The following is a 72,089-nucleotide window of genomic DNA, read 5'->3' on the forward strand; positions in this document are numbered from 1 at the left end:
TCCCAGGCCCCCAGGCAAAGCAAAGAGAGATAACTTGAAACAGCTCTTTAGATGGGGCACAGACGGAGTAGCCCGCCAGCCCACTCGGGACCTCTGTGCCGGCCCTGTACTCCCAGCTGCTGCTCATGTACACCATGCAGGCTGTGTGCTTAGAAGCACACATTGGGGAACTACTGGTGATTCCAAGGATTCTCAAGGGAAATTGTGACAATAAACAATTTTCCCAGCATCACTGGCTTCTTTTAAAATTGTGGTAAAATACACATAACATGAAATTTACGATCTTAACCATTTTTAAGTGTGCAGTTCAATTGCATTAAATACATTCACACTGTTGTGCAACCACCACCAGCATCCATCTCCAGAATTCTTTTTATCTTGCAGCACTGAAGCTCTCTGTGAATAAAAGTAACTCCCCATGCACCTCCTGCCCTGGGAGCCACCTTCTACTGTCTGTCTCTATGAACTTGACTACTCCAGGAGCTGCATGTAAGAGGAATCATACAGATTGGTCCTTTTGTGTCTGGCTTATTTCACTCAGCATTAGAGTCCTCAAGTTTCATTCACGTGGTAGCACATGTCAGAATGTCCTTCCTTTTTAAGGCTGAATAATAGCCCATTGTGTGTATCCATCACATTTTGTTATCCATTCATCTGTTGATGGACAGTTGAGTTGGCTTTTAAAAATTACCCCGATAGCTAGTGGGAAGCAGCCGCATAGCACAGGGAGATCAGCTCCGTGCTTTGTGACCACCTAGAGGGGTGGGATAGGGAGGGTGGGAGGGAGATGCAAGAGGAAGGAGATATGGGGATATATGGATATGTATAGCTTATTCACTTTGTTATAAAGCAGAAACTAACACACCATTGTAAAGCAATTATACTCCAATAAAGATGTTAAAAAAAAATTACCGTTGGACATCCAAACAATGGATTACTGTGGGACAGTTAAAAAATAAAAAGCATGAACGTGCTCTGTCCTGCCATGGGAAGATTTTCAAAATGTACTGTTAGTGAAAAGAGCACAGGAGAGTGTGTGCAATACACAACTTTTTGTGTAATAAAGAAAGGGGGAAATATATATATTTATATTTTCTTGTCCTTGTATACAGAAGGACAGAAAAATAGGTAAGAAATTAATAAAAGCAGTTACTATGGGAGAGGGTGAATGGGGGCCACTTCCGCAGCCCGTCTGTGTTCCCAGTAGGCTGGAGCCCCTGCTGAAGGGAGGAGGATGACGTCTGTGCCAGCGCACCTTCGGGGAGGGGTGGGAGGAATGTCAGGGCACTACTGTGGCTCTGACCGCACCCACCCTATCTCAAAGGAATACCCAGATGCAGGAAGTCATCATCCCCTCTCCCCTTGCCTGGGCACACCCTTCAGAGCCTCAGTGGTACAGTCTCTCTGCATGCCTTGGCTTGCTTATGTCTGCCTCCCCAACCCCTTGCCAGCTCTGAGAGGTCCTGTCCATCTGCAGCCACTCCATGCATGCACGCATGAATGCACGCATGAATCAGCAACAGCAGGAGACACCAGAGACTGCAGCAGGGGGCCAAGCCCATCCATCCACTGATAATCGGGCCAGAGCCCAGCTGGCAACAGGATGGGTGCTTGGAGGTGGGAGGGCAACATCAGCCACCCATGTGCTCTCTGGGCATCCCTGTGAGTCATAATGGTTCTGGCCCCCAGCTCCACACAACCCCTGACCTCCAGTGTAAACTTGCTGCTTCGGAACAGAGCTGGGTCCAAGCCCTGCCCCCTTCCTCGTGTGTCCAGCCCCCCACACCCGGCCCCCATACCAGGCCAGATCTGAGGTGCTCTGGATGCTTCCCAGCTCACCTCTTGAAGTTGTGGCATCCTGGCTTCCCCAGAAAGGCCCCTCTGCAGCCCCTCTCACATTGTCTGACAGACCACCCTGAGCTACAGAGAGGTTTCCAGAATCGCCTCCACCTCCACTACTGGCTCATCTTTGAGAAAACTGGGATCTGGGACAGGCTACAGGGAGGAGGTGCCAGGTGTCTGGCAGGAGAGAGCGGACCTTCCTGGCCTCAAGAGCTTTCTGTCTAGTGGAACTGGGCTCTGGTTCTGGGCTCTGGGTGTTCGGCAGAGGCAGCGCTCACCCCAGAGTTAACCACCATTCCCTTCAGGGCAGCCCCCGTGTGCCCTTATGTGCAGCAGCTTTCCCACTGGGATGGACAGGAGACAATTTTGTGAAATTTTAGTTTCATCAACTGAAAATTGAACACTTACAACTTTGCTGGAAAGGTGAAATACAGCTGTGGCTGTCCCTAGGGCTGGGACTGTCCAGGCCGCTGTTCAGACTGGTTCCCGCACCCTCCCTGCACCGTAACCCAGTCGCTGCATGCCCTAGGGACGGCCCTCTGCAGGGCTGCTTCTGATCCCCAACATCAGCTTGGACTCTCCAAGTCCCTCTGTCTTTACTTTCAGGGCCAGGTCACCAGGAGGCAGAAGTCAGAAACAGGCTGGGGCCAGGGTCTGCCATGGGGGCAGCAGGGGTGAGGTGAGAGGGGCAGTGGGGAGGCTGCTCCCTGTAAGGTCCCTGTGGTGAGCCTGCAGGACTCCACAGTTAAGGCTGCGGGGGCTGCTTGAATGTATGGAGAGATGGTTACATATGGGAGCTGGTTAAACATATGGGAGATGGTTAAACAGTCACAGGCTTGGTCAGGACTCACTGCCACAAGTGCCCCAAAGGCTTCGTTCAGGAAGACTGGCCAACAGGCATATGTGCAGAGCCCGAGGGAGGAAGCACTGTCCAGTGCACACTCGTGGACGGGTGCCTGCTGCAGGCCAGGACCTTGACTCAGTGCTGGGTCAGAAGATATGTGTGCTGTGGCCCCACCCGGAGGAGGTCTGGCTGGAGACCTTTCTCTATACCAGGCACCAGCAGCACCCCAAGCACTCCACAATGCTGACAGGGAGAATCTGCTGATGCCCACCGGAAGTCAGGCCCAGCCTTGAGGGGTTGCTGCAGGGAAACAGGGAAGGTCCCACCTAGGGGGAGTCACTTCAGCCACGTGCAGAGGGATGGAGGATTGAAGATGGTGGGAGAGCCTTCCTGCAAGGGGGGCATAGCTGGACAGGTCAGTGGGTCCTAATCACAAAGAGCCTGGACCGTCATTTGGCTGCACCTGAGAGAAACCCAAACAGACTCATGTGATGGAGCAGTCCACAGAGCAGCTTCTTCGGGCACAGCAGGATCCAGGGCCTCACCCACTGAACTCAGGAATGTGCTCGCTTTCCTGGCTCCTTGAGGGACAGGATGGTTCCAACCGTGCCATTCCACTGCTCAGGGACCCAGGGGAAAGAGCTTTCAAGTGCCACAGAAGTTCTAGGATTGCATCTGAGCCCTCTAGTTTGGATCAGGTCCACCCCCGACTCATTCTTGTGGCCAGCAGCAGGGCAAATACGTTGATTGTCTAAGCCTGGTCAGAAACAACCTTCACTGCGAGTAGGAGTGGATACTGGAAACAGTCAGTCCCTAAATGGCTAGGAATGATAATGGAAAAGAGATGATTCCTGGGGATGCAGTGGCTATGGGGTGGGGGGGATCCCTCCCTGGCAGCCCTCCCAGGAGGTGATCACTGGGCTCAGGTGGGCACAGAAGAGCCTATGGGAGGCAGGGCCTGCCCAGCCAGGATCCCGGGGGACCGGCAGGTCCAAATGCCCCTTGCCATTGCAGGTAGGCATGCCCCGGACACTGAGCACCTCCGACATGGTCACTCCAGGCAGCCTCGGCCCACCCCACCCTGAGCCCACGGATGGTGAGCAGGCCGGGCAGCCCCTCCTGGATGGAGCTCCATCCTCAGCCTCCCTGGACACCCTGATCGAGCAGCTGGTGCCCAAAGCTGACTACTACCCTGAGGTGGGTGATCCACCCAGTGGGGAGGAGGGGTAGCAGACTGGGCTCTCTTCCGCCAGGCATGGGGGAGACAGCAGAGCTGGGGCTGGCTGGGCCTGGGGGTGGAGTAGGCTGGGAGGCACGTCCTTCCATGCCCTTGTAATCACATGCTGCCTTTCTCCCGTATCCCCCCAGAAAGCCTACATCTTTACCTTCCTGCTGAGCTCCCGCCTCTTCATCGAGCCCCAGGAGCTCCTGGCCCGGGTCTGCCACTTGTGCATCGAGCAGCAGCAGTTGGACAAGCCAGTGCTGGACAAGGTGAGAGGCGGGGCAGGGCCGGGGGCCTCCGAGTGTACTGGGTCTCCCCTGACATGCACTTGTGAATCAACATCTTGGAGAGGCAGCAATTGCTCCCGTTCTCCTGACAAGGAGCCCACAGGGGTTTCTGACTTGTCTGAAGCCCAGAGCCAGAAGGGACAGAGTCAGAATCTTTAACCCCAGTGCTGTTTTCCAATGCCCGAGGGGAGCCTTGAGCTCACACAGCCCAAACCTGGGCCCCCAGAGCCCCAGGAGTAGATCCCCATCTGTGGCCTGGGATGGCCCTGCCGTGCCTGCTGGTCTCCCTGCCCCCAGCACCCTCTGTTCCACCCTTTCTTCTTCTGCGGGTCCACTGTTGGCTCAGCCTTCCCTCAGTTCCCCATATCCTTTCCTCAGTCCCTCGCCATATCCCATGGGCTACAACTGTCTATTTATACATGTGTCAGTAGGGTTCCGCTGTCCAGTGATAGAAACCCAGTTTCAACTGGCCTAAGGCAAAGGGACTTTACTGGCTCATATAACTGCAAAGTCTCAAGCTACCGCTGGCTCCAGGGACTAAAACACCATTAAAACGTGGTCTTTCTCCCTAAGACCCCTTGCTTTGTTTACCTCTGGCCAGCCTCACTCTGGCTCAGGCAGGTTCTCTGTATGGTGACTGATGGCCTCCGCGGCTCCAGGGTCATGGTCTACCCTTCCCAATCCTGTGGAAAGAGGATCCTGATAAATAAAAGCCCCGATCTCATTGGCTTAGCTTAGGCCACATGCCCCTCTGTGAGCCTATCACAGTGCATGATGGGGGTGTGTCATGCCCTGATTGGCCAGCACTGATCTGGACACACTCCTGGAGCCCTGGGTCAGGATCAGGTGGGAAAGATGGAGAGGGAGACCCCACAGGAAAACAGATGCTGTCACCACAGAAAGGGAGATGGGATGACTGGCAGTTACAAACAAGAGATAACCCCCATTCCAAATGTGTGTCTGTCCCCCTCTGCTTTGCTGTGGTCAGCCCCCATCCCCATGTCCCGTCTCTGTCTCATGGCACAAAGTAGGCACGAGGCCCACCCCGCCTCAGCCATTGCTGCTGCCCCTCGGACAGCCCAGACGCGCAGTAAGTGGCTGAGACAGTGGCTGCTGTGACCCCCACCTCCCAAGCAACCCTCACCAAATGCAGACGACCCTCGGATTGCCTTGCAGGCCCAGGTCCGGAAGTTTGGCCCCAAACTGCTCCAGTTGTTGGCCGAGTGGACAGAGACGTTCCCTCGGGACTTCCAGGAGGAGTCGACCATCAGTCACCTGAAGGATGTGGTGGGCCGCATCGCCCCCTGTGACGAGGTGGGCGAGCCAAGCGGGATTCTCTTCACTTGTCTACACCCTCACACCCCAGATCTGAGCCTGTTCCTGGGATGGCCTCAGGGTCCTCATCTCCCCACACTGCAGCCCCTCTAAAATCAGCCCCTTTCTGCCCCATCAGAGAATCAGGCACTGCAGAGCTGGCAGGGAGAGCAGGCCTCTGGTTCCAGGCCTGGTCTCTTGACCTTTCTCCTGTCCTGCTCTCATCAGTGGCATCAGATGGCAAGTGAAGGGCTCTTGTGGCTGCATGGTCGGGCCATAGGTCAATGACCCGTTAGGCTGGCCTGGCAGAACCCTCTTCCCCAGTAGCTTGGGAGGCAGCCAGTGTATTGGGCATCTGGTGCCTCTGCGCCCCACACCCTGCCCTGCTCTCCCAGCTGCATTACTCTGGGGAAGGCACTTAAAGGTGAAAGAGGAACAAAACTCCCTACTCCCTACCTCCCAGGATTAGGGTGAGAACACTGAGGGGGAGTGCATGTTGCTTGCCTTGGGAGGAGACTGAATGCGGCAAGCTGACAGCTAGTGACATGCCCCACAGTGGGTCTGAACACAGAGCCAGCCAGAGCCAAAGGAGAACTGCCAAGGCAGGTTGGGCACCAGGAAGCTGTAAAGTCCAAGGCTTAACTGAGGCTCAGAAAGGGATGCCCTGCCCTGAGGTCATTTCACATAGCCAGCAAGTTAGTTGTTATGAGAGCTCGGTGAGATGAGGGTCATCTCCTCCTCCTCCTTTGCATCCCCTGATCCATCTGGGGGTTATAACACTTGGCTTAGGTTGCAGCAGAAAGGAGACTCAGGGAAGGCTCAATGATTGGATGGATCAGGAGGATGAAGCAGGAAGGGGAGATGCTGACTGACCGGCTTGGTACATAGTTGGCTACTTTGATGGATGAGTCGAGGGGGAAAGAAAGATGTTTGGGAAGTTGGGTAGGCAGGGAGATTTATGGGCTAAGTGGATGTGGAGAGATTGATGGAAAGAAGTGGAGGAGAAAGGTAGAAATGATAGCTAGATGAGTGGGTAGATGGATGACTAGATGGATGGGAGGGTGAGTGAATGGGTAGGTGGATGGGTGTGTGTGGGTATGGGTGGGTGGGTGAGAACATGGATGGGAAGGTGGGTGGGTGGATGGATGGATGGATGGATGGATGGACGGATGGTGGATGGATGGATGGATGGACGGATGGTGGATGGATGGATGGGTGGGTGAGTGGATGGACGGTGGATGTATGTATGAATGGATGGATGGTGGATTGATGGTGATGGGTGGATGGATGAATGGTGGATGGATGGATGGATGAATGGATGGATGAGGGCAAATGTTAGACTGGAGGGAGGAAGGATAGATAAGTGAATTGATGGATCTGTGGGTGGGTGAATGTATAAAAGGGGAGGTGGGCAGTAACAGATGGGTGGGAAATACATGGTTGCAGGGACGGTAGATGGATGGATGCATGGATGGAGCAGAGGGTATGTAGTGAGATGAGAGCCCAGTCCTCTGCTTTATCTCTCTCCCCTGCCACAGGAGGCCTTCAAGCAGGTGAGGTCTAAGCCATTGACAAGATGGATTATCTGCCCTTATCAGGCCTGCCTCTGCCATTGGCAGAGCAATTTCAGAGGCAGACCCTGCCATTCTGGCCACGGTGGCGTGGGATGGGTGTAAGTCCTGGGCTTGTTTCCTTGAGAAGCAGTGCCTCCTCACTGAGCCCTCAAAAAATCTGTCAAGACTGTGCCGGGAAATCTTTTCTAACTACCCAGTAGATGAAAATAAGATACAGCCAAGACCTATGAATGGGCTATAGAAAGCAGTCATCCACCAGGTGTGGATTTTCAAAGCAGAAATAACTCATTCGGGGCATTTCTCATTCCTTCCCTTGGAATCCAATTAGGTATGCTGAGTGGTGAGAACTGGACCTGGGATTCCCTAGTCTCCATGCCACCCACCCAGGCTCAGGCCAGGGGTGCCCCATGTGTCTTTGTAATCCCCAAGTTGCCCTTCCCCAGAAAGCACCTGCTCCAAGGGGATGTCCTGTAGGTGCTGGTTTCCCTCCCCTGGATGCTGCGGGTGGACTGCAGGCTGCTCCCCTCCCAGCACAGGCACAGTCTCAGCTGGGAAAGGAGCTGGTGAGCCCTGAACCAAACTGATGAGGTAGGGCCCACAGGACTCAGAACATGAGGTCAGGGTCAGACCTTCTGAGCTCAGATCCCAGCTCAGAAACCACAGCTCAGAAACCACAGCTATGGTGTGCTTCCCCTCTCTGAACTTCAGTTTCTTCATCAGTCAAACAGAGAAGATAACTGCTCCCACCACACAGGTCTGCGGCAAAGGCCCTGAAGTCACGTGTGCTCGTATTTCAGCACTTGGTAAATGTGAGCTATGATGAGGAACAAATTCTTTCCGAAGTTCAGGCACATGGGGATTATTTTTAACTTTTTTGAAACTTTTGTTATGGAACATTTCAAACATATACAAACATAGATAATAGTAACCATGAACTCCTGTGTGCTCATAGCCTAGCTTCAACAATTATCAACATTTTGCCAAACTTGTTTCTTCTATCCCCTCACACACTTCCCCTCCCTCCAAATTATGTTTTTAAATCATAGGCATTATATCTTTTGCTCCAAAAACATTTCAGAATCATCTTGTAAAAGATTTCTTACACAGAGATAGGATCAAGATAGGATGATATAAAGTGTTGTGCATAATACAATGAGATGAACACAAGTGTTTTCAGAACTGCGTGTCTTTGGGCAAGTTACTTAACCTCTCTGGACCTTAAATTAATTTCTGTAAGAGGGAAGATGATAAGCCCTCCCTCAAAGGGCTGTGAGGAGAACAATGCTGCTCAGGAACGTGGAGGAGGTGGTACAGGGCCAGGAAGGAGTGGGGCTTCCCCATCAAAGTGGCTGTGAAAGGTGACACCTTTCTCTTTCTTCCTGCCCCCCTGCCATTTCCTGGAAGCCTCATGTCCTCACTGTGCTCCCCACCACCTCTCAGTAACCGGGAACAAGGGGCTGGAGCGGCTCTGGGAAGGCCATTCTCTATGACTGTGGGTTCTGTGCTGCTCCAGTCCACCCTCGGCTCCCATCCTGGTAGGTTGGGCTCAGCAGTTACAGCTCAGGAAGACCAATGCCGAGGCTGAGGGAGACTGGGGGATCACAGGAAGGCATAGAGGGTCACAGCCCTGGTGAGGGAGACAGGACAGGAGGACAGCAGTGCCTTGGCCACACCCACTGGGCTGGCCAGAGGAGGCTGACGGTACGGGCAGCCTTCCTCGCTCTGGCCTTGCTCTCCCACTCACATGGCTGTCTACTACCTCCCGCCAAGGGCAAAGGTGGTGGACAGCTGACTCAGAGAACGAGCTGGCAGTGGGTGCAGAACTCCTACCCGTGCAGGTGGGCTAAGCCCATTGGACATCAGCCTCGGGCTGGCTCAGGTGGGAGCTTTCAGGAACTTCAGAAAACAAGGGCCCGTACTTGTCTGGATGGAAATGGATCCTAATCACGAAACGCTCAGTCCAAGAGAACTTGGAGGCACCTGGAGAGCCATGGCCACCACCCAGGCCACTCTTGGATGGCGACCTCTACACTCACACTCGGCTCCGTGCATGCAGCAGGCAGCTCTGTGAGAATGACAGAGAAAACAGCCCAGTCCCCATCCTTCCAGCTCACGGGCGAGCCACTGGGGGAGAGCTGAGCCATGCTGGGTGCACCCTGGCGCTCGAATGTGGGCTCCTGACAGTGACAAGGAACACACTGGCGTTCTCAGCGGTAGGTCCCTGGGCCTGCCCGGATTCACTGAGATCTCCCAGACGGTGTCCACAAGGTGTAGAAATCAGTGAGAGAATGAGAGGAGGTCAAAGAGAAGGTCAAATACCTTCCCCACATTCAGAGGGGGAACAGAAGATTCAGGAAAAAATCAACACATAAGCTTGAGGTTAACACTAAAGGAAAATTTTTAAATGAATTAGCACACAAGCAATGGCAATTGTTTGAAGTGAATATTGGTTCAATAGAAACAAGTCCTGCTAAATTGTCTGCATATTTTTAAAAATAGGGCCAGTGCCTGGTTCTATCAAACTGTAGCCACAGATGCACTGCATCCTTGACTTCAGTAGAGCTCTGAAGTCTGCCTTGGAGAGGCTGACTGTCTAGAAGCAGGTGAAGGCCAGTTTTATCTAATCAGCAAATATGTGTGGGCCCCTCCTGTTCATGCTGGGGACCAGCAAAGAGTGACCCAGTGTTGCCTTCATGGAGCTGGTACTCCAGTGAGAGGCTTGGACAAGGGCTGTGAAGGAAGGGCATGGAGCTTGGAGGGAGAAGGCTGTACAGGTCCTGCCTGGGTCATGGGGCAGGAGGGACAAGGGGTCAAAGGGATCAGGGAGTGGTCTGTGTCTGGAGCACAGAAAAGAGGAGCAAGGGCTACATGGAGGCCATTGAGCATGCCCAGAGCTGACCTCAGGGCCTCCAAGCCATGTCAGGCTTTTTGTCTTTGCAAAAGCAGGGAGGCAATTTAGGGAAGAAGCGTGGAGTGGTCAAATGTGCATTTTGAACAGAACACTCTTGCTACAGGGTGGAATGGAGAGAGGCTGGCATGAATGCATGCGGCCCACTGAGGAGGCCACTGCAGCCACCAGGGAAATGACTATGGCCTGGACCACATACACTGTGGTGGACGACAAGCATGGAAATGGAAGAAAGCAAAATCAAGAGGGTTGGTGATGGCCTGGAGGGCCTGAGGGAGAAGGTGGTTTGCGGATGGCTCCACCTCCAGGTGCCTGATGCCAGTGCTCCGTTCAGCGGACAGGGATGCAGGTGGAAGAGGCAGCCCTGGGGAGGAGAGCATGACTTCTTGCATGCACCAGGTCCAGGTGGCCCCTTGCCCACATGGCTCTGGAGATCAGAGGAGAAGGTTGTCTGCACACGAATACTAAACGACACTCTGCACATGAACCAGAAAACCCAGGAATGAAGTACAGAGGATGGTGAAGAGAGGAATAGACAGAGGCAGGAGGAACCCAGCATGCAATCACAGTGCAGACAGACAAGCCTACAAACAGCCCAAGGCAGGAGAAACTGGGGAGCTGAGGCAGATGCTGCCTGAGAAACAGCCCCTGGCTTTCATGACAGGAGGTCCTTGGTGCCAGTGAGAGTTAGTCTGGTGACAGGAGAGGAGGCAGATGGGATGGTGGAGGGTTGAGTGGGAAATGCGGGATCTCAACAGCCAGTGTAGCCATCTCTGGGCTGGGTAGCAGAGAGAGGTGGGGGGCTGGTGGAGGTGTTGGGAATCACCAGTGACTGTGTCACCGGGGCTGGCTCTGACTGGACCTAACTCACCATCTTCCTGGCACTCAAATGAAGACCTGGGAGGCAGCATGTGTGCTGACCACACTTTTGGATACAGCAAAGCTGAGACGGGTTGTTCCTTCCACTGGCGACAAAGGGAAGACCTGGACCTCAGTTTACCCACACACTGCCCAGCTAACCCATGGGTGCCTTCTGGGTCTGCCCCCCACGGCTCTGGGAGTTAGGGTTAGTGTTAGGGTTTGGGCTTGGGTTCGGGTTTCCTGTGTCCTGAGGGCTCTACCACAGCTGCCCTGGCCACTCCACAGAGAAGCACTTTCATAAGGGGCTGGGATGCCACCTCCATCACCAGAGCTCTGGGCACCAACAATGCTGGACCTCAGTGCTCCTTTGAGCCCCATCAGAGACTTGAGGAAACACTGAGGTCCCCCAGGCAAGCCCTACACCCTACGCCCCACCTGCAAAATGCCTCTGGGTTTGTGTGCATGAAGAATGTGCACTTTTTCTGTCTGAAATTACCTGGCAGTACTGACTATCCACAACCTTCTTCTGAGGCCTCTGGGACCAGGCGCCGCTGGGAACCTGTCTTCCTGACACCTTGTTGTTGGCAGGAGTCCAGGCCCCAGATGCCCACTGCCACTCCCAGGCCAGCTCCTGGCTCAAGGGGGTTGAATCCACCTCTGGGGGAGCCATTTGCTGACCAGTCGGGGGCCTGTTCTGTGGGCTACTGACCAAACCTTTGGGAATGTGTGGACCACTTGCTCAGTAAACCCAGCTAGTCTGATGCACCTTCCTTGGAAATAGGGGTCTCCGAGGGGCAATAATCAGTTTCCCCATGGGGTGGGAGGGTGGTCCCTGCACCAAGCCCAGCATCTGAGCTGCATGGTGAGGGGCTCTGTCAGTACAGTAAATGCTTATCAAGTGTCCACTGCATGCCCAGAGCTATGACACAGAGAGGTTAACGCAGACTTCCCTGCCCCTGCCGAGCTGTCATTCTGCAGGGGAGTAAACAACCCCAATCGTCTCTTGCAGTGGTCCCATAAGGAAGTCACACAGGGTGAGCTGGAGACAGAGTGCCAGGGGCAGAGGATGAACAGCAAGGCTGGTCAGGGAAAGCCTCTCTAAGCTAGGCCTGGGAGACAGGAGGGGACCCCCACTGAAGCCAAGCAAAAGACTAGCACCCAGGGCAGGGCCCATTCCACAACTCCCTCCTCTATCCCTCCACCCCCTGGCAGTCCCCACCCCATGCTGCCCCTCTCCCCAGACAGCTGGGGGGGCTTGCACCCAGCCACTCTCCCTAATGTGTGCTCTTCTTGGCTCCCACTGGTGATCCTGCAGCCTTCTCCCCAGCCAGCCTTGACTGTAGGCCCCAAACCCAGCCTGCCCTGGATTGGGTCCTATTTCAGGATGGGGGAGGTGCAGGCACACCTAGGAGCAGCCCATCCCTGACAGCTGGGGAGCCTGCCTGCCTCACCTATTAGATATGCAGAGACAGGTTTCCAGGCCTGAGCACCCTCTCTCTACCCTCCTCCAGGCATACCGAAAGAGGATGCATCAGCTCCTGCAGGCTCTGCACCAGAAGCTGGCGGCTCTGGGCCAGGGGCCGGAAAGCCTGCTGGGCACTGACAAGCCCATCTCCTACAGGAACAAGCCTCCAGCCTCTATCCACAGGGAGCTCCTCAGCATCTGCAGTGACCCCTACACACTGGCTCAGCAGCTGACCCACATAGAGCTGGTGAGCAGGCCCACACCGCCCTCCACTCAGACCCAGAGCCTGGAACACTGAAAATAGCCGGCCACCCCCCAACTCCCCGTCTTGTACCCCACCTGGTCTCAGCCTAACCCAGGGCCTGAGCGCATCACATCAGGGCCACCCAGGCATCTCCAGAGGACCCTGACTCTGGAGCAGTCTCTCACCACACCTGGGGCGAGGAACAGGAAGGCTGGAGGTACCAACCCTGCCCAACTTTGACCTCTGGCCTGCCTGAGAGTCCAGGCCTGGGACAGAGGAACTAGGTTCAGATCCTGGCTCTGACACCACCTGATGTGTGATCCTCCCACATCCAAGGCCTTCCCCACCCGGGCCTCGGTTTTCCCCATCCAGGACTCACACAGTCACACTGTACCCACCCCAGCTTTCCAGAGAAGCGCAGACAGGCCTTCCTGTGTGGGAAAGGGATGCCCTGGCCTAACCTCCAGTATATTGGGCTCTTTGTACATGCAGAGGCCAAAGGGGCCTGCCCCAGAGAGAAGGGAAGCTGGGGAGTAGGGTTCTTTTCTTTTAAACCTCCATCGTTTATGGCACCCTTACTGGTTTCCAGGCATTATATTCAAGAGTTACGTGCACTATCTCATCTTCCCACCACCTTACCAGATAGGTGCTATTATTATTGTCTTTTCACAGTTGAGGAAGCTAAAGCCAGAGTGTTTAAGTGACTTGCCAGAAGTCACACAGCAGAAGGGACAGAGCCAGGATTCAATTCTGACCCAGACCCCATGCTCTTAGCCATCAGGCCTACCCTGGAGGGAGCAGGTCATTTCAATTACCCGATTCCGAGCCTGGTTTCCTAGGTATCACACCCTACAAGCACTCCCTATGGAGACATTGACCCCTGCCCCCATGAAATACAGCAGCCCCTGAGCATGGGAAAGGAGGGGCTGCCCCCTTCAAGATGGTGCTAAGCTCTGTGACAACCCAGAACAGGGCTGTAGAGGCCCGGTGAGAAGGGCAGCTGGGCCCATGCCAGGCCCCCAGGGAGCATCCCTTCCCCATACATTTCCCATTTTCCCAACTCCTTTTCTGTCTCTGGTGCAGGAACGGCTACAACACATTGGACCTGAGGAATTTGTCCAGGCTTTTGTGAACAAGGACCCTCTGGCCAGCACAAAGGTAGAAGGCCCTTGGACGGACTGTCCCAGCAGTGACCCCTACTCACCGGTCCCTCTGGGGGATCCCCGGAGCATCAGCTGAGCCAGCTTCGGAGGGACCAAGGGCAGATGGGCTTGGAGGGGTCGTGCCCACTCCACCCATGCCCCTAGCCCAAGGCCATCACACCCCAGCAGCCCTGAGTCCTGGGGAAGCCTGGGAGGGCAGGATGAGCCTGGCCGGGTCACCCACCCAGCGAGGGCGGAGTGGCGGTCGAGGAGCAGGAGCCCTGGGTGGGTTAGAGGGTAGAGGTTCGCACGGGGCCCGCTCCAAGACCCCATGTGCCCTCCCGGTGCTTTGCGGTGGGCGCTGATGCCCTCTAGCGGCCACCCGGGGTAACGCGGGCTGGTGCCAGCTGCTCAGGGAAGTTAAGGGCATGCTCTTCCCTCTGAAGGTGGAATTTCAGAGCCTGCCCCTCTCTCTCAGAGCCCAACCAGCAGTTAGCCTGGTGCTTATCAAGGAGTTAAATCCGAACCAGAACTGGAAATATCCTGTCTTCTGCCCTGGCACCTAATAAAAGAAGAGAAACCTGAATATGCAATTGCATTTCACCTCTCGGATAAGCAAAGATTAAACATTATGGGTGTGTATGTGCAGGGAAAGGGACCGTCTCATACACGGCTGGTAAGGGGTAAAATTGGCACAGCCACTTTGGAGAGCAGCATGCCAATAGCATCAACACTTGAAATATACACTCTGGACCCCAACTTTCCACACCTAACAATTTACCCTGCAGATATACACACACATGTACACAAAGATGTATGCACAAAGATATTTGGGATATCTTTCTGTGCTTTATGACCAAAGGCTGGAAGCAAACTACCTTACCATCCACAGGGACTTGATTAAACATTATAATACATCCATACATAGAATGCTATGCAACTATTAGAATAAGAGTGACTGGAAGAATGGAATAATCACCAAAGGTCCATTGTTGAGAAAAGAAAGTAAAGTGAAGAGCAGTGGCAAAGAGTATGTGACCATCTGTGTAACAACAACAGGTAGGAGGGTGCATGATACATATCCCCTTGCACATGCGTGTGGACAATCTCTAGGAATACTGGTTACTCTGGGGAGCCCAGCATGGAGCTGGGAGAAGAGTGGAAAGGAGGCTTTGCTACTCTTATTGAGTTGTTTGTTGTTCTGTTTTGTTTTGTTTGGGGGTTTGGCCCTTTCCAAGTATTATTTTTTATTGTGAAATACATCAAGATTGCACGTGACATTTCTTTACCCACTCTACTGTAGATGAACATTTTTGTGTTGCTTCCAGACTCTTGGCTATTGTAGATATTGCTTCTATGAACATTCTTACACATTTCTAATGTATGTGGGTACATTTTTTCTAGGGCACCAGTTCTCAAATGTTTTGGTCTCAAGATGCCTTTTTCACTCTTAAAAATTATGGAGGACCCCAAAGAACTTTTGATTATGTACTAATAATATCTACCGGTATTTATTCTATTAACCATTAAAGCCAATAACTTTTTAAAATATTTATTTATTCAAAAATCATAACTCATTATATGTTAATGTAAGTTTTATGAACAATAACTCTATTTTCCAAAATAAAAAAAAATTAATGAGAAGAGTGATATTGTTTTACAGTATTTTTACAAATCTCTTTAATGACTGACAATAGAAGGCAGTTGAATTCTCTTAATCTACTTCTGCATTCAATCTCTTGACCTAACATTATTTGAGTTGAAAATCCATCCTCACACAAATATGTAGTTGGAAAAGAGAGGCATATATTACAGCCTTTTCAGATAATTGTGAATATTCTTCTTTGATAGTACACTAAAACTCAACAAGGGGTAATTTTTTAAGATCAGCTGCAATTTGGAATCTGAAAATAAACTCTATCACTTTAAAATTCATTGGTCCATCTTGCATCTTGAATGGATCTTTTTGCCCATGCAGGATTTTGTGACATATATTGTCCATTTGGAAAATATGGGTTCACTGAATCAAGCAGACCTTCTGAATGTTGGCATGTTTCATTATATGATATTTTAAAATGATATTCATTATATATATTCACTACTGATATCACCCAAAAAGTTCTTAAGTATTGGGAAGCTGTCACGCTCCACAGGCAGATACATGTTTTATAAGTTCCCAATTTTCTCTTGAAAACTTGAATTTTATCCTTGGCAACGAATACTATCAGTTGTTTTCCTTGAAGTTACAGGCTCATTTTGTTGATTTTCAAGGAAATATCAACCAAATACTGAAGTCTGAGTAACCATAATGGGTCAGTCCTTCTTTCAGGTAAAAATAGTGCTCCATGAGTAAAGTTCAGCTCACAAGTCAGTCACACCAGTGCTTTTCCGCAAGACCACCATCAAAACTCTGTGTGCAGCAGAAGTGCCTATGTCTACAGTCCTCCCTTCGTATCTGTAGGTTCTGCAACTGCAGATTCCACCAGCCTCAGATCAAAAATATTAGAAAAAATTAAAACTCCAGAAAGTTCTAAATAGCAATACTTGAATTTACTGCTCACCCAAGCAACTATTTACATAGTATTTACATTGTATTAGGTATTATAAGTAATCTAGAGATGATTTGAAGTACGCGGGAGGATGTGCATAGGTTTATGCAAATACTACGCCATTTTACATATGGAACTTGAGCATCCTCTGATTTTGGTATCTGAGGGGGGAGGTGGAACCATTCCCACCCCAAAGATACCGAGGGACAACTGCACTCCCATTTTGTCACATAGAACATGAAAAAGACATGTACTCAAGGGTTGAGATTTAATAAAACTGAAAAGTTTTTTGTCCTCCAGGACACTCTTAGTCACACTCACTTTTTTTCTTTTACTGTGAGTGTGTGGTAGTGAAGAACATGATGGCCACTGGTGTCATTTGGTGACTCTGTCTCGATTCAGGCAGCAATTTTACCCATCATTCTACTATGCATTGGTACAAATGTCAACATGGTGAAAGGCAATAATCTATGAATATGAAATTAGGTTTGCCCTTGTGGACCCCCTGAAACGGTCTCAGGGACCCCCAGGAGTCCATGGACAACACTTTGAGATGTTGCTCTAATATATACCTACGAAGGGAATCACTGTGTCCGTCACAGGGTGGGCATATGATTAACCTTACCAGATGATGCCAGGTGAGGCTGTATCCATTTACACTGCCAGCAGGGAGTTATTCTTGCTCCACAGCCTCACTGACGCTTGAAATTGTCAGGCTTTTTAATTTTTGTGAAACTGTTAAATGGAGCATCTTTTCATGTGTTTTGGACATTCTTGTTTTCTCGTCTATGAAATGCCTGTCCCTGATTTTTGTTTGGTTTTCTATTGGTGATTTGTCTTTTTCTTAAGGATTTTTAAGAGTTTTGAGTGAGTTTTTAAAATGTGTACTAGTTAATTATCCCTTGTCAGTTAGATGTACTGCAAATTTTCTTCTCCTAGTTGGTTTCTTTGCTTTTCATTCTCATTATTGTGTCTTTTAACGAACAAGTATTCTTAATTTCCTCCTTATAAGGAATTTACCTTTCTGGATTATTTTTGCCTCCATATTTTGAAGCTATGCTATTAGGTGCAGACAAATTTAGACTCATGACATATTCTCAATAAATCAAAACTTTTATCTTTATGCAGTTACCCTTTAAACTCTCTTAATGCTTCTTGCCTTGGAGTCCTTTTTTGCCTTAAAGTCTATTTTGTCTAATACTAATATAGCTATGTGATGATAAATATCACATAAATATTTATCACGTGTATTTTTCAATTTTTTTACTTATATCCTTGGGTTTGGGGTGTACCTCTTGAAAATAGCAGAAGGCTGGATTTTTAAAATTACAGTGACTGGTCTATATCAGGGTAATTACTGCTCTAGATGGATTTGTTTTTACTGTCTTCTGTTGTACCTTGTCTTCTTTACCTCTTGTGCTTCTTTTTTTCCTTCTTTCTTTACTTCCTTTGGATTCTCTGGAATTGTAGTACATTTATACAGTGGAATAGTCTACATCAATTTTTAAAATTATGTTTCCAAAGAATATTTTATAGCACATGAAAGGGTTCATGTAGAAAAATGTGGGAATATATATAGAATATAGAGATAGAGATAGAAACATACGTACACACATACATACATAAACACATATGGTTGGTCCTCATTATTCACCTTTATATCCTATAGTCGTTGTGAACACTGAATTAGCAAATACTGAGCCATTACTCCCGGGGAAAACATAGGGTTAGGTTCCTTGCAAGCCTTTCATCACAACATTTTCATCAACCTGTCAATATATAACCTTGATTTATGTGTGTTTCTGTTTAATAAGACCTTATTTAATATATGTTGTTGATTCAATAACATTGAACTCATGGCCAACAGCACTGTGACTCACGTCTGAATGAAGCTTATCTAACACATTTTTTTCCTTAGGGCACGTCACAACCTTCATGTGCTTAGGAACACAAGACAGCATGGCAGCGCTGTGCTTGGGACCACTTTAAACAGTGAAATCACCAAGAAAAAGCACAAAAGTGCCAAAAAAAAAAAAAAGACACTAAATAGACTACAAAAAGGACACTTGTTTACAGTATGGGAGCTGAAACCAGAAGTCAGGGCATCAGCTCAACCTCAGCTGGGAACACACAGGTGCATTGGGTGACTCAAATGTTTTGCCACTCTGCACATGTCCACAAATGACCAAGAAGTGACATGAGTGTTATTTGGGGGGGTTACAAATGAAATTTTAGGAAGTAGATTCGCAAACACAAAATCTGTGAATAATGAGGATTAGTTATGTGTGTGGGTATATGATATATATATATCATATTAAGTTACGTCTTTAAGTGTATAGAAAAAAAGACTAGAAGGATACATGTCAAATCATGTATTTTTGGATGGTTTTGAGATATTTGTGGATGGTTTTGAGGTTGCGACATTTCCCAGATTGTCTATAATGATCATGGCTGACTTCAAAAAGTTATTCGTGTTCAAAAAGTTATTGACAAAAAGCCTGAGCATGGTCCTTGTGTCTTTCCTAGCCTTGTTTCAGTGACAAGACTAACAACCTGGAAGCTTACGTGAAATGGTTCAACAGATTGTGCTACCTTGTGGCTACTGAGATCTGCATGGTGCGTAGGAAGCCAGGGCCTGACCTGGCATGGCCAAAGGTGGCCAGGGCTTGAGAGGAGCCTTCTTGGGAGGGAACCAGAAGAGCATCATGAGCCTGTCTCCAAGCCCAGGGCCAGGCTGGGCACGCTCTGGGACACCGGGTGTCACCCAGCTTGCCTGTAGTGATATCTCCCCTCTGGGTAGAGCCTGGCAAACCCCCGTCTTAGCTGCCAGGTCAGTGATGCGGTGGATCCTGGCGTGCCAGTGGATCCTGCCTGGCGTGGATCCACCTGCCAGTCACAGAGGGTGTCAGAGAGATGCTTGCTGAGGGAGAGGGGGGCGGACTCTGCTTCTTCCACCTGTTCCTGGGGCGGACTGGTCTGGCCTGCAGACAAATTCCATTTGGCTCACTCAGGACTTAGAGGTAGAAATAATCTAACCTTTAAGAAGTGGGAGATTGCACTTTAAAGTCCAGGTCTCTGGCTTCTCCTGGAAAGCAGGAAGACCAGGAAACACTGAGCTGGACATGCTCGCCACCAGGTCTCAGCCCCGCCAAGCCAGACCCTGCCCACCCTCTTCCCTTCCTATGGCAGTGGAACCCTCTCCCAAGCCCATTCTCCCACTGTCAGGTGAAGCCCAAGGTCCCCCGTCTCAGGGGAAGATTGGAGGCAGCATATGTGCCAGGGTGGGCTCTCTGGAAGCAGACACTGAGACAGAGCTTGGGGCATAAGGTGTTTATGAGGGGTCTGCGACCGAGAAAGGAGAAGCTTATCTGTGATACCTCAGCCTGAGACAGTGCTTCCTGTCAGAGTGCCCACATCCACCCTAGTAGTTGGCCCTGATCCCCCACCTTGCTCGGTCACCATCACCATCCCCGTGTGGGCTGTCCCATGAAAGGGCAGGACCTCAAGCGGGCAGCTCTCGGAAGGGGTTTTGGATGCACAGCTCCTCAGACACCACAGCAAGCTTCTTGGCAGCAGTAAGGACCACTTCTGCAATTATGGGAGGAGGGCAATCTACGTGGAAAGAACACTGTAGGGTTCCTTGGGCCTTGCCTGCTTCTGACACCGCATCACTGGCCTGGCAGCTAAGACGGGGGTTTGCCTGAGTGAAGCCTGGACAGAGCCCACCCCAGAGTCAGGCAGCGCTTCAGCCTGGGAGAGGACACAGTTTGGTTCTGACCCATCAGAGAGATCAAAGTCTCACGCACTCGACTCGAGCTGCGGTTGAAATCACAGTCAGTTGACAGAAAGCATTGGTGGGGCTGCTAGGGGACAGAGCCTCGGGGTCACCGTGGGGTCCCCGCACCCCGTGTGAAGTGGAGAAGTTTGGTGCTGGGAAGAGAGGTGAGGGAGTCATGTTTTCTGCTTCTAGGTGTAGGGGTGCTGGAGCTAGGCCTGAGAGGGCAGGAGGACATGTGGGGGCCCCCAGCACCTCCCATGCTGCAGGTGGCTCCTGTGTGGCAACAGGAGTCCCGCCAGCCCCCATCCGGCCCTCCATGGCAATGAGCTCTGTGCTAGCTCCACCCAGGGTGCACTGAGAGCCTCAGTCCCTGGGCTACAAATTGCTTTGTCATCAAGCATCTCAGCTGTGAAATGGGCTTAAAGAAGATTAATGAGGGATAGGACAGGTAAGCAGGGTGTGTGGTCAGGGCAGGGTGGGGACACCTCATCACTGAGGCTCATATGCCCTGTCCCCAGCCGTCCAAGAAGAAACAGAGGGCCCAGGTGATTGAGTTCTTCATCGACGTAGCCCGTGAGTGCTTCAACATCGGCAACTTCAACTCCCTAATGGCCATAATCTGTGAGTGGGCCTGGAGCCCCCGGTGCAAGTGCTCCCAGAGAGGGTGGAGTGGGCACACCCAGGCAGGTGGGGTGCAAGCCACCTGAGCAGGGGGTGGGTGCAGGCTGGGCCCATGTTCCCCCCACCCCACCCCAAAGGTCCTGGGGAGGCGCCCCTTTTGAGGCAAGCCCAGGGCTTTCAGGGTGCTTGATGAGAGCTTGGCAGTGTGTCCCCAGACCCAGGGAAAGCAGGGGCCCAAAGCAGGCCCCTGGTCACAGTATAGGGCCAGTGTGGGACAGGGACTGGGACAGGGGCCCTGCACATACAGAAGCCAGGCCTACCTGTACACAGTGTCCATTAGCACCCACCCACCCTCCATCTGGCAGGCTGAGGCTCCACAAACATCAGCCCTGGTCAGGGTGCAGCCTGAGGGGCTAGGCCAGCTGGGGGCCTCACAGAGGGACTGTGCAGCTCAGAACAGTCCTCCCAGCCTGGCCCTGCCCCCAGCTCAGCCTTCCCTCTTTCAGCTGGCATGAACATGAGCCCTGTCTCAAGACTGAAGAAGACCTGGGCCAAAGTGAAGACAGCCAAGTTTTTCATCCTCGAGGTAAGCAAGGCTGCTGGGCTGCTGGGTGCCACCAGCCATCCCCAGGACACAGTTGCCCAAATGCCTCCCTATCTCCTTCCAGCACCAGATGGACCCAACAGGGAATTTCTGCAACTATAGAACAGCCCTGCGCGGGGCAGCCCACCGCTCCCTGACCGCCCACAGCAGCCAAGAGAAGGTAGGTCAGAGGCTTGCCCAGCCCTCAGAGCCCCTCCCTGCTCCAGACCACCTAGGCCCAGGTGGGGTGGTGACTTGAAGGTCATCTGGTCCAATCCCCTGCCCTTCTGCAGCATCTATAATAAGAGAGTCGTGTCACCTTGCTCGCATGCTTCCAGTATAGGGAACTCACCACCTCCCCAAACAGATCAACCCACCCCCCAGCAGCTCTAACTGGTAGCAAGTGCTGCCTTGTGGGGTTGTGTCAGCCACCTGGGGCTGTCCTCTCCAGAGGACCACACAGAGTAAGGCCATTCCCTCTTCCAGCCACCAGTCCTTCTGAGCCCCAGGCCCCGCCTCCCTCTCTCCTCCTGAGTCAGCAGCCCCAGGCCTGCCCTGCCATGCTGTGGTCTCCAGTTCCCTCCCTTCTTGGGTCCCTTTGTTCTCTGAACAGCTCCATTTGTCAGGGTCCCTCTGTTTCAGATCAAATTGTGGTTCCAAGTACATAGGATCTTACACCTCCTTATCCTAAAGGCAATACCTTCATTGATGTGGCCTCAGATCACATTTATGTTTTTGGAAATGACTAAACCAAAATTCTGTGGCTTCTTGCCACAGAATTGCATTTTCACAGATCTTGTTCTTATACATTTGCATTTGGAGGGCATTTGGTCATCCTGATCAATTTTGTTTCTCCTCCAAATTCTCCTAGTGGCCTCTGATACAAGAAACCATCCCAGGTCCTGGGATTGCCATGATCCGCCAGCTTAAAACCTGTCACCAGCTTGATGATTAGAGTCGTTCATCTCCATGGGGAGAAAACAGCAAGACTTGCTGTGCCTTTTCAGTCTGGTCTCTTGCAGGAACATTGGTGGAATCAGGGCCCCACCATAGTTTGTGGAAGTTGCTTCCAGCTCACGGGATAATAGAACCAGTTGCTGTTCTTGAAATTCGAAGTGACTCTGTGATCGTATTGGATGCATATGTGGTCGGGTTTGGGGAGCAGGCTGAGATATGCATGCTCGTGCAACCCACCAGGCCTTCCCAGCCTCCTCCCCGCAGAGCACAGATTATGCGCAGACCCAGGCCACACTGTTGGCCATGTCCTGTCCAGCTGACCCTTCCTGTTCAGGCTGTCAGCACTTCAGCAATGCTGGGTTCCGGGGAGCCTGGTGCAGGGGTGCAGCACTCAGCAAGGCATGTCCTCAAGTCCCAGGGCAGGTGAGCCTGTCCCCCGGGAGCCAGGAAGCTGGAAAACCAGGGCAGCAGGGGTACTCTCGCTTCACTGAGCACCCACCGCATGAGGGCCACTTGACCACCATCTCCCAATTTAATTCTGACAACTATTCCATGGGGTAGACTTCAGCATTGCCACTTTCTGCATTAGAAGACTGATTCTCAGAGAGGAGCCCTCACTAGCCAAGTCACTCAGCAAGTAGGCAACAGAGCCAGGAATCAGACTCTAAGTCTCCCAGTCTTTTCTACCTTCCGTCCTCGGGGCACAGGTACCATGTGGCAGTCACAGGGGTACTGGTTTCTGGCCCAGGAGTTGGACTGTGGGTGGGGGTGCCTAGAGGAGGCTGCAGCCTTTGGACTGAGGTGTCAGTCACAGCACTGGTGCTCTACACTCTTTTCCTTCTACCCTGAAAGCAGAGTGAACAGACTGGGACTTTGTGCTCCCGCTCTCTGCACCCCTTCTAGCTCTGGGGTGCTGGGACGCTGTGCATTTAGGTCTGGAGCTATAGGTGGGAGACTGACAGAGCTGTGCACTTAGTTTCACTGCATTCTCCTCTAACTTCCAGGGAGTTATGGACCATGGGCTAGACCCACAGAAGCTCCTTCATGAATGGATGGAAGGTTGGAGGATGGATGGACGGATGGATGGATGGATGGAAGAATGGATGGAAGGAAGGATAGATAGATGGATGGAAGTGTGCAAGGAAGGGAGGAAGGAAAGATAGAAGAATGGAAGGCTGGAGGTTGGAAGGAAGAAAAAAGGGAGGGAGGGTGAGAGGGAAGGAAAGAGGGAGGAAATGAAGTAGGGAAGGAGGGAAAGAAGCTTGCAGATGCTCTCGCAGTTTCCCAGTGCCCCCAGCTGAAACTTTGAGGCCAGGAGGTCACTTTGTGTTTTCTTCCTGCCTATGGCTGGCTCCTGTCTGCCCCTCACTCTCCCCTAGTCTCTGTGACAAAGCACCCTCCACACAGGCTTCTCTGGGTGCCCTCCAGGTTGAGCTGGGTTCTGATGGAAATGCTCAGGTCCAGAAAACAATGGCCCAGGTTTACAGTCATGTGGACAGACAGAAGTGGTGAAAAATTCTCACACATGGGAAATGCTGCCACCCAGAGGACCACTTCAATGGCCCTGCCACCAGGAAACCTGCACCAGGCCCATGAGGAGCCGTCTCTGTCCCCAGAGTCCCACAGCCCTTAATCCCCACCCTTGCCCGTCTCAGTGGGTCTCCCCATTCCAACTCAATTCAGCCATCATGCACAAGAACTGGACCAGGGACTCAGCACCAGTGTGGGTGGTGGGAGATGGATAGAGACCACCCTCCCTCTTGGCACAGTGAGGAAGAAGACAGGACAGGGGCTCTGGAGCAGAGTCCTAGTCCTGCATCCACTACTTACTGTTGTGTGAGCTTCTATGAGTTACTTAACCTGTCTGAGTCTCAGCTTCCTCATCTGTGAGGTGGGGTCATAAAAGCCCTATTTCACAGGACAGTGATGAGGATGAAACATGATCTCATGTGTATATACCTCAGCACAGTGAAGCACTCAGGCCCACCACCAATGCCCCGGTGACAAGGGCGTAAGTGGAGACACTCTTTGAGAGCACAGCAAGGGACTAAAGCCAGCGTGGGGGAAGCCAAGATGAGGCTTCCTTGTTTTGTAGATTGTTCCCTTGACTGTCTCCCACTATACTGGGATCAGGAATGAATGTGTGTGACACACTCTCACTGTCCCCCAAGCCCCGGCACCTAGCATAGAGAAGACATGAGCAAATGTTTGTGGAAGTGACATAAATCTAGGGTGACCAGTTCATCCCAGTTTGCCTAGGACTGCCCCAGGTTTAGTATCACAAGTCCTGCATCCCAGGAAACCCCTCAGTTGTGGACAAACCCTGCTAAACCTGGCTCTGGTCCTGGCCCTGGTGATCACTAGCTGGACCTTGTGCCAGGCCCTACCACTCTATGGACCTTGGTTTCCCCATCTGCCCCGCCCAGCTGAGCCATCCATGCTTCTATGCTGTGCCGAGTGGTCAGTGCCCAGGTCCTCACATCAAAGCCCTTGTCAGCTTGGTTGGGGAATGACCTAGGCAGTCCCTGAGCCAGAAGTGTCAGGGCCTGGTGCCCGGGCCTAAGGGTGATGGGCTGGAAGCCGGCACTAGCTGGCCTGGCCACATGTGCCCAGCTCTGGAGCCTAAGGGCAGAGCAGATGTGTTAGTTTCCTGGGCTGACATAACAAAGCACATAAACTAGGTAGCTTAGAACAGCAGAAATGTATTCTCTTACAGTTCTGGAGGCCAGAGGCCAAAATCAAGGTTGGAAGGGCCATGCTCCCTCCAAAGGCTCTAGGGGAGGATTCTTCTTTGCCTCTTTCAGCTTCTGATGGCCATAGGCACTCCTTGGCTAGTGGCTGCATCATTCCCATCTATGTCTCTGTTGTCACATGACTACCTTCCCTGTGTGTGTCCAAATTTCCCTCTTTTTATAAAAATACCAGCCCACCTAATCCATGTGACCTCATCTCCATTTGATTCCATCCATAGCAAAGACTCTATCTCCAAATAAGTTCCCATTCATAGGCACTGGGGGGTTTAGGACATGAACATAACTTTTTTTCTCTCTATTTTTGGCTGCATTGAGTCTTCGTTGCTGCGCACGGGCTTCCTCTAGTTGTGGCAAGTGGGGGCTACTCTTCGTTGTGGTGCGCGGGCTTCTCTTGTGGTGGAGCATGGGCTCTAGGCCCGTGGGCTTCAGTAGTTGTAGCAGTTGGCTTCAGTAGGCTTCAGCAGTTGTGGCTTGCAGACTCTAGAGCATAGGCTCAGTAGTTTTGGCACAAGGGCTTAGTTGCTCCGTGTCATGTGGGATCTTCCCGGACCAGGGATCGAACCTGTGTCCCCTGCATTGGCAGGTGGATTCTTAACCACTGCACCACCAGGGAAGTCCTTGAACATAACTTTCTGAGGGACACAGTTCAACCCACAACACAAGGTAGACCCAGCTGGTTCCCCAAGAGTAGTCTGAGCTGTCACCAGTTGGACTCCTTTCTCTAGGGGTTAGCAGGTATGGAACAAGGAGGGAGAAACAAGACATCTGACAGTGAAACACAGAGACCCCATCCTTCTCAGGCTGAGCACATAAGCCTGTCCCTTCAGGAACCAGAGTAGGGATGCTTTCAGCCTTACCATAGTGCAGCAGCATCAGATCTTTAGCATCAAGAAAGACATAGAATGGCAAATTGTTAAATGTATATTTTTAAAAGAGGCCACAGAATTTCACAGCAGATAATTCACATTCCATTAGCATATTTTTTGATTCATAAAACCAAAACTTAAAAAAAATATTTTTCTATTTCAGTATATTTATTCTTTTCTAAAATTTTTATTTTATATTTAAGTGTGCTCGGCACACTCCATTCCTCCTGGGGCACATGAGTCAGGAGACCTAAGTCTGTGGACCCCTGGACTGTGGGGAGAAGTTCCCATTGGCCTTTCCCAACAGACGATGGGAGAAATGTTCAAAGGCCACTGAAACTATGCATCTTTCACCCAGCCCCAACAGGAAGGGGAATGGCATTGTATACAGTAGGAGCTCAATCAGCACTGCACTGGGGTCTGGTGGGACTTGGAAAGAAATGGTCTGGCCCTAGTTTGTGCCTCCTTTCTTTGTGGTTTCCACATTGCTCCCCATGGTACATACTACGTAGCCTATGGCCCATGAAGCCCTGAGGCTGGCCAGCCTTGCCCAGGTGGGAAGTCTCTCCCACATTCTGCATCCTGGTGTTGTATCTGAGGTCCCTGGGGCAGGTGGCTGCTGGCAAGGCTGCCTCTCTCCTATGCAGCCACTGTGGGGAGGCCAACTGAGGGCTGACCTGCACCCTCTCCCTTCCAGATCGTCATCCCCTTCTTCAGCCTGCTCATCAAAGACATCTACTTCCTAAACGAAGGCTGTGCCAACCGCCTCCCCAATGGACACATCAACTTTGAGGTAGGGTCCAGGGGCCTTGGAGGGCCTGCCACCTAGTTAAGCAGGCTGATAAAAGCTCCCAGAGCAGGATTTCTGGCCCTGAATGGTTGGATTAAAGGAGGACTCCGAGGCAGAGTGCAGCAGTTTGCAGCCAACATCAGAGTGGGATTATTGGGGTCTCCCCACATCTTCCATAGGAAGAGACTGAGGCTCATGAAGGCATTGACCCCCACTCTGCGCAGGCTTCATGTCTAGCACAGGTGAAGTAGCATCATTTTCAGTCCTTAAGGAGCCCCAGGCTGACAAGAAAGACAGCCCTGCAGACCCACAGTGACAATTGACATGGTGCTGTGACAGGAGCTGCACAGGGGCACAGTTCACGGTCAGGAGAGGCCTTCCAAAGTAGGAGCCCTTAGCAACAGGAGGAAGTGTCAGGCAGAGTGGGAAGGAGAGAAAAACTTCCTCTCCCTCTGCAGACACTCATCACTGTCAGCTCAAATGTTCCCTCTTCCAGGAAGTTCCCCTTGACCTCACAGGAGGAGAGAGGCCCCTTCTATAGCGGGCTATTATCCCTCAGTCACAGCACCCAAGTCCCCAAGCTCTTTAGAAGCAAGGCCAGGCTGATCCACTCCATGTCTCGACACCACATACAAGCTTACCCAGCATGTACGTCTCGAAGTGGCTGGTGGGCTAGGCATGGGGAGGGGGAGGAATGGGACCCAGGAGCCCCAAGGGCACAGGATGGTGACAGCAGATGGTCACTGAGTCAGACAGAGCATGCCATGAGCAGTGGTACCCCCCAATCCACAGGAAAGAAGGGGCTTTTCTCCTGCGAGAGGGCCAGCCCTACCCTACTGCTTGCCCCACTCAACCTCCAACTCCAAGGGGCACCAGTCCTGGGCCAGCCCCTCGCTCTGTCCAAGTCTCAGTCTCTCCTTCTGTGAAACAGGGCTGCCACCATGACCACACAGAGTGGCTAGGAGGAGTGGACATGCCACATGGCCCCCCAAAGGCTCTGCACGTGTCTCCTGCTGACAGGGCCCACAATGAATGCCTGGGCCTTTTGGCCTGGAGCTGCCTCTGCTGTGGGGCTTCACATGGACACCCCAGCAGACCTTCACATGCTGTCCACAGGTCTGGTTACCCGTAGGGTCCGGCATAGCTGGAGGAAGCCCAGTCCAGCAGGATGCCTGGGCTCTGCATCCCAGGGGGCAGTCCAGGCTGGAGGCGACATGGAAGAGGCTGGGCTTGGGAGAGACTGCAGGGGCCAAGGGGGCCTGGGAGCTCACTCTCCAGTTGGTCCCAACGCACACTCTGTCTCTTGCCTTTCTTGAATTGGTCCTCAGAATCAAGGCCTGGGCGGAATGATGGGTGGGGGAGCAGTGAGGGGCAAGAAGACAGGTACTCATATGGCCCCAGATCCTGGGGCATGGGCAGTGGGGACTGGGGGCAGACACCAAGGCTGATCAAAGAATGCCACAGAGTGGGGTTCTCACCCAGTCACAGCTTTGTATTTAAAATCCTGCTTTAAGTTAGCAGTTTTTAAAATCTTAAATAAATGTACTTAAATTTTACTCAATTAAAATTCTACTTAAATGAATTAAATTTTACTTAAATACATTTATTTAAATGTATTCGCCTCATTCTCTATGTAAACAAAGTTGCTGTAAGTAAGGATATATCTCTTGCCATTAGTTGAGATAACCACAAAAATAAACAGAATGAAACTAAAGTAATAGTCACCTCTAGCTAAATGCACTGCCTGCTGATGGCATAGCCCAAGGCTGCTCTCTCGCCATGACAAGGGGGACAGGTGAACCCTAGGTGCTGGGCATAGCAAATTCTTCAGAGAGAATGAAGAAATGTGACAAACGTCCAGATTTCCTGATGGGTGATTCCATCATTTTTCTGCCCCGTGTCCCACCTTGCCCACCCTAGAGGCAGGCCTCACTGGGGATGATGAGAGACACTGGGCCAGGGCCAGCCCCACTGTCACAGGTGACCTCCAGGCACTCAGGGTGCATCGTTTTGTGTCTCTGTGTCCCTGGCAGAAATTTCTGGAGCTGGCCAAGCAAGTAGGAGAGTTCATCACATGGAAACAAGTGGAGTGTCCCTTCGAGCAAGACCCCAGCATCACCCACTACCTGCACACTGCTCCCATCTTCAGCGAGGATGGTAAGGTGGCCCCATGGCCTCCCTGACCCCCAGCCACAGAACTCGTGGGTGGTCTCTTGGTCACATCACCATTCAGGGCCCCTGCTCTGAGCAGGGATGTACCACGCCCATGTGTGCTAGGTCTGCAAGGAAGCAGGGAAGTCTGCATCCCCCAACTGAATAGTTGCTACCCCCAGAGCACAGGACAGGGCCTGGCTGCAGGTTGGGCCCCCAAGGCCAGGCTTCCCCCAGGCACAGTTTGGATGCCATTGGACATTGTAAATCTGAACGATGTCTGACCCTAATTTCCTCATCAGGAAAGTGGGCATGATGATAAAAATAGCCCTTCCAGGGCTCATGTGGGGGTGGCAAAGTACTAGGCTGACCATGGGTCTTTCCACACCTGGTGTGTGCATGCGCATGTTTGCGTGTGTGAGTGTGTACCTGTGTATGTGTGTGTGTTCATGTGTAATACACACCAGCATGAAACGAGGCATCCTTTCTCCAGAGCACTGTTGATGTCTGTCCCCTTAAATAGTCAGTATTTCCATCCGATCATTTGTCAGACACAACAGATTTGCTTATGAATTTGCTAAATGAGTATACTCCTGGAGCTCCCTCCTCCAGAAGAGAAAGTGCTGGAGAAGCAAACAGTCATCTGGCTGAGTTGATGGACCCTGTGGGGAGCAGAGTGGCCCCATGGTTAGCTGCTCTCTGGATGCAGGATGCCCTGGTACCACCCTGGGAGAACCCTGCTCAGCACACAGGAGGCCTGGCTCCTTGTCATGGCAGGCATTTTACACAGGGACCCACACCCATGCCCAGGAAAACATTTTCTGCCAAAAATAAAAAATTAGGAGGAAGGACTTTTTAATGACTTGCTTCTGAATCGTTAATACTTTCAATTTTGCCATTTTATTTTTTATATTTTAGAGCCAGTAATTTTGGGGGGTCTCATCCATATCTGGAGTCTCCCCTACTCCACATACATGAGAAGCTCAGCAGCCTGATGGATAAACCAGCCTGGCTGCTCCCACCCCAGAAGCTGTGTTACCCTGGGCAGCTTTCTCACCCTCTCTAAGCCTCACCTACTGCATCTCTAAAGGGTAGGTAATGAGGTAATGAGAGAAACTACTTCCCAGGGCCATGGTGAGAATTAATTGACGTGACACAAGCAAAGCCCACAGGACTGCACTCAATCAATACTAGTTGTATTAGTTTCTACTGGTGCTGTGGCAAATCACCACAAATTTAGTGCCTCAGAACAACATAAATTTAGCCTCTTATGATTACAGAAGTTAGCAAGTCTGAAATCAGTTACACTGGGCTAAAATAGAGGTGTTGGCAGAGCTGGTTATTTCTGGAGGCTCTGGTGGGAGAATCCATTTCTTGGCCTTTTATGACTTCTAATGGCTGCCTGAATTCCTTGGCTTGTAGCCCCTTCTTCCATCTTCAAAGTACATTACTCCAGCCTCTGCTTCCATCATCATATTGCCTTCTGTAGTCATCTCCCCCTTTCTCTCTTATAAGGACACCTGTGATTGCATTTAGGGCCCACCCAGATAATCTCCTCATCTCCAGATCCTTAATTAAATCACATCTGCGAAGTCCCAAAAGGGCATATTCAGGGGATTAGGACCTAAATATCTCTGGGACCCATTATTCAACCTACTACACTAGTTATTATGATGACTGTTGTCATTACCCAGTGGAACTTGGGCAATAAAATGTGTCAAAGGCACATTAGGAGAGAGGTCGGGAGAGTCTAGAGGCAGGAAGGGCAGAGGTGGGGTGGGGGCATTTCATTCATTCCTTCAGTCAACAATACTTCTAGAGAGTCTGCTGTGTGCCAGTCAGACAGACAGCTATGAATTTGCAAATAAAATCCCGGCCCTTCTGGAATACCCTTAGAGAGAAGCACCTTCCCTTTTGATCTTCTCTTCTTCCTATCCTTCCCTCTACCTCCCCAAAAGAGCTGAGAAATTCAAGAGAAGGGACTTAAGATGTATTGGGCCCCAACTGGGATGGTAAAAGCCTCTGACAAAAGCCTGGCCCTGCCCTCAGCTCCATCAGACCTCCCCTGACAGGGCATGCTGGCAATCCAGTCAGTCTCAGGCTCCCTGAAACAAGTGAAAATATAGAAAATCTCAGCAGAGAAACAGGAGATATAAGGAAGAACCAAATGGAAATTTTAGAACTGAAAAGTGCAATAACTAAAATAAAAAACTGAACAGATGGGTTCAACAGCATAATGGAGAGGACAGAGGAAAGAATCAGTGAGCTGGAAGATAAAACAATAGAAATTTTACAATCTGAACAACAGAGAAAAATATAGACTGTACCAGAGCCCCAGGGACCAGTGGGACTATAACAAAAGATCTAACACTCATATCATCAGAGTCTGGGAAGGAGAGAACAAATTGGGTATGGTTGAAGAGTACTTGAAGAAGTAATGCCTGGAAATTTCCCAAATGTGGAAAAGACATAAACCTACAGATTCAAGGAACTGAGTGAATCCCAAACAGGATAAACCCAAAGAAACCCATACCAAGACTCATCATAGTCAAATTTCTGGCAACTAAAGAAAAAGAAACAAATCTTGAAAGCACTGAGAGAGAAATGATACTTTACCTATAGGAGAAAAACAATTCAAATGACATCAGGTTCCCCATCAGAAACCATAGCCAGAGGCAGTGGCACATTTTTCAAGTGCTGAAAGAAAACAACTGCCAACCCATAATTCTATATCCAGTGAAAATATCCTTTAGGAATTTACTGTAGATAAGTCAAAATGGAATTCTAAAAACTGTTCAGGTAACCCACAGAAAGAGAAGAAAAACAAAACACAGAACAAATAGAAAATAATAAATAAATAGGCAGACTTAAGCTCTAACATATCAATACTTATATTGAATGTAAGTGGTCCAAATACAACAAGTAAAAGACAGAGGCTGGCAGAATAAATTAAAAATATGACCCAACTATATGCTGCCTACATGAAACTCATTTCAAATATAATGATGTAGACAGGTTAAAAAGTAAAAGGATGGGGACACATTAATCAAAAGAAAGCAGAAATGGCAATAATAATATCAGATAAAGTATACTTCAGAGGAAAGAAAATTTCCAGAGGCAGAGAGGGACATTATGTAATGACAAAATTGTCAGTCTCCCAAGAAGATATAGCAATCCTAAATGTGTATCTACCAAACAACAGAGTTGCAATATTTATGAAGCAAAACCCAATAGAACTGAAAGGAGAAATAAATAGATCCACAATTATAGTTTGGAGATTTCAACACCCTCTCTTAACAATTAATATAACAACTAGACAGAAAATCAGCAAAGACATAGCAGAACTCACCAATACCATCAAACAATAGGATCTAATAGACATTTATAGAACATTCCATACAACTACAGCAGAATACACATTTTTTTCATTTGCCCACGAACATATACCAAGATAGACCATATCCTAAGTGCAACAAAATTAAAGTAATTGAAATCATACAGCATGTGTTCACAGCATGTGATCACAGTGGAATCAAGCTAGAAATCAATAACATAAGATAACTGGAAAATGTCCAAACACTTATAATCTAAACAACACAATTCTAAATAATCCATGAGTTAAGAAGTCTCAAGGAAATTTTTTTAAAAATTGAACTAAATGAAAATGCTATCAAAATTTGCAGGGTGCAGCTAAAGCAGGGATGAGAGGGAATCTTACAGCATGTAACACATACATTAGAAAAAAAAGGAAACACCTCAAATCAATCATCTAAGTTCCCACCCCCAGAATCTAGAAAAAGAGGAGCAAAATAAACCAAAAGTCAGCAGAAGGAAGGAAATAAGAGCACAAGAGAACAGAAATCAATGAAACAGAAAACAGAACAATTTTTAAAAGTTAATTGAAGAGCTGGTTCTTTGAAAAGCACAATAAAATTTCCATCCTCTAGCAAAGAACTTCTTGACAAAGAAAAAGAGAGAGAAGACAGAAACTACTAGTATCGGGAATGAAATAGGGTATCACTACAGACTCTGCCAACATCAAAAGACTTGTAAGAAAATACTATGAACAACTCTATGCATATAAATTTAACAATTTAGATGAAATGGACCAATTCTTCAAAAAACACAAACTGCCACAACTCAACATAAAATAGATAATTTGAATAACCCTATAGCTAATAGGGAAATTGAAATTTTCATTTAAAAACATGCCAAAATGAAATGTCTGAGCCCAGATAGTTACACTAGAGAATTCTACCAAATATTTAATGAAGTAACACCAACTCTGCACAATCTCCTTCAGAAAAAAGAAGAGGAGGGAACGTCCCAGTTTATTTTATGAAGCTAGTATTATCATGATATGAAAACTGGACAAAGACAGTACAGATAATACACTCTACCCAGATTAATCCCTCATGAATATAGATGCAAAAAATCCCTAAGAAAATATTAGCAAGTATAATTCAGCAAAATATAAAGATAATCATATATCATGACCGAGTGGCCTTATTCCAGAAATGCAAGGCTATTCAATATTTGAAAATCAGCCAATATAATCCACCATATTAACAGGCCAAAGAACAAAAAAAAACTAGATTGTGTCAATCAGTGGAGAAAAAGCATTTGACAAATTTCAACACCCGTGCATGGTAAAAACTCTCAGAAAAATAAGAATAGAAGGGAATTTACCAACTTGATAAATTGCATCTACAAAAACCCTTCAGCTAACATCATATTTAATGGTGAAAGATGGAATGCTTTCCCACTAAGATTGGTAACAACTCAAGGATGTCTACTCTCACAACTCCTATTCAACATTGGTGGAAGACCTAGTCAGTGCAATAAGGCAAGAAAAGGAATAAAAGACATACATATCAGAAAGGAATTAACACTGCCCCTATTTGCAGAAGATGTAAAAAATCCCAAGGGATCCATAAAAACTCCTAGAACAAAATGAGTTCAGCAGGCATCACAGAATACAAAATAAACAAGCAAAAATCATTTTATTTCCATGTACTCACAATGAATATGAGTTCACTGAAATTAAATATACAATACCATTTACAATCAATCAAAAAAGAAATGCTTAGGTATAAATCTAACACAACATGTATAGAATTTGTATGCTAAAAACTACACAATGCTGATGAAAGAAATCAAAGATCTAAATAAATGGAGAGACACGAATTCATAAATTGGAAGACTCCAACATAGCAAAGATATCAGTTCTCCTTTCCAAATTTCAGGACAGATTTAATGCAATTCTTATCAAAATTCCAGGAAGATTTTTTATAGATACAGACAAGATTATTCTAAAGTTTATATGAAAATGCAAAGGGACAAAAATAGCTGAAACAATTTTGAAAAAGAAGAATGAAACAGGAGGAATCACTCTACCCAATATTAAGGCCAATATAGCTTGAATAGCTACAGTATTCAAGACAGTGTGGTGTTTGCAGGACAGACACATAGATCAATGTAACAGAATAGAGGACCCATAAAGAGACCCACAGTGATTCTTGACAAAGGTGCAAAAGCAATTCAGTGGAGGAAAGATAGTCTTTGCAACAAATGGTGCAGGTGCATTTGGACATCCATAGGGCAAAAAATGAACTTCAACCTAAGTCTCACACTTTATGCAAAAATTAAATCAAAATGGATCACAGGCTTGAATGTAAAATGTAAAACTATAAAACTTTTAGAAAAAAAAAGCAAGAGAAAATCTTCAGGATGTAGAACCAGACAAAGAGTTTCTTATAAAACTAAATATGCAACTACTATGTGACTCAGCAATTACACTCTTGGGCATATATTTATTCCAGAGAAATGAATTTACAAGTTTGCACAAAAACTCATACACCAATGTTTACAGAAGCTTAATTTGTCACAGCCAAACACTGGAAACCATACAGATGTCCTTCAGTGGGTGAATGGTTAAACAAAGTATGGTATGGAATACTATTCAGCAACAAAATGGAATGAACCACACTGATACACACTACAGCATGGATGAATCTCTAGAGAATTACAGTGTGAAAAGAGTCAATCCCAAAAGGTTACATACTGTGTGATTCCATTTATATCACATTCTTGAAATGACAAAATGTAGACACAGGGAACAGATTAGTAGTGGCCAGGGGTTAAGAGAGGTGTGGGGATGGGAGGGAAGTGTGTGTGGCTATAAAAGGGTAGCATGAGGGATCCTTGTGGTGATGGAATGTTCTATATCTTGACTGTGTCGGCGCCAAAATCCTGGTGATGATCCTGTCCTATAGTCTAGCAAGTGGTTACCATTGGGGGAAACTGGGTAAAAGATACACGGATCTCCCTGTATTATTTCTTACAATTGCTTGTGAATCTACAGTTACCTCCCAACAACAATTTAATTTAAAAACAAAAAGCAGGTGAGACTCTGGGTGTAGAAGAGGTTATTGTCATGGCTCATAAATGCATAATATCACTTCATTTTCTGAATAGGTCTTTATTTGGCTTCTTATGAAAGCGAGAGTCCAGAGAACCAAACAGAAAAAGAGAGGTGGAAATCTCTAAGGTGAGTCTCTGTGCCAAGACAAGTGTGGGAGGCAGGTGGAGGGAGCAGGTGGGGCGCTTGGGGCCAAGACAGAGTGGAGGGACTTCATCTACACTCGGTTGTCAGCCTCCTGGGAGCCCCTCCGTGGGGAGGGGGCAGGTCAGACCAGGGTCTTAGAGGTGGAGGAGGAACTTAAGCGCTGGGGTAGGGAGAAGAGGCTGGAACCACGATCCCCCACGACTGGAGGCTGCCCCGTGGGCAGTTGAGATGTGTGCCCCAGGGCCTGGAACCCCAGTCCATACTCTTATGCCAGAGAGACACACACCACCTCCTGCTTGTTCGGCCTGTTAACACAGCCGAGCGGAGGTTGGAAATGATGCGCAGTGGCGGGCTCCAAGGACTGAGCCAAGAGGATTGCACGTGCCCCTGTGGGGTGGGGAGCTGGACGGGAGTATAACCACGGGCCGGGCCAGCAGGCTCTCACCACCCTCGCTCGGCATGTTTAAATCTGCAGGTCTTCTATTCTGGGGAAGACGTGAAAAGCACTGAGCTGGAGGAGGAGGAGAGGGGGGAGGAGGAGAGGAAGCCAGCAGAAGCCTTCTGCCGCCCTGCCCCAGCCAGCCCAGTGGGAGGAGGAGGCATTGGTGCCTCGCTGCTTTGCAAACCGTGACCCTGTGGCCTGGTGCCCATCACAGTGACCACACAGCACAGGAGACCTTTCTCCACCTTTTGTGGAGCCTCAGCCCTGGAAGGGCCCAGAGCCTCCAAACGCAGGGGTGGCACGTGCCTCAGGGGCCCTACCTTCAGGACAGTGATGCTCACATTGTTGGTCAGTCTGTCTGTCCTCGGCGATGACCCAAGGTGTTGGGTGACTGCAGTGTTGCTCTCAGTGGGTGACTCGTGCCATGGAGACAGACACCCGGTCCATCTCCAGATGGCCTGGGAGCCTCTGTATCTCCAGCAAACATCACCATGACGTGAGAAGGGCCAGAGCCCACCAGTGGCCTCTGCCATTCTACTGATGGACCTGACCCTGCCCCTTGAGATGGGCTGGTTTCTGCAGCCCCGTGCACCCCCTTTCTGCATCCTGCTGGTATCGGGATAGCTTTCTGGTGACCACTATAATGCTGGTCAGCAGGACAAATTTGAGTCACAGACTTGACAGTGTGTACAGTACATTGTAAATTTTAGAGTTGGTATAAACACATTGGTATACCCTGCGTATCCACATCCACTTCATGTCTCTCACCCGTGGGCTTCTGCCAGGATGCAGGGCAGTTTCCCAGCTCAGGCCCAGGAATGCTGTGACCACAGCTCAGGAGGGGGACTTGGTGGCTATTTCCACTCCATAAACCCCATGTCCTGCTAAAATGAGCTGGTGTGCAGTAGATGCTAGGTAAGCTCCGGTGAATGGATACTGACAGCCTTGTGTGAGGCCAGACACCTCTCTTGTTTGGGCAAGGAGTGATGAATCCAGGGAGGACCCTCAGCCCACCATGAAGCTCCTCCCCTGGGGCTCTCACCCAGCTCTTCACACACTGAGCCAAGTTTCTGGACCAGGAAGTGGAGGGGCTGTGGAGCTGCTGAGTCCCCACCTGGCAAGTGACCACGTCACCCAGCCAAGAAGTCAGGGAGCGTGATGTACACCCCCATTCCTGGTCAGGGCCCGAGGGCAGAGTGATGTGTTGAAGGTGCACTGATGCATCCTGGCCAGCTCCTGACCATGTCAGGACTCTCAGAGTCTAGGCCCCCTTCAGCTAGGACCTGACACCTCTGTCCTGGCAGTGTGGCCTTGGGTCCCACCTGAGGGACAGGCAAAGCCAGAGCAACCAGCACCCCAGGTGCCTCCCCCAACTCGAGGAATTCTGCCTGATGAACCCAGGACCTCAGCAAGGCCCCAGAAGGGCCCTGCAGCCTGACAGAGGCATGGGAATGCTGCACGTTAGGGTTGAATGGGATCTGCTCTGCACCAGAGCAGCCCACCCCTTTCCATCTGAGACCCTAGAGAGGGTGAGTAGTGGAGTGGGTAGCAGAGCAGGAACTGGGCTTCAGCCAAACCCAGGCTCCCACCCTGCCTCACACCATATCTAGCTCCCACAGGGGTGTGGGTGGGGCCCTGGTGCCAAACCCAAGGAGTCCTGGGGGGTTCCAGGAGCTGACTAGAAGCACCTCCTGATCCCCTCGTCCCTACCCAACACACTCCCTTGGTGTCTGGGGCAACATTAGACAAAACCCCTACAAACATCAGCAGGGACTGTCCCTGCATCCTGGTCACACTGAGTGCTGCCTGTCAGGAGCAGGGGCAAGTGGCACAGAAGGGGTTAGTGGCCTTGGAGACATGTGATGGCTGGTCCAGGGCTGATGCCCATGGAGCTCTGGGAGGCCTGCCTGGGAAGGAGGAGGTTATATCCTTCCCCAGCCACAGGGAGTCAGGACACTCTGGAGGGGGCTCCCAGTCTACCCATGGGCCCTGACCTTGCCGGTCACCTGGCTCCAGCTCCCTGCTCCTGAGCAACTCAGTTCAGGGACCTATGAGGAAACCCCAGAATGCTGAGCTTCAGGAAGCAGCAGGTGAGGTCAAGGGGCTGGGGGCAGCTGGCCACTGTCCCCCCTGCCTCATACAATCCCTCACCCAGGCCCAGGATCCCAGCTCTCTCTCCAAGGCCAGATTCCAAATTCCTCAGCTCAGCCATACCCCTCGCAGTCCTCTCCATCTCATACTGGGAGATTGCGGCAGCCTCCTCCAGGCTGTGGGGAGCATGAAGAAAGGATGCTGGAGAAGTAGTACAGGGCCCGCAGCTGAAACTCTGGAGGTTAGGTGGGAGGCAAGTCAAGCATGTCACTGCTGATAGAGGCCCACCCCCAGGCTTGAGGCTATTTCCTATTTCCTAGTTCTGTGGCCTTGCAATTGCTCTTCCCGCTGCCTGGCATGCTGTTCCTGAGCTTGTTGATCTAGTCGGAGCTGCAACCTCAGCTGTAAGTTCCCCCTTCTGGGCAGAGGTTCCTGACATGCAGCCCCCTCACCCACATCTGCTCCCTCTAGTCTGCAAGCCCCTCAGAGGCCCAGTGCAGAATAGGTGTCAGGTGAGGATGGTGGTGTGAGGCCTGGGCTCATCCCCAGCTGGGAGAGGGTCCAGGGAAGGAGGGAAGGAGGCAGCCCATGGCCAGCCCCACAGAGATCACAGGGCCAAGGGGACTCAAGCTGAGTGTGTTTGTGTCTTAGGTTCATCCCAGGGGCCCTGCTCCCCGCCTCGCTGAGCACCCACTTGGTACCAAGCCCCGGGTGCCCAGGCCAGGAGGAGGCCCTTCTCTCAGTAACTCAGCAGGTGGGGATCTTGGTGCCCTTTCTCCAGGTGCAGCCTCGGAGCCCAGAGAGGGATGGTGCCCTGCTCACAGCCATTTGGATGGTTCCTTAGTCACATCCAGGACTCCAGGCCCTTCCCTGTAGAGGCCCTTTTGTCCTCCTGCCGTCCTGGCCTCAGTCCCTATGGCCACGTCAGATGGCCCACAGGGGATGCAGCAGTTGGAGCCTATTCCTGGGGGGCAGGTGTCAGCCACACAGGTGGTGCCCAAGAGTGAGGCCCGTGAGGCCCAGTTTGGTGCCAGGTGACACAGATCCCTGCCACACAGCAGGTTTGAGGCCGCCCAGCTGAGCCACACAGCAGGCACTTGGGCCTCAGGGCTCTGGGACGACCAACAGCCCCACTGTGCACAGGAGGCCAGGGAAGGGCCATGGCTATGGTCTCTCTTTTTTTGTCTAGCACTTTTTCTCTGAGCCCTCCAGGGAAGGAACAGGGGGGTTAGGACAGGAAGATGTCCCTGTCTGGGGTTTGCCTCAGAGACCCCTGGGGCTGGCTGGGGTTCAGAATCAATTCATCTCATATGCACAATCTGTGGGTCCTCTGAAGCCCCTGCCCCCTACATTGCTTCCCTACCCACTCTAGTTTCTTGGGGCAGGTGTCTCCATTGTGGCCAGTGACCAGTGACTTATCCCGGGAACTCAGCCAGGCTTCTGTGGAGGCCTGTCTATCCACCTGACAGCCCTCCAGGGCAGGACCCCAGACAACCCCAGGATGATTCTCAAACGTGTATCCAAAGTTGTCCCAGAACACCACAGACCCTAACAACTCAGAGACAGACAGCCACCAGTGTGGCCCCTCGTCCTTCAGATACCGCAGGCAGGTATCAGACCTCAGGGCACTTCATCCCCCACGCTGCAGGGCTCATATGAGGTTCCCAAGGAAGGGGCACCCCACCCACAGCACGCCCAAGCAGTGCCCTCCACAGTCTCTAACTCTTGACCACCCCATCCATGAGTCAAGGGAGCAGGGAGCCAGATAACTCAGTCAAGAGCCACAGTCAGGGTGTGCCTCAGCTGGAAGCTCCATTTCACCCCAAAACTGAAGTGCTTCCATCATGGGTGCTGAGCCCCAGATCTGGCACTTTATATACAGCCTGACACATCCCACGACATAGGTGCTATCACCATCCCCCTTGCCAAGTGACAAAACGGAGGCTCAGAAAGGCAAAGCCATTGCCCAAGGGCACCCAGCTTGCAGGGACAGAGCCTGGGCCTACCAGGGTCCATTGTCCAGCAAGGCTCTGCTGCTCAGGGTGCTGAGGAGCCAAGGGGAGCTCCAAATGGCCTCTGGGTCTTCCTACCAGCACAGACACAATGACACACATCTTTCCTCCACTCTTGCCCCTTCCTCTTTGGAGGGTTGCTGAGCCCCCTCGTGCCCCCTGGTGCATCTACTGTCTCATTTATGCTCAAGACAACCTCCCTGCTCCCCTATTGCACACACCCCTCTGTGGGCTCTGCTGGGCACAGCTGTGCCTCTTCCCCAGCAGCAGAAGACAGCAGGCCTCACCCCACGCTCCGCATCATGCTACCCTTTGCCACCGGCATCCATGCTGTAAGGTTCACATCCCAGTACACAGCATCTTCAGTGAAAATGGCTCCATTTTTCACTCTCAGGACTCAGATTGGAGCCCTAGATCCCTGGGCCAGGGAACAGATCCAGAGAGATCTTAAAATACACACACAAGATGCTTCTCAGCACAACCAGGCCCTTGCCCTCAGGCTGAGCAGAGAGCCTGACACTGCCTTAGATATCCAATGCTGGGCCTCCAGGCAAGACCAGAAGAGTAGGAAAATTAACTGGGAATGAACAAACCTGAGGCATAAGCTAGAACCCCCACCAATAGACCTCCACCAAGTGGGCAAGCTGGGGAAAAGATCAGCAGAGAGACGGCGGAGACAGGAATCCAGTGTGTCGGGGGCAGAGAGCAATGGCAGGAAAGACTTGCAGAGGCCATATGGTGAAATACAACCCCCTCACCTGGGGAAGACCAAGGAGCTTGGAGTTTACCCTGGAGCTCTGGGTTGGGGGGACACTGAAGTGTTTTAGGAGGTGATGTAATTGTTAATTTTATGTGTCAACCTGACTGGGCCACAGGGTACCCAGATATTTTGTCAAACATTATTCTGGTGTGTCTGTGAGGGTGTTTCTGGATGAAATTAACATTTGAATCAGTGGACTCAGTAAATCAGATTGTCCTCCCCAATGTGAGGGGGCCTCACCCAAATCAGTTGGAGGCCTGAAAAGAACAAAAGGTGAAGTAACGGAGAATTCACTCGCTCTCTGCCTATTTTTGACCTGGGACACGGTTCTTCTGCATTTGGACTGGAATTTACACCATTGGCTGTCCTGACTCTCCAGATTGCACATGGCAGATCTTGGGACTCTCAACCTCCATAATTACATGAGCCAATTCCTTATCATCTATCTATCATCTACCCATCATCTATATCTATCTATCTATCTATCTATCTATCTATCTATCTATCTATCTACCTACCATCTATCTATCTCTCCTATTGGTTTCTCTGGAGAACCCAGACTAATATAAGAGTTTTAGAAAACATGGTCCGTTTTAGAAAGATTTCTTTGATACCTTTTAACCCAATAATCCTACTTTTGTAATTTATCCTAAGGAAAAAAAATTGATTAGCACAGTATTTGCATAATAAGGAAGTAACTAATGGTTACATTATTCCTGTGACAGCAGGTGGATTTTGCTCCCCAGCCCAGCCCAGAACCTAGAGAGCCCCCACCTGCTGAAGAGGTATGCCTAAACTCCTTCTTGGAGCCCAAGTGGGAGACTGGTGCATTCTCCTGGCCTCTGCATGCACACTGGATGGGCTGACAGTGAGGAGCTAAGTCAGCAATAATATTAGTGCAGCATAGCAATGCAGAAAGCTCTTCAGCCAATTTACTTACTCTTACTGCTTTTGTGGACAGTTACATCTCATTTACTTCAATAATTATTTGCCTTTTTGCATTAAAACATAAATAAAATACATCAGGGTAGAGCACAGTTTGGTTTAAATTAAGATCTCTTAACACTAATATATACAACTTCTCTGTCTAGGTCTGTCTTTATAGTTAATCACTGGATCTCACACACGCAGGCACTTAGCAAGGAGACCTGCTAGGAGGCGCTAACAGGACGCAGGCGAGAGAAGGTGGTAACCTGGGCCAGAGTGTAACAGTGGAGGTAGCAAAACATGACCCGGTTTGGGATATATTTTGAAGGTAAAACCTTCAGAGTATTTGCTGATGGAGTCGAATGTGAGAGAAAGGGAAAGGTCAAGACTGACTCCAAGGTTTGGGGGCCTTAGCAAATAAAGGAATGGCACTGCCATTTACTGAGCTGTGGGAAACCGGGAGAGGAGTAGGATTAAAGGGGAAAATCAGGAATTTGATTTGGAGCATGCTCAGTTTGAGATGTTCATTAGGCAACCCAGTGAAGGTGTCGGGTACGAATTGGAATGACACGACTCTGGGGTTCTGAGGGCAGATCTGGCCTGGGTATATAAATCTGGGGGGCTTCCCTGTGCAGGCTGCTTTACAGCCAGGAGTACAGATAAAACACCTAGAGAGCAGGGCACAGAGAGAAGATAACTGAGCCCTGGGGCATTCGAATGTTTAGAGGTTGGGGAAATAAAGCAGATCCACCAAAGGACATTGAGAAGGGGTTTCTAGAAGTTAAGAGGAAAACCAAAGAAGAGACAAAAGCTGATAAAGAGAGATTCAAGAAGGAAGGGATGATCAGCTGTGTCCCGTGCTACTGAAAATTCAAATAAGACAAGAACCAAGAGCTGACCTTCACACTGGGCAGCAGAGAGGTAAACAGCAACCTCAAAGGGAGGAGGAGTTCCGGGGAAATTTGGTGTGGGGGAAACGTATGACCGAAGACGATTCAAAAGAAAATGGAAAGATTGACTATCCAATAGAAAAATGGGCAGGAGATAAAAAACAGTTTCATAGAAGAAGAAATGCAAATGACTCAAATGTATGAAGAGATGCTCAGGGATGGCAGAAATGTTCAACCTCACTCAAAAGAGGACCACATTGGTATGCTGTTTTCACCTCTTAGATTGACAGACTAATAATTGCAAAATTGTGTGGGCAAAGATGGGGAAACAGACACCCCCACATTGCTCTTTGGAGTGTAATTGATACAGTCCTATGGAAGTGAATTTGGCAGTTTTCACCAGAATTGCAAATATGTGTATGCTGTGACATAGTTATTCCATCTCTTGCAATTTATCTTACCATCATGCTTGTACACCTCCAAATGAATAAGCCTGAAGACAGCTATTCATCACAGCACTGTTTGACAGAAAAAGATTGGAAACAGCCCAAGTGTCAATAAATAGGAAACTTGTTAAATCAATCACTGCACAGCCCTACCACAGAATACTGTGCAGCTGTAATGAGGATGCTCTTTACCTACTGATATAAAAAGGTACCCACTATATGATACAGGTATAAAAAAGCATGTATAGTACGTTAGCATTTGTGTAAAAATAGATGGGAAGAAATATATATTTATATTTGCTTATATTACATTCAAAATCTCTAAAATTTTTTAAACGTTTTAAAATACACAAAAATCTAATAATAGTTAACTTTGGGAGATGTAGCCTGGGTGGATAGAAAAAGACTTTCTGCTTCTAAATTATGCAATGTATTACCTATCCAAAAATTCAATTGATTAAAATTTCACACACAGAGAGAGCGTGTATTTGAGAATCTGAAGAGTGAAGACTTCCAGCTTCTAGCTGTGGGAGATTTCTATGCACGTGGGATTACTGGACAGGATCTATACATTCTTAATTTCACAGAATATTGTTTTCCAGAATATTTGCCAGTCTATATCCCCACCAACAAGATTCAGGGGGCCCCCCCAAATCTTTGCCAACACTTAATAACATCAGGATATGTTCCTGCTGCAAAATATGTGCACCAAATAAGGAAATAAGAAAGGTGATGAGCACCAGCAATCATAGGCTACAACGCAAGGAGAGAACAAGGGAAGACATGGGGAAACAGGGCAGACTGGAGCAAGTAGGGCAGGAACTCCTGGAAAAGCCTGCTCTGAGGGATGGCTGGCAGGTGTGACCATCCTAACCATTACCCCAGAGTGCTCTTGGGGAATGGAAAAAGGAAGGGAAGGGGAGAAAAGGGATAGCTGACCTTTGTTATAAGCCCTTTAACACTATAGATTATTTTCAAGCAGTACTTTGATTTTTTAAATTAATTTTAAAAATAATTTCTAGGGGCTTCCCTGGTGGCGCAGTGGCTGAGTGTCTGCCTGCCGATGCAGGGGACACGGGTTCGTGCCCCAGTCCGGGAAGATCCCACATGCCGCGGAGCAGCTGGGCCCGTGAGCCATGGCCGCTGAGCCTGCGCTTCCAGAGCCTGTGCTCCGCAACGGGAGAGGCCACAGCAGTGAGAGGCCAGCGTACCGCAAAAATAATAATTTCTAAAGCCAAATTATAAAATTCCATTCAAGGATTATACCAAAAAAATTACAATAAATCACTGTGGGAGGTAGAATGAGGCTCCCAAACCTGAGAGGGCTTGTGTACCCAGAATAATGAGCAGGGAAATGGGGAAGTGCAGGGACAGCAAAAGATGGGTTTATCTCTCAAAGGTTATCTCCTTCCAAAGTAATATGATTCCAAACACTTGGGGCTACCAGAGGAGGAAACACCTGGGGACAGAGGACGGGGAGGGCAGGGCCAGAAAAGTTTCTCAGAGCAGTGATGATGAAGAGTCTCTTTCAAGCATCAGAAGCAGAAATCTCAAAGAGCAGGTGGGGGGAGTTCCACTTCTAGAATGGTCGTGTAAGGATCTCCAGGGACCCACTCCCCAGTAAAACAAGCATAGGTGGTGAAAATGATTTTTTTTAAGTTTCTGTAAATTGTCTTAAGAGCATAGAGTAAATGAAGAAAAACTTATTTAAGAAAATCTACTGAAACTCAGTAAGAACAGTGAAAGTTTATGGTGTTTGAACCCACTTCCTCACTCTTCACTCTCAGCTCAGCATGATAGATGCTCCACTCTAGGCAGGTGCAGCCAAGAACATAGGGCTCCTTCTCCCCCCAGATTCCAGTCAAGGGCTACCATATCTCCCCAAGAGGAACACACTGCCAGTATTTCTCATCCCCACACCCCAGTTACATGTTGTAAAGGTTAAACCCTGAGTTAGTAAACCTGAGAGGTCAGAGGCTCCCTTCCTCCACCAGCTCCTATTCATAGAGTGGAAACTCTATCCCAGGTGCTTTAGTCAGAGACTATTGGAGCCCTGATTACCCTCACCCCAGCTCACTTGTAAGGTGAAGTTTCCACGCTGGGAGAGGCAAGCCAAGGAGACCAGATGCTACAGCCCCCACACAGTGCTCTGCCCATAAAGCAAAGATATCACTCTGAGAAAGTGGGTCACTGTCCCCATTACCCATGATGGAGCAGTGGCTCAGAGACTTTGCCCAGGGAGAGGGAGGCCATAAGAACAGAGAACTCCCAAGCTTTACCCAGAGGAAATTACTTTATTTGAAACATAATGTAGCAAATTTCAAGCCTAAGGGCACTCTCAAAAACAATAGAAATTTCCGTAAGCAATTAGCTTAATTGCAATTAAGCAATTAGTAGGAGACTAGTAGCTTCATGAGAACTATAAGCTAAACCATAAAACAGCTAGGTTACCAGAAAGAACCATGGAAAAAGGCAGTGATGAAGAACCAACTGGGGTCAGAACAAAACTCAAAATTTGACCTTTAAAACTACCCCTGAAAAGGGGGCTTGCATTTAATTGGACCAGACTGTGGAACAGTATATGTCCCAGGACATTGTCAAAAGCAATAGAAAAATCATCCAAGAATTAGTGGAGCTTAACAGATGGGTGTGATACCAACAAAGAAAGACAGATAACAGAGAGATGAGGGAAAGAGACAGTCAAAAAGAACCCTGCCAAAGCCACTGTCATCTCAGGGTGACTGTGCACATGCCCAAGACTGCACCCTCTAAGGAGCAACATCAAAGGCTTCACACTGCCAGCAAAATAGATTTACTTCACTAGAACAGTCCACCTAAGTCACCAAACAAATAAACAAGCAAACAACAACAACTAGGCTGGGGGTGGGGGGTGGGGATGAAGACCAGTATCCAGATTTGTTAACATGTATTTTCTAAAATTTCCGGTTTCCAACAAAAAGTTACAAGATGTGAAAAGAAACAGGAACATCTGCCCATGCATAAGGAAAAAATAAAGCAGACAACACAAACTACCTATGAGAGGACCAAGATGTCAGATGTAACAGACAAAAACTTCAAACCAGCCATTGTAAATATGTTCAAAGAACTAAAGGAAACCATGCTTAAAGAAATAAAGGTTGATATGATGACAATGTCTCATCAAACAGAGAATACAAATAAAGAGATATAAAATTATAAAGAGGAAGAAAATGGAAATCTGGGGTCAAAAGCATAATAACTGAAGTGAAAAAATTACTAAAAGGACTCAAGAGTATATTTGAACTGGCAGAAGAAAGAAATAGCAAACTAGAAGATATATTGATTCAGATTATACAACTTGAAGATCAAAGAGAAAAAAAGAATAAAAAAAAGTAAACAGGGCTTCAAAGAAATGTGAGATTCTATTAATCTCACCAACATATGCATAATGGGAAGAATAGAAGGAGAGGAAAGAGAGAAAGGAACAGAAAAAATTGTTTGAAAAATAACAGCTAAAAATTTGTCAAATTTGATGAAAATTATTAATCTATACATTTAAGAAGCTCAGCAAACTCCAACTAGGATAAACTCAAAGACATCCACATACAGACACATCATAGTAAAAATTCTGAAAGAGGAGGAGAAAAACGTTTGAAAATCTTTGAAGCAGCAAAAAACCCCAGCCCATCATGTACAAGAGAACATCATCAGAATCAAAGGTAGGCAGTGAGATGATGCATTCAAAGTGCTGAAAGCAAAAAATGTGTCAACCAAGAATCTTATACCCAGCATGACTATATTTCAAAGAGTAGGCTGAGCTCTGGGAAGTGTCTTGTGACTAAATGGCAGGTTCAAGAGTAGGGGACGGAAAGCAAAGTAGGTGGCTAATGCACAAAGAGGTGTTTGGCTTTTACCCTTTAAGTCCTTGAGATCCAAGTGTCACAGTCCCTAACAAGGTCACATTCTTTTCCAGAAATATGGTCCTATGATCAGTGTGCTAGGTGAAAACGAAGGCATAGCTGAGGACAAGGAGGTCAGCAAGGAACTGAGAAAGAGGGTAAGAAGTGAAGGAGAGAAACATGGCTGCGTGGATGAATGATTGGATGGAGCAGAAGTGATGGGAACAGACAGTGCTAAGGAAGTGGATTGACAGAACTTGGGGACTGACTGATTGTGAGGTGGCAGTGTGAGAGTAGGATGCTGATGACCAGAGCTGGAAGGAAATAACAAAGATCAGAGCAGAAATAAATAAAATAGAAACAAGAAAAAAACAGTAGAAAAGATCAATGAAACCAAAAGCTTATTTTTTGGAAAATATAAAATTGATAAGCCTTTAGCCTGGCTCATTAAGAAAAAAAGACAGAGGACCAAGTAAACAAAATAGGAAATAAAAGAGGAGAAATCACAATCAATAATACATAGATACAATCGTAAAAGTATACTATGAACAGTTATATGCCAACAAATTGGCAACTTAGAAAAAATGGAAAAATTTCTAGAAACATACAAAATTTCCAAAACTGAATCAGGAAGAAATAGATAACCTGAACAGACCAATTACTAGTATAGAAATCAAATCAGTAATCAAAAAACTCCCAGCAAACAAAAGTCCAGGACCAGATGTCTTCACAGGGGAATTCTCCCAAACATATGAAGAAGAGTTAATACCAATCCTTCTCAAACTATTCCAAAAAATTTAAGAGGAGGAAACACTCTCAAATTCATTCTACAAGGCTACCATTGCCCTGATACCAAAACCAGACAGACACTACAAAAAATAAAATAAAATTACAGGCCAATATCTCTGATGAATATAGATACAAAGATCCTCAACAAAATATCAGCAAACTGAATTCAACAATATAGAAAAAGGATCATACACCATGATCAAGTGGGAGTTATTCCAGGGATGCAAGGATGGTTCAATATCTGCATGTCAATCAATGTGATACACCACATTAACAAACAAAGGATAAAATCACATGATCATCTCAATAGATGCAGAAAAAAAGCATTTGACAAAATTCAATATCCATTTATGATAAAAACTCTCAAAAAGTTTGTATAAAGGGAACATATCTCAACATATTAAAGGCTATTTATGATAAAACCATAGCTAACATCATACTCAGTAGTGAAAAGTGAAAGCTTTTCCTCTAAATTCAGGAACAGAAAAATGATGCCCACTTTCACCACTTCTATTTAACATAATATTAGAAATCCTAGCCACAGCAATCAAATAAGTAAAAGAAATAAAAGGCATCCAGATTGGAAGGAAAGTAGTAAAACTGTCACTATTTGCAGATGACATTATACTATATACAGGAAACTCTAAAGTCTCCACCAAAAAACCATTAGAACTAATAAATGAATTTAGTAACGTTGCAAGATACAAGATTTATATACAGAAATCGATTGCTTTTCTACACACTAAAAACAAACTATCAGAAAGAGAAAGCAAGAAAACAATCCCATTTATAACCACACCAAAAAGAATAAAATACCTAGGAATAAACTTAACCAAGGAGGTGAAAGATCTATACTCTGAGAACTATAATATATTGATGAAGGAAATTGAAGATGTTTCAAATAAACAGAAAGATACCCCATGTTCATGGATTGGAAGAAGTAATATTGTTAAAATGTCCATACTACCCAAAGCAATCTACAGATTTAATGCAATCCCTATGAAAATACCCATGACCTTTTTCACAGAACTAGAACAAATAAGCCTAAAATTTGTATGGAACCACAAAAGAAAAAACAAAAAAAGAATAGCCAAAGCAATCTTGAGAAAAAAAGAATAAAGCTGGAGGTATGAGGCTCCTTGACTTCGACTATATTCCAAAGCTACAGTAATCAAAATAGTATGTTACTGGCACAAAAACAGACACATAGATCAATGGAACAGAATAGAGAAATTTAATCTATGACAAAGGAGGCAAAAATATAAAATAAGGAAAAGAATCTCTTCAATAAGTGGTTCTGGGAAAATCAACAAGGGGACCTAATTAAACTTAAAAGTTTTTGTACAGCATAGGTAACCATCAACAAAACAAAAAGACAACCTACTGAATGGGAGAAAATATTTGTAAATGGTATGTCTGTTAAGGGGTTAATATCTAAAATATATAAAGAGTTCATACAACTCAACATCATATCAAACAACCTGATTGCAAAATGGGCAGAAGATCTGAATAGACATTTCTCCAAAGAAGACATACACATGACCAACAGGCACATGAAAAGATGCTCAACATCGCTAATCATCAGAGAAATGCAAATCAAAACCACAATGAGATATTACTTCATACCTGTCAGAATGACTATCATCAAAAAGACAACAAATAATAAATGTTGACAAGGATGTGGAGAAAAGGGAACCCAAGTACACAGTTGGTGGAAATGTAAATTTGTATAGCCACTGTGGAAGACAGTATGGAGGTTCCTCAAAAAACTAAAAATAGAGCTACCATATGATCCAGCAATTCTACTCCTGGGTATACATCCAAAGAAAATGAAAACACAAATTCAAAAAGGTAAATGCACCCCAATATTGCAGAATTATTCACAGTAGCCAAGGTATGGAAGCAACCTAAGTGTCCATCAACAGATGAATAGATAAAGAAGATGTGGTATATACATACAAGGAAGATGTGGTATATACATACAAGGAATACTACTCAGCCATAAAAAGGAATGAAAATTTGCCACTTGCAACAACATAGATGGACCTGGAGGGTATTATGCTTAGTGAAATAAGTCAGACAGAGAAGACAAGTACTGTATGTTTTCACTTATTATATGGAATCAAAAAATAAAATGAATGAATATAACAAAACAGAAAGAGACTCACAGATACAGAGAACAAACTAGTGGTTACCAATGGGAAGAGGAGTGAGGGGAGGATCAAGATAGGAGAAGGGGACTAAGAGATACAAACTACTATGTATATAATAAATAAGATACAAGGATGTAATGTACAGCACAAAGAATATAGCCACTCTTTTATAATAACTTTAAATGGAGTGTAATCTATAAAAATATCACTATGTTTTCCACTTGAAACTAATATAATATTGTAAATCAACTATACTTCAATTAAGAAAAATAAATACAAAAAAGAAAGAAAAACAAAACTCTCTAAGAATCAGGAAAAAAACAAGTTAAAACCAAGATGAAATACCACTTTGATGCCCAAACTTCAAAATTTAGGAAGGTAGGGACTTCCCCAGTGGCACAGTGGTTAAGAATCCAGCAGCCAATGCATGGGACACGAGTTTGAGCCCTGGTCCAGGAAGATCCCACATGCTGCAGAGCAACTAAACGCACGAGCCACAGCTACTGAGTCCACATGCCACAACTACTGAAGCCCACGTGCCTAGAGCCCGTGCTCCACAACAAGAGAAGCCACCACAATGAGAAGCCCATGCACCTCAACGAAGAGTAGCCCCCACTCGCCGCAACTAGAGAAAGCCAGTGAGCAACAGTGAAGACTCAACGTAGCCAAAAAAAAAAAGTTAGGAAGGTAGATAATATCAAATATTGATGAGAATGTGAGGGAATGAGGCCTCTCATTTGCTGATGAGGGAGTTTATGTGTGCTGGCCATGCTGGCAAATGCTTTAGCAGTATTTTGAATAATTTTGCGCATATTTCCTATAAACCAGTGATCCCACTCCTTGGTATAATTCTCCTCTCTCCCTAAAATGATTGCTCAGGGATGTAGAAGATAAATCAATCAGATTCCAGACAAGAGAAATTAAAATCATGCTAAATGGGAGTACTTAATACAGGGACCTGATATAAAAACTTAAATGGATTTTTAAAAATATTTATTTATTTACTTGGTTGCGCCAGGTCATAGTTGTGGCTCATGGGCTCCTTAGTTGCGGCAGGCGGGCTCCTCAGTTGCGGCTGAAGGGCTCCTTAGTTGCGGTTCGCTGGCTCCTTAGTTGTGGCAGTAGGCTCCTTAGTTGTGGCATGTGAACTCTTAGTTGCAGCGTGCATGTGAGATCTAGTTGCCTGATCAGGGATTGAACCCAGGCCCCCCACACTGGGAGCATGGAGTCTTATCTACTGCACCACTAGGGAAGTCCTTAAATGGATTTTTTTTTAATGCAATGATAGCTCCAAAGGAGAAGTGGGTTTTAAATTTAGTAAGTATCGACCAATTACTTTCCAAAAGGGTTGTGTCAATACCCAGTCCTTTCAGTCATGAGGGAAAGAAATGGTCAAAGAGAGCCCTGCTAAAGCCACTGTCATCCCAGGACACCCAGGACACCCCAGGAAGGGCATGAGAGTGCCCTTCTGTGATGCTATGGCCAGCACCAGGGGCTTTTATTCTCTAATTTTTGCCAAGTTTCCAATAAAACTTTATTTAGAAAAACAAAAACAGGTGGCCAGTATATAGACAATAGTTTCCTGATTTAATTTTTTTACTACTGCATTAAAATATTTATCTTGTTTACTGAGTTTTTTGGCTCCCCTTTGGTTAAATTCTGCACCTGGGTTGAAGCCCTGTTGAGTTGTCTGCTTGGAGTCTCACAAAGACCAAAGCTGGTGCCAGTGCTGCATGGGGCTACCAGGGAGGCGCCCTTCTTCTGACACCCCCAACCCGGCTCAGGCATGCATCTGTAGAGCAGGCAGTCCCAGCCAACCTGTCCCCAAAGCCATGCTGGGCCTCCTGCACCTTCAATGCCAGATATCAGATGCCTAACTGGATGGTAAAATTCCTCTGCCAACCTCCCCGCATCAGTTGCTCACAGATCTGTGTCCATTTCTTCTTCACAATGCCCTGGGATCTATTCCCTCCTCTCCATCAAGCAGCCCTCCCTGGGGACTTTCCTCAGTCCCTCTCACCTTGGGTTCTGAAGGGCATCAGGGGAGCCGTGGCCTCACAGCTTGAGAGATTGCCCTAAATTCAAAGTTGACTGTATACCCCCTGCTCACAGACAATCCTTTCCTTCAGCCACGGAAGGAAGGAATCCTCTTCCTTCCTGAGAGCCTTCTGTGTGTGTTGGAGATGGAGCACCCATGGTACTCACACCCTGAGGGGACTAAGGCAAAGGAGGCACTTTCCTCCATGCAAAATGTAAAATAGTGCCCCAAAATTCAACCATCAAGATTAATAATATTTTAATGCAATATTTTAAAAAAATCAAAACTAAGGCAAAAAATCCATGGGGAACAAAAGATCAACATTTTAAATAGAGACAGGATTTGATTTTCCCTTTTGCCTCAGGCTCCAGCACTTTGACGGATCCTATCTTTGATTTTTTAAAATATTGCATAAAAATAGTATTTATGCTGATGACTGAGGTTTGGGGCATGCTTCTTATATTTTGTACCTGAGATAAGTGCTTCTTCACTCACTGTACCCTAACCCTGGCCCTGGTAGATACAGTCAATAAATAGTAGGCCCAGTAATAATTTCAGAAAGTGATAAGAGCTCTAAGTGATAAGAACTCTAAAGTGATAAGAACTTTCATTTTCAAGAGAGATGAAAATAGACATTCACACAAGAACATGTACGTGAATGTTCATAGCAGCATTATTCATAACAGCCAAAGAGTGAAAACAACCCAAATGTCCATCAACTGATGAACGGATGAACAAAATGTGGTCACTTTATGCAATGGAATATTATTCAGCCATAAAAAAGATTAAGGTATTGATATATGCTACAACATGGGTGAACCTTGAAAATAATGTCCTAAGTGAAAAAAGTCAAACATGAAAGGCCACAGATTGTATGATTCCATTTATGTGAAATGCCCAAAATAGGCAAATCCATAGAGAAAGTAGATTAGTGGTTGCAGGGTTGGGGGAGGGGGATGAGGAGAGAATGCTAATGAGCATGGGGTTTCCTTTTGGAGTAATGGGTGTTATGGAATTGGAATTGGACAGTGATGGTGGTTGCACACTCTTGCGAATGTACTCAAAAGCACTGACTGTATACTTTTAAATGATGAGTTTTATGTTACATGAAATTTTATATTATGTTAATTATATCTCAAGTTAAAGAAAAATTAAATAAAGCAGGATGACAAATAAAGACTGAGAGGTAGGCTATTAGAGAGTCAGGGAAGTCCTCTCTGAGGTGAGGACACTTAATGGGACCTGAGTAACAAGAAGGAGCCAACTGTGTGTTGAGGAGGAAGAAGCTTCCCGACAAAGGCACCAGCGCACGCCAAGGCCCTTAGGCGGAAACAACTTGTAGTGTGGTCCTTCATTCATTCGTTCCACAAGTAGTTATTTAGCACCCACTGTGTGTTAGGCACTGCTCTCTGAGGATACAGCTGGGAACAAAACATCCTATAATGTGATGTCAGAATGTGGAAGCAGCTGTGGACTAGGAAGAAAAATTGTTTGGAAGGGAGAGAGTTTGGGGTGGGAAAGACTACATTATATAGGGAGATCAGAGGAAGTCTTACTGAGAAAGAGACATTTGAGCAAAGGGGCAAGCGCAATGGTGGAGAATGACAGCAGAGAGGTGGAGGCATCCAGGGCCTGAGGCCATGAGCTGGCCAAGGACTGGACTATGAATGTATGGGGAGCCGCTGGAGGGTGTGAGCAGACAAGTGGCATGGCTGGACTCGTTTTCAAAAACTCAAGCTTGCTCTGCCTGCCTTAGATTCCATGCTCCCACTGCCCACATCAGCAAAGCTCGATAGCAAACTTTATTTAGCAGGTGGGATTGTTTTTTAAAGGAACTCTTATGTCACATAAGTCCCAAATATGACACTGACTGGAGCTAAACAGCTCTGGATGTCTGGATTCCTCAGGGCTCCATGATGAACTTTAGCCAGGGTTCTCAAATCCAGAAGTTTAAAAGGAACTATTGCTGTGGCACCTGTGGCAGATGCAGGGTCCTAAGCACTACCCATGGGGCTCAGGCCCAGGAGTCCCTCTGGTAACCTGTGTCCCCAGGTGATGCTGACACAGGTGGTCCACAATCCCCATGTTGAGGAAACAGTGGCCTGGGCACCACAGAGCATGGTATCAGGCAGAGGCACAGTTGGAGACCCACATTCTGGTCCAGACCCCTTGGGCCAGGCCTGCGTGGTGGCTGCAGTTTAGTTACTTGGAAGCAACCATTTAGAACTGGAGATTGTATATACCAATCTGGGTCTCAGGCTTCTCTTGAGAAGCTGCTGCACCTCTGCCAGCTCTGGGCCACAGCAATTCTGTACAATCCCAATGGCCTTCTCGTCTCTTCCTGTGGCTTGCCTGGGCTGTAGTCAGTTGTGTTCAGGACCCTGAGGAGGCTGTGAGGCTGGCATCCATTCAAATGAAATCTATCCACAGCCCTCTGTCATCTGGTCTGGGCTTAATTTCCCATTCACTTGAAAATTACACTATTCTCTTTTTCCTTTTTTACACCCAAAAGAGAAGGTTCCAGAACCTGTCAGGTATGCCTGGTGGCCCTTCCTCATACGTGGGTTCTGAGTGATGGAGTCAGGATTGGTCAAGCTGGGGGAATAAGTCAGGTTGGCTCCCAGGGAAGGCATATGTCCCCTCTGTCACCAGAATGGAACTCACCTACGAATCTCAGAGGAGCAGCTGAGCAGTGAAGGAGGCATTGAGGGCACTCTGGTTAGGGACCAGGGAGAAGGGCAGAGGTTCCTATCCAGACCTCCAAGAGGACAGAGGACTTGTTGTGGGCTGTAGCCTCAGTGTGGGCCTAGGGGAACAGCCTCTTCCTCTGTGACTGGCCAGCAGATGCTGTGGAAGCCCATCCCATGCCAAGCATGGTGTAGGTGCTGAGACAGGCAAGGACATTTAGCAGCGGCCTCTAACCCTAGCTGGAAAGACAGGCATGCATGACAAAATGAATTGAAACTTTTGCCCTGGCCACTGGGAAGCTCACTGGGGCTTGCAGAAGTGGTGAGAGCATAGCATTGCTCATGCAGACACTCAAGAGGAAGTATTTACAATGGCCCCTCTGAAGAGAAAAAGACCAGAAGGAGGCACATGCACTGTAAGCATAATCATGCCAGGGTGACTGCATGAGGCTGAATAATGGATCCCAAAGATGTCCAATCCTAATCCCAGGAACCTGTGACTGTTACCTTGCATGGCAAAAGGGACTGCAGATGTGATTAAGTTAAGGATCTTGAGATGGGAGATTATCCTGAATTATCCAAGTGGGCCCTAAATGAAATCACAAGTATACTTATAAGTGTACTTACAGAAGGAGACTCGACTGCAGAGGAAGGTGATGTGATGGTGGAAGCAGAGATTGGAGTGATGAGCTTTGAGGATGGAGGAAGGGGCCATAAGCCCAGGAACACAGGTGACCACTAGAAAGTGAAAAAGTCTGGGAAATGGATTCTCCCCTGAAGCCTCCAGAAGGAACCAGCCCTCTCGCCACCTTCACTTTAGCCCAGTGAGACTGATTTAGGACTTCTGACCTCTAGAACTGTGAGAGGATGGAAGTGTGTGATTTTAAGCCACCAAGTTTGTGGTGATTTGTATCACAGCACCAGGAAGGGAATACAGTGACTCTCTCCCAAGTAGTGGGGTCCAATTCCATGGGCAAGAAGAATGTGTGGAACAGCTTCAGTGGTCTGCAGACCTTGCTTTTGGTCATTGGGTGAGTGTATTTGACTCTAGGGCCCCAGAGAAAAAAATTACCACAGCTTTGCTGGTGTGGGACCTGAAACTAACAGTCCCAGGCTCCCCCAACCCCCGTACCCCTGCCATCACCAGGAAAGCAAAGCTCACTCCCTCAGTGTCAGCTCCTGAGGACCCAGCTGGGGGTCACATCTCCAATACACCCCAGCCTGCCCTGCCTGGGGATGCTGACTCGAGGCCTTTGGCAAGAAAATGTCGTAAACCTCTTGGCCAGGGCAGGAGTTGGGGAGGCTTTGCCAAGGAGGTGACATTTGTGTGAGCCTTGCCCGGGTAACAGTTCAGAAGGGAGAAAGCAGAGTGGGAGGGGCTGTGGGCCCAGGGACCCCATGCACAGAACTGACAGGCCTAGCTCCCCATCTCTCCACGGGGCTGATTATGAACAGCGGTGCCTGCAAACAACAGAAGCGAACTCTTTTTGACTCAGCAGAGAAGGGATTTATTGGAAGCCTACCAGGCAGCTGACAAGGTCAAGAGGAAGGTGGGAGAGGCAGGCTTGGGCAGGAACCAAGGAGCCAAGGAGAGCTGAGACAGGAATTGATGGGGAACCATCCACTCTGGGGCCTCAAAGCCATGCCTCTGAACTCTGCGACATACAGTGGCATCGTGCCCCAGGGCACTCCTCGGCACTGCTGTCCCATGAAGGGCCTCTGCTGACCTCAGGCTCCAGGAGGGCCACCACGAGGCTGCATGCCCATACCCTGGCTCCTGGGGACAGGAAGGCAAATCTGCTCCCTCAGTTTCCTTTGATTCCAGGAACCAGAGCCTGGGGCATCTGTGTAACCACTGCAGGTAAAGGAGAAGTTGGTCCTGCACTGTGAGACCCACTGGGCTCAGGGCTGTGTGCTCCCTCACTGATGTGTTCTCTGCCAGGAGAAGCCTGGGCTCAGAGGGAATCCCTCCTTCCCTCCCTTCCTTCCTCCCTCCCTCCCTCCCTCCCTTCCTTCTTCCTTTCCTTTTTTCTTTTCTTTCCTCCATGCTACAAATTGAATGTTTGTGCCTCTCCAAGTGCACATGTTGAAGCCCACATGAATAGGATTACTGCCCTTATAAAAGTAGCTCAAGAAAGCTCTCTTGCCCCTTTCACCATATGAGGTTACAGCAAAAAGATATCTAGGAAGCAGGCTCTCACAAGACACTCAATCTGCTGGCACCTTGATCTTGGACTTCCAGGACCAAGAAATGTGAGAAATAAATTTGTTATTTATAAGCTACCCAGTCTATGGTATTTTTGTTGCAGCAGCCCACATGGCCCGAGATGCTCCAAATTCAAATAATTTTCCCTAATCAAATTAATAATAACTTACTATATTATTATTATTAATTTAAATTTAATAATACTTAAAAACATAAAGGAAAAGTAAATATAAACAGAAGTCCATTTTCCAGTGATAACCACTGTTAATCTTTTAATTAATATATTTCCAGAAATGGTTAAAATTTGTCTTTACATATCTGCCTCCACATAAATAGGTTTATGTGTATGCATTCATGTAATTAGGATTACATTTCCAGTGTGATTTTTCAACTTTCTTTTTTGCTTGGCCTTTCCCCTTCTCCTTCCCCCTCCACCCAATCTCCATGCTCCAGAGGTAGCCTAATATGCACCCTTCCATATTTTATATAATTTTTATCACAAGGGGTTTGGGTCATTTTTAAAATTGGTTCTATTACAGATGCTTTCCTGCATCTTGCTTTTCTCAACCACCAATACTCCTGGAAATCCCTCCCAGTCCACAGAAAAGCTTTAATTCATTATTTTTAACGGCTTTATAATATCCCTCTATATAGATGCACCATTATTGATTCAGCCATTCTCTTTCTTTTTAATGTATCTTTATTGGAGTATAATTGCTTCACAATGCTGTGTTAGTTTCTGTTGTACAACAAAGTGAATCAGCCATATACATACATATATCTCCATATCCCCTCCCTCTTCAGCCTCCCTCCCACCCTCCCTATCCCAACCCTCTAGGTCATTGCAAAGCACCGAGCTGGTCTCCCTGTGCTATGCTGCTGCTTCCCACTAGCTATCTATTTTACATTTGGTAGTGTACATATGTCGATGTTACTCTCACTTTGCCCCAGCTTCCCCCTCCCCTCTCTGTGACCTCAAGTCCATTCTCTATGTCTACGTCTTTATTCCTTCCCTGCCACTATGTTCATCACTACCATTTTTATTTTTTAGATTCCATATATATGCATTAGCATACGGTATTTGTTTTTCTCTTTCTGACTTACTTCACTCTGTATGACAGACTCTAGGTCCATCCACCTCACTACAAATAACTCAATTTCATTTCTTTTTATGACTGAGTAATATTCCATTGTATATATGTGCCACATCTTCTTTATCCATTCATCTGTCAATGGACAGTTAGGTTGCTTCCATGTCCTGGTTATTGTAAATAGTGCAGCAATGAACATTGTGGTACGTCTCTTTTTGAATTATGGTTTTCTCAGGGTATACGCCCAGTAGTGGGATTGCTGGGTCATATGGTAGTTCTATTTTTAGTTTTTAAAGGAACTTCCATACTGTTCTCCATAGTGATTGTATCAGTTTACATTCCCACCAACAGTGCAGGAGGGTACCCTTTTCACCACACCCTTTCCAGCATTTATTGTTTCTAGATTTTTTGATAATGGCCATTCGGACTGGTGTGAGGTGATACCTCAATGTAGTTTTGATTTGCATTTCTCTAATGATTTGTGTTGTTGAGCATCTTTTCATGTGTCTCTTGGCCATCTGTATGTCTTCTTTGGTGAAATGTCTATTTAGGTCTTCTGCTCATTTTTTAATTGGGTTGTTTGTTTTTATGATATTGAGCTCCACGAGATCTTTGTATATTTTGGAGATTAATCCTTTGTCCGTTGTTTCATTTGAAAATATTTTCTCCCATTCTGAGCATTGTCTTTTTGTCTTGTTTATGGTTTCCTTTGCTGTACAACAGCTTTGAAGCTTAATTTGGTCCCATTTGTTTATTTTTCTTTTTATTTTCGTTACTCTAGGAGGTGGATCTTGCTGTGGTTTATGTCAAAGAGTGTTTTTCCTATGTTTTCTTCTAAGAGTTTTATAGTGTCTGGTCTTACATTTATGTCTTTAATCCATTTGGAGTTTATTTTTGTGTATGGTCTTAGGGAGTGTTCTAATTTCATTCTGTAACATGTAGCTGTCCAGTTCTCCCAGCACCACTTATTGAAGAGGTTGTCTTTTCTCCATTGTATGTTCTTCCCTCCTTTGTCATAAATTAGGTGACTATATATGCGTCGGTTTACCTCTGGGCTTTCTATCCTGTACAATTGATCTATATTTCTGTTTTTGTGCCAGTACCATACTGTCTTGGTTACTGTAGCTTTGTAGTATAGTTTGAAGTCAGGAAGCCTGATTCCTCCAGCTCAGTTTTTCCCTCTCTAGATTGCTTTGGCTATTCGAGGTCTTTTGTGTTTCCATAAGAATTTTAAATTTTTTTAATTTAATTCTGTGAAGAATGGCATTGGTAGTTTGATAGGGATTGCACTGAATCTGTAGATTGCTTTGGGTAGTATAGTCATTTTCACAGTATTGATTCTTCCAATCCAAGAACATGGTATATTTCTCCAACTGTTTATGTCATCTCTGATTTCTTTCATCAGTGTCTTATAGTTTTCTGCATACAGGTCTTTTGCCTCCTTAGGTAGATTTATTCATAGGTATTTTATTCTTTTTGTTGCAATGGTAAATGGGATTGTTTCCTTAATTTCTCTTTCTGATTTTTCATTGTTAGTGTATAGGAATGCCAGAGATTTCTATGCATTAACTTTGTATCCTGCAACCTTACCAAATTCATTGATTAGTTCTAGTAGTTTTTTGGTGGCATTTTTAGGATTTTCTATGTACAGTATCATGTCATCTGCAAAGAGTGACAGTTTTACTTCTTCTTTTCCAATTTGCATTCCTTTTATTTCTTTTTCTTCTCTGATTGCCTTGGCTAAGACTTCCAAAACTATGTTGAATAAGATTGGCGAGAGTGGACATCCTTGTCTTGTTCCTGATCTTAGTGGAAATGCTTTCAGTTTTTCACCATTGAGTATGATGTTTGCTGTGGGTTTGTCATATATGGCCTTTATTACGTGGAGGTAGGTTCCCTCTATGCCCATTTTCTGGAGAGTTTTTTATCATAAATGGGTGTTGAATTTTGTCAAAAGCTTTTTCATATGGTTTTTATTTCTTAATTTGTTAATATGGTGTATCACATTGAGTGATTTGCGTATATTGAAGATTCCTTGCAACCCTGGGATAAATCCCACTTGATCATGGTGTATGATCCTTTTGATATGTTGTTGGATTCTGTTTGCTGGCATTTTGTTGAGGATTTTTGCATCCATGTTCATCAGTGATATTGGTCTATAATTTTCTTTCTGTGTGATATCTTTTTCTGGTTTTGGTATCAGGGTGATGGTGGCTTTGTAGAATGAATTTGGGAGTGTTCCTCTCTCTGCAATATTTTGGAAGAGTTTGAGAAAGATCAGTTTTAGCTCTTCTCTAAATATTTGATAGAATTCACCTGTGAAGCCATCTGGTCCTGGACTTTTGTTTGTTGGAAGATTTTTAATTACAGTTTCAATTTCATTACTTGTGAGAGGTCTGTTTATATTTTCTAATTCTTCCTGGTTCAGTCTTAAATTGTACTTTTCCGAGAATTTGTCCATTTCTTCATGGTTGTGCATTTTATTGGCATAGAGTTGTTTGTAGTAGTCTCTTATGATCCTTTGTATTTCTGCAGTGTCAGTTGTGATTTCTCCTTTTTCATTTCTAATTTTATTGGTTTGTGTCCTCTCCCTTTTTTCTTGATGAGTCTGGCTAAGGGTTTATCAATTTTGTTTATTTTCTCAAAGAACCAGCTTTTAGTTTCATTGATCTTTGCTGTTGTTTTCTTCATTACTATTTCATTTATTTCTGCCATGTTCTTTATGACTTCTTTCCTTCTACTGACTTTGGGTTTTCATTGTTCTTCTTTCTCTAGTTGCTTTAGGTGTAGGGTTAGATTGTTTATTTGAGATTTTTCTTGTTTCTTGAGGTGAGATTGAATTGCTATAAACTTCCCTCTTAGAAGTGTTTTTGCTGCATCCCAAAGGTTTTGGGTTGTCATGTTTTTGTTGGCGTTTGTTTCTGCATATTTTTTTATTTTTTCAGTGATCTCTTGGTTATTTACTAGTGCACTGTTTAGCCTCCATGTATTTGTGTTTTTTTACAGTTTTTTTCCTGTAATTGATTTCCAATCTCATAGCATTGTGGTCAGAAAAGATACCTGATACAATTTCAATCTTCTTAAATTTTCCAATCTTTGATTTTTGACCCAAGATGTGATCTATTCTGGAGACTGTTCTGTGTGCACTTGAAAAGAAAGTGTATTGTGCCACTTTCTGGTGGAATGTTCTATAAATATCAATTAAATCTATTTGGTCTATTGTGTAATTTAAAGCTTGTGTTTCCTTATTTATTTTCTGTTTGGCTGATCTGTCCATTGGTGTAAGTGGGGTGTTAAAGTCCCCTACTAATACTGTGTTATTGTTGATTTCCTCTTTTATGGCTGTTAACATTTGTCTTATGTATTGAGGTGCTGCTATGTTGGGTGCATAGATATTTATAATTGTTTTATCTTCTTGGATTGATCCTTTGATCATTATGTAGTGTCCTTCCTTGTCTCTTGTAACATTCTTTATTTTAAAGTTTATTTTATCTGATACAAGTATTGCTACTCCAGGTTTCTTTTGATTTCTATTTGCATGGAATATCTTTTTCCATCCCTTCACTTTCAGTCTGTATGTGTCATTAGGTCTGAAGTGGGTCTCTTGTAGACAGCATATATACAGGTCTTGTTTTTGTATCTATTCAGCCAGTCTGTGTCTTTTGGTTGGAACATTTAATCCATTTACATTCAAAGTGATTATCAGTATGTATGTTCCTATTACCATTTTCTTAATTGTTCTGGGTTTGTTTTGCGGGTCTTTTTCTTTTCTTGTTTTTCCTGCCTAGAGAAGTACCTTTAGCATTTGTTGTAGAGTTGGTTTGGTGGTGCTGAATTCTCTTAGCTTTTGCTTGTCTGAAAAGCTTTTGATTTCTCCATTGAATCTGAATGAGATCCTTGCTGGGTAGAATAATGTTGGTTGTAGGTTTTTCTCTTTCATCACTTTAAGTATATCCTGCCACTCCCTTCTGGCCTGCAGAGTTTCTGCTGAAAAATCAGCTGATAACCTTATGGGGATCCCTTTATATGTTATTTTTTGTTTTTCCCTTGCTGATTTTAACCTTTTTTCTTTGAATTTAATTTTTGTTAATTTGATTAATATGTGTCTTGGTGTGTTTCTCCTAGGGTTTATCCTGTATGGGACTCTCTGTACTTCCTGGACTTGGTGACTATTTCCTTTCCCATGTTAGGGAAGTTATCTACTATAATCCTTCAAATATTTTCTCAGACCCTTTCTTTTTCTCTTCTTCTTCTGGGACCCCTATAATTCAAATGCTGGTGCATTTAGTGTTGTCCCAGAGGTCTCTGAGATTGTCTTCAGTTCTTTTCATTCTTTTTTCTTTATTCTGCTCCTCAGCAGTTATTTCCACCATTCTGTCTTCCAGCTCACTTATTCATCCTTCTGCCTCAGTTATCCTGCTTGATACCTTCTAATGTATTTTTCATTTCAGTTATTGTGTTGTTCATCTCTGTTTGTTTGTTCTTTAGTTCTTCTAGATCTTTGTTAAAAATTTCTTGTATTTTCTCAATCCATGCCTCCATTCTATTTCCAAGATTCTGGATCATCTTTACTATCATTACTCTGAATTCTTTTTCAGGTAGATTGCCTATTTCCTCTTCATTTATTTGGTTTTGTAGATTTTTACCTTGCTTCTTCATCTGTGACATATTTTTTGGCCATCTCATTTTCTTTTTCTTTTTTTTTGATGGTTGGGATTGTGTTTCTGTCTTAATGGTTGTTTGGCCTGAGGCTTCCAACTGGAGCCTGTAGGCTGTTGGGTAAAGCTGGGTCTTGGTGCCAAGATGAGGACCTCCGGGAGACCTCACTCCTATGAATATTCACTGGGGTCTGAGGTTCTCTGTTAGTCCAGTGGTTTGGACTCAGAGCTCCCACTGCAGGAACTTCAGCCCAACCCCCAGCAGTTCACTTGGGGGTTCCTTCCATCTCCTTGGGGATTGAGGTCACACACCAGCATCTGACAAGCACCCTAGTTGTGGGAGATGCGAACTCTGCATCTTCCCAGGCTGCCATCTTGACTCCACCTCTCCAGCCATTCTCTTATTGATGAGTATTCATTTTGCTTTTGGATTTTTTTGCACCCAAAAAATCAATGCTGTAATAGCCATACTTATACACAGTAATTACATACCACTGATTTTATTCCTGTGAGATAAATTTCCAGGAGTGAGATTGCTGGGTTGAATAGTGTATCTTTCAAATTTTAATTGATGTTGCCAGATTTCTCTCAACCAGCCATGTATGAAAATAAATTCTTCCCCATATTTTTACCAACAATGGAAGATTTAGCTCTTTTCAATTTTCAGACATTTCGTTTGGGACACACACATACATTAAATGGCACCATAACATAGAAGCTGTTTTAAAACTAGCTATTTTCCATTTAACTTTATGTCATGGACAGATTTCTATATCATTATGGAAATTTGGTACCTCTTAGCATCCCTGATCCTTCTTTTGGTAACAGCACCCAACTTCCTTTTGGGATATGAAATCTGCCCCATTGTATCCACTTTCAGTGGAACTTTAAATGAGAGTCTTTCCTCTCAGGTCAAGGAGAGAAATTGTGAACAAAACTGGACCAGACAGACTCTCTTAAAAGGAAGGTGCACAGCAGTTCCTGCTCCATAACAATTCTGAATTCCACTTGGGAATTTGTTGCCAATTCCCTGACTTGGGTTCTTCTCCCTGGGAATGAGTCTCCATGAGAATCATTGGGTTTGCCTTCTGAGTCATTCTTTAAAAAAAAAAAAAAAATACCCTGTGTTTTCACTTGCTTCCTACTCACAGAAAGTTGGGGGTCCAAAAGGCCACAATGAATCTTTATTGTCTTGTAATTCCTTTTAAAATGTTGTACACTTACTGTGTATCCAATTGTAAGCCACTCCATTGGATAAAAGCCACATCTTCATTTCTTTCCGGAATAAGCCTTTTTCATAGCTTGGGCTGAGAATCAGGGTGCTATGGGACAAGGCCCTCAGGATTCTTGGAAGCCTGCTTATCTAGTTGAAAGAGTCTGGGAGATACATTCTTAAAATTCTTAGAGGCCCACTTGTTTTGCAGGGATTCGTAGGAACCCTACTGAGCACACTGTTAAATCTTTCTTAGTGTTTCAGATCTTTGCCCTAACTTTGAGAATCTTTTGCTGGTAAAGGCTAGGGATGAAAATTTTTATTTTTCAAACCTATGTAGTCCTGGCTTTTAACTATTTTATCTAAGATCTGCTTCAAAGTTGAACTGCAAATTTTTTACTTCATTTCTTCTCATATTTTCTTACAGGCAGTCAGAAAAGGGCAGTTGGCCTTTTCTAAAATCTCCCCAGAATTCTCGCCAACCAGGTTCACAGGTTCAGTAAGTACAGTTTCTATTTTCCGCAATACTACAGGTGACAGTGTTGCCAAACTACATAACAAGGGTCCCAGTCTCCTTTTCTCCCGCCTCCAAATAGCATTCTCTTCACTGTCCTTCAGGTGTTCATCAACAGTCTCCTCAAGGCCCCTTAAGTGCCCACCCACCAACCAGTCCCTATGCCAATGCCCCATGTTTCAGGTTTCCATTAAGATAGCACCCCACTGCCAAGTACTGAAATATGTCCCAAGTTAGCTATTGCTGCATAAAAAATTACCCCAAAACTTAGTGGCTTCCACAATCATTTTATTTTATCTCACAGTTTTGTTGGTCATGTATTCAAGGAGGGTTTAGCTGCAGATTCTTCTGCTCCATGTAACATCAACTGAGGTTGTTTGGTGATATTTAACTAACAGATAGGTTGGTCCAAGAGAATCTCACCGTAAAGGAAAAACCCAGATTTTCCCATCCTATGTAGAGAAAAACCCCTTTCTTCCTTACTATGACTTTCTTCCCTATGAGTCTCCTTTATTAACTCACACAGAGCATTTTACTTCTGACACATCTGGTCACAACAAGCAATTCTCTGTGACATCAGCTGTGTGTTCTAAAATTTAACTCAATTCTAACACTATCTACCTGGAGATAGCTACTGTCAGGTCCCACAGGGTAAGGGCCCAGTCCCATAAGACAGTCCCCCCAACTTCAGATGCCAGTCATAAAACCAGGTTGTCACCTTTGCTTCTGACCAACCAGTTACAGATCAGAGGTTCCAACAACCCTCTCCTTGGGTTCAATTAATTTGCTAGAGCTCACAGAACTCAGGGAAACACTTACTTACATTTACCAGTTTATTAAAGGGTATGACTTTTGTACAGATAAACAGCCAGATGAAGAGATACATAGGGCAAGGTCTGAGAGGGTCCAAAGTGCAGGAGTTTCTGTCCCCATGGAGTTGGGGTGCATCACCTTCCCAGTGTGTATGTATTCACCAACCTAGAAGCTCTCCAAACCTCCTACTCCTGGGATTTTATGAAGGCTTCCTCACATAGGCATGATCAATTATTAAAGCTGTTTCTAGCCCTTCTCCCTTCTCTGGAGAATGGGGTGGGGAATTGGGGCTGAAAGTTTCAAACTTCTCAACATAACTTGGTCTTGCTAGTGACAAGCCCCATCCAGGAGCTCACTCACAGTTACCTCAATAGAACAAAAGATGATCATAGTGCTTTTATCACTTAGAAATTAACAAGGGTTGGGACTTCCCTGGTAGCGCGGTGGTTAAGAATCTGCCTGCCAATGCAGGGACATGGGTTCGAGCCCTGATCTAAGAAGATCCCACATGCCACGGAGCAACTAAGCCTGTGTGCTACAACTACTGAGCCTGCACTCTAGAGCCTGCAAGCCACAACTACTGAAGCCCGCGCACTGTCACAAAGAGTAGTCCCCGCTAGCTGCAACTAGAGAAAGCCCACGTGCAGCAACGAAGATCCAACGCAGCCAAAAATAAATAAATAAGTAAATATATTTTTTTAAAAAGAGAGAGAAACTCACAAGGGTTTTAGGAGTCCTGTGTCAGGGATGGGATCAAAAACAAATATTAGAATAAGAGATGTTTCCTAATGTTTTAATCACTTAGGAAATTATAAGGGTACCAGGAGCTCTGTACCAAGAACTGGGGGCAGAGACCAATATATATTTTCTGTAATCTCACACTCACTGGTATGACTAGCACACTGGGGGATAACCATAAGGTTGAGCTCAGTGGAGACTATCAACTGGAGCACCTATGGTTGTTCTGTATGTATGATTAGCTTAGGATGCCTCACAGCATGGCAGCCTCAGGGTAATCAGGTTTCCTACATGGTCACCAGATTGCTCCAGAATTGGCATTCTAATAGGATAAATGGAAAGTGAATGATTTCTTATGATTTAGCCTGAAAAGTCCAAGAATATTACTTCCACTGCATTCTGTTGTTTAAGTGGATTCTAAGCCCAGCCTAGATACAAGGAAAATAATGGAATAGATTTTACCTCTTGATGGGAAAATTGCCTTAGCATTCAGGGTGGGAAGTAGTTGATGACAAATATCATGGAGACAAGTTATTACAAATAGAACATATCCAAATTGAAGCACAGAGATTTTTTAAAAATAAAAGAAAATACAGAAAACAGTGTTAGAGACATGTGGATCACATGAGTGAGAGAGAAAACATGGAAATTGGGGCCCCATAAAGTGAGGAGAGAGAAATGGAGAAGAAGCAATATTTGAGGAGAGAATGGTTGAGAATTTTCCAAAATTAATTAAAGACATCAAAGCACAGATTCAAGTTCCACTGCAAACCCCAGAAAGATAAGTACAAAGAAAACCACACTTAAGCATATTATAGTAAGAATGCTGAAAACCAAAGGAAAAAAAGAGGAAATCTTAAAATCACTGAAGCCACTTCCAATGCAGCACAGGGGGGCAGTTTCCCACACATACAACCAAGTAATTATTGTACACCAGAGGAGTATCCAAGAATTCAATTCAACTCAGTTCTGACACTATATACCAGGAGATAGCATCAGATTCCACAGGCTAAGAGTTCAATCCTTCAAGACTGCCCACAACCAACTTTTCAGATGCCAGTCACAAGCCAAGGTGTTTCTGACCACCAGCTATAGATTGGAGGTTCTCATGACCCGCTCCTTGGACTTCAGACACCAGTCACAAGGCAATTGTTTTTTTAGACATAATGCTATGTCACACAACAGACAACAGTAACATAACCTTTTTTAAAATTTATTTATTTTATTTATTTATCTTTGGCTGTGTTGGGTCTTCGTTGCTGTGCGCAGGCTTTCTCTAGGTGCAGCGAGCGGGGGCTACTCTTCGTTGTGGTGCGCAGGCTTCTCATTGTGGTGGCTTCTCTTGTTGAGGAGCACGGGCTCTAGGCATGTGAGTTTCAGTAGTTGTGGCTCACGGGCTCTAGAGCACAGGCTCAGTAGTTGTGGCACAAGGGCTTTGTTGCTCCGCAGCATGTGGGATCTTCCCAGACCAGGGCTCGAACCCGTGTCCCCTGCATTGACAGGCGGATTCTTAACCACTGCGCCATCAGGGAAGCCCTAACATAACTTTCATATGCACTAGGAAACAAAAAAAAATTGTGTGACTCACCTGATTGCAATATTCACTTTATTGCAATATTCAGGTTACTGTGGTGGTCTGGAACCAAACCTACAATATCTCCATGGTATGCCTGTACATTACCTTCAAAGAAGCAAAAATAAGATCGATGGCAGACTTCTCATCAGAAATGATGCAAACCAGAATACAATGAAACATCTTTAAAATACTGAAACAAAATAATTACTAAAATTTTATAGCCAAAGAAAATGTCCATCAAAAATGGAGGGATATAAAGGCTTTTCAAGAATTAAAAAACCAAGAGAAATTCATTCTTAGCAAACTTATTATAAAACCTAAAATCTCAATAAAGTTCTTAAGTCAGAAGAAAAGTAATCTCAGAGAGAATTACAGAATTGAAAAAAGAAATGAAAAGCACAGAAAGGGTAAATATATGGGTTAAAATAAATGAATACAAAACAATAAGAGTAATATCATGTGGGAGTTAAAATACATGTAGAAATAAACACATACCAAAGTAATGCACAACTCAGGAAGAGTCTATGGAATTGAACTGCTTTGAGCATCTAACATTAATAGGGAAAAGGTAAAGGGAGTAATTTGTATTAAGAAATGGTAAAAAGTAATAATTTGTTACATTCTTTTTTTAACATCTTTATTGGAGTATAATTGCTTTACAATGGTGTGTTAGTTACTGCTTTATAACAAAGTGAATCAACTATACATATCCATGTATCCCCATATCTCCTCCCTCTTGCGTCTCCCTCCCACCCTCTCTATCCCACCCCTCTAGGTGGTCACAAAGCACTGAGCTGATCTTCCTGTGCTATGTGGCTGCTTCCCACTAGCTATCTATTTTACATTTGGTAGTGTATATATGTCCACGCCACTCTCTCACTTCGTCCCAGCTTACACTTTCCCCTCCCTGTGTCCTCAAACCCATTCTCTATGTCTGCACCTTTATTCCTGTCCTGCCCTTTAGGTTCTTCAGAACCATTTTGTTTTTTGTTTTAGATTCCATATATATGTGTTAGCATAACAAGAATGTTTGTTGCACTCTTTAGGTTAACTATGAAAAGACTAACAAAAGAAGTGTAGTTAACTATAAAATGAAATAATCCAGAAGATTTGATTAGTCCAAAGAATTCAACAGAGAAGAGAAAAAGTAAAATTGGTCAAAGATTAATAAGATAGTAGATATCAACACAATTATACATTAAATAGGAACAAGCTAAATATTGCAAGTAAAAGATCACAATTGTCAGACTAGATTTTTAAAAATCAACCACACAGTACTTAAAAGAAATAAACCTTAAATATAAGGACACCAAAAGGTTGGAATTTAAATGATGGAAAAAGATATACTAGGCAAATATTAACCAAAAGAAATTTGGTCTAGCTATACGAATGTCAGATATAGGAGAATTAGAGGCAAGAAGAATTAGTAAAGGTAAAAAGAGACATCATATAATGTCTTGGTCCATTCAGGTAGCTATAACAAAATATCATTGACTAGGTAGCTTGTAAACAGCAGAAATTTATTGCTTACAGTTCTGGAGGCTGGGAAGTCCTAGATCAAGGTACCAGTGTGGTCTCCTTCTGGTGATACCCCTCTTCCTGGTTCATAATTGGTACCTTCTCACTATGTCCCCACATAGTGGAAGGGGCAGAGGGCTCCACCCTCCTGACCTACATACCTCTCAAAGGCCCCACCTCTTAATACCATCATCTTTGGGTATTAGGATTTCAACATATGAATTTTGAGGGAATACAAACATTCAAACCATAGTATATAATGATAAATAACTCAATTCAGCAGTAAGACAACACAATTCTAAATCTGTATGGACCCAGCAACATAGTTTCAAATACATAAAACAAAACTTAAAAGAACTGAAAAGAGAAATCCAAAGTTGTAGAGGGAGACTTTAACATACCTCTCCCAACAGTTGACAAATACATATATAAACTTGCAAGAAAGTAAGAGAAGTCACTCTTACCCAACCCTTAGATGACTGCCTTCTTACATTTTGCTGCTAAGGTATACCATCCCCTTATTACTTGGCCAAATAAAGAGTTCCTAGAAATAGAAAAGAATAAAACCAAACAACCTAATAGAAAGATAGATAAAGAATGAACAAACAATTCATACACACACACACACACACACACACACAAAGAAATGAGAGGTCCTTAAATATATGAAACAGTGCATGTTCTCACCAATAACAGAAGAACTGCAAATTAAAATCACACCAGCTTTTTTTTTTTTCACACATAATATTGACAACACACTCTTGACAAATTGTCAAGTTTGTGGGAAAATGGGTCTGCTCAGGCTTCCATAACAAAATACCATAGACTGGGTGGGTTAAGTAATAGAATTCATTTTCTCACAGTTCTGGAAGCTGGGAAGTCCAAGGTCAAGGTGCCAGTTGATTTAGTTCCTGGTGGGAGCTCTGTTCTTGGCTTGTCGGCACATACCTGTCATCTCACTATGTGCTCACATGACCTCTTCTTTGTGCACATGTGGAAAGAGAGAGAGAAAGCAAGCTCTCTGGTGTCCCTTCTTAAAAGGGTGCTGTGGGACTTTCCTTGTGGCACAGTGGTTAGGAATCCCCCTGTCAAAGCAGGGGACACGGGTTTGAGCCCTGGTCTGGGAAGATCCCACATGCCGCGGAGCAACTAAGCCTGTGTGCCACAACAACTGATCTTGCGCTCTAGAGCCCACAAGCCACAACTACTGAGCCTGCGTGCCACAACTACTGAAGCCCATGCTCCTAGAGCCCATGTTCCACAACAAGAGAAGCCACCACAATGAGAAGCTCATGCACCACAATGAAGAGTAGCCCCTGCTTGACACAACTAGAGAAAGCCCGCACGCAGCAGTGAAGACCCAATGCAGCCAAAAATAAATAAATACATTTATTTTTTAAAAATAAATAAAAGGGTGCTAATCACATCAGACCAGGGCCCCACCCTCAAGACCTTATCTAACCCTAACTACTACTCCAAAGCCCCACCTCAAAATACCATGACATTCAAGGGAACACAAACATTTGGTCCATTATAGCATCCCATGAAGGGCAATTTGGTAATGGCTATCAAAATTAAATTACATTTATCCTTTGACCCAGCTATCCTGCTGCCAACCAATATAGCAGTTGTTATGGACTGAATTGTATGTCCCTGTCCCCAAATTCATATGTTGAAGTCCTAACCCCAAGTAACTCAGAATGTGACTATATTTGGAGATAGGACATTTATAGAAACAATTAAGGTAAAATGAGGTCATATTGGTGGACTGCAATTCAATATGACTGGTGTCCATATAAGAAGATTAGATTAGGACACAGACACACATGGAGGGAAGACCACATGAAAATATATGAAGGCCATGTACAAGCCAAAGAGAGAGGCCTCAGAATTAAGTCAACCCTGCTGGCACCTTGATCTTGGATTTCTAGCCTCCAAAATTGTGAGAAGATAAATTCCTGTTGTTTAAGCCACCAAATCTGTGGTATTTGTTATGGCAGCCCTAGCAAACTAATACAGTAGCACACATGCAAAATTCCTTACTTTACTCATTGTTTATGACAGGAAAGATTGGTAACACTCCAAGTGTTCATCTAGAGGGTGCCCACAGTTAATAGATGGTGCTGATTAAAATAACTGTGGGCCACCTAAGTGATAGAATGCTAGGTAGCTGTGTAAAAAATGGTAGAAACTGTGTATTAAAAAAGACATGATGTTAAGTTTATAAAAAAACATATTACAGAACTGGACGGGAAGATGGCGGAAGAGCAAGATGCGGAGATCACCTTCCTCCCCACAGATACATCAGAAATACATCTACACGTGGAACTGCTCCTATAGAACACCCACTGAATGCTGGCAGAAGACCTCAGACCTCCAAAAAGGCAAGAAATTCCCCATGTACCTGGGTAGGGCAAAAGAAAAAAGAATAAACACAGACAAAAGAATAGGGACAAGACCTGCATCAGTGGAAGGGAGCTGTGAAGGAGGAAAGGTTTCCACACACTAGGAAGCCCCTTCGTGGGCAGAGACTGCAGGTGGTGGAGAGGGGAAGCTTCGGAGCCGTGGAAGAGAGTGCAGCAACAGGGGTGCGGAGGGTAAAGCGGTGAGATTCCCACACAGAGGTTCAGTGCCGACCAGCACTCACCAGCCCGAGAGGCTTGTCTGCTCACCCACCAGGGCAGGCAGGGGCTGGGAGCTGAGGTTCCGGTTTCGGTCGGATCGCAGGGAGAGGACTGGGGTTGGCGGTGCAATCACAGCCTGAAGGGGTTAGTGCACGACGGCTAGCTGGGAGGGAGTCCAGGAAAAAGTCTGGAACAGCCGAAGAGGCAAGAGACTTTTTCTTCCCTCTTTGTTTCCAGGTGCATGAGGAGAGGGGATTAAGAGTGCCGCTTAAAGGAGCTCCAGGGATGGGCGCGAACCGTGGCTAACAGCGTGGACCCCAGAGACGGGCATGAGACGCTAAGGCTGCTGCTGCAGTCACCAAGAAGCCTGTGTGCGAGCACAGGTCACTCTCCACACCTCCCCTCCCAGGAGCCTGTGCAGGCTGCTACTGCCAGGGTCCTGTGATCCAGGGACAACTTCCCTGGGAAAACGCACGGCGAGCCTCAGGCTGGTGCAACGTCAAGCCAGCCTCTGCTGCTGCAGACTCGCCCCGCACTCCATAACCCTCCCTCCCCCTGGCCTGAGTGAGCCAGAGCCACCGAATCAGCTGTTCCTTTAATCCTGTCCTGTCTGAGCGAAGAACAGACGCCCTCAGGCGACCTACAAATAGAGGCGGGGCCAAATCCAAAGCTGAACCCTGGGAGCTGTCTGAACAAAGAAGAGAAA

The 72,089-nt window shown here is 46.3% G+C and overlaps 1 protein-coding gene across 3 annotated transcripts; it reads left to right on the forward strand.

The window, feature by feature from the left end:
* The first annotated feature begins 3,706 nt into the window (after positions 1-3,706).
* RASGEF1C (RasGEF domain family member 1C) lies at positions 3,707-35,819 on the forward strand. Of its 3 annotated transcripts, XM_027096423.1 has the most exons (14): positions 3,707-3,883; positions 4,055-4,177; positions 5,372-5,509; positions 6,202-6,204; positions 12,364-12,564; positions 13,645-13,719; positions 18,779-18,868; positions 20,549-20,651; positions 21,158-21,237; positions 21,320-21,415; positions 26,508-26,603; positions 28,634-28,757; positions 35,229-35,301; positions 35,795-35,819. In XM_027096423.1, exons 1-14 carry the CDS (start codon positions 3,707-3,709, stop codon positions 35,817-35,819), a joined length of 1,404 nt encoding a protein of 467 aa, XP_026952224.1. The 3 variants fall into 3 exon arrangements, with proteins under 3 accessions (XP_026952224.1, XP_026952223.1, XP_026952227.1); XM_027096422.1 differs by lacking the exon at positions 6,202-6,204; XM_027096426.1 differs by lacking the exons at positions 4,055-4,177; positions 6,202-6,204.
* Positions 35,820-72,089: the final 36,270 nt, after the last annotated feature.

The sequence above is a fragment of the Aethalodelphis obliquidens genome, unplaced genomic scaffold (genome assembly GCF_003676395.1).
Source record: "Aethalodelphis obliquidens isolate GAN/ISIS:26980383/991018 unplaced genomic scaffold, ASM367639v1 scaffold102, whole genome shotgun sequence".
Taxonomy (NCBI): domain Eukaryota; kingdom Metazoa; phylum Chordata; class Mammalia; order Artiodactyla; family Delphinidae; genus Aethalodelphis; species Aethalodelphis obliquidens.

Coding starts and splice junctions, on each gene's coding strand:
- RASGEF1C (XM_027096423.1), top strand. CDS start 3,707: ATGCCCCGGACACTGAGCACCTCCGACATGGTCACTCCAGGCAGCCTC. Junction 21,238..21,319: donor CCAAGTTTTTCATCCTCGAG/GTAAGCAAGGCT, acceptor ATCTCCTTCCAG/CACCAGATGGACCCAACAGG. Junction 21,416..26,507: donor CCCACAGCAGCCAAGAGAAG/GTAGGTCAGAGG, acceptor TCTCCCTTCCAG/ATCGTCATCCCCTTCTTCAG.